Genomic DNA, 70,000 nt, shown 5'->3' on the forward strand with positions numbered 1-70,000 from the left:
TCGCCGTCTTGACTCGGGAGGCGGCTTTCTCAAGCTAGGTCTCTCTCCTTATGTTAGCGGTTAGCCTGGCATGGCATGAACAACACAGTCATCTCCCCCCTGAATGTTTGCGGTCCTTTTTGGTGAGAGGACTTTTAAAAAAGCACATGGAGATAAAGAGGGGTGGCGTTCTGCTGCTGTTGTCTGGCCAGACATCTCTACACACACACACACACACACACACACACACACACAGGCCCACACCCTGCCTGCAGCGCCAACGTTGCCAGCTCTGCTGCTGCAAACAGGGCCAGGGCCACCCAGGGTGGTCAACCCTCATGTTGGCCCGGGGATGGTGCCCCCATGCCCTGCACGCACGCACACACGCACACACACACCACTTGTTGCTTTCAGGTTGTGCCAGAGCAGAAGTCTGCTCGCTCCACGTGGCCAATTGTCTCCTGGCTAATTCCTCTTCCTCTTTATTTGTTCTCTCTCTCCTCCCTTTTCACTCTGCTTTTTGTTCTGCTTTCTGGAAGAACGTACAAACTGCATGCCCCCACAGGGATAACAGTCCCCACTCTCACTCAGGGACCCTCAAATTGATATGTATTTGGCCCGCGGACCCCCATTTGAAAAGATCTTGTGCCAGGGATAAGAGATTTTTCGAGAATGGCAAGCTCACAACTACAAGCCGTAGATCGGCTATTTTCGAATATCAGAAAAATGTAATAGGGACCCCCTGGAACCCCCCTCAAGGGGACCATGTCACCTCTATGACAGACTTTTTTCACAACTTGTTTGTGACTTACGTATGTGTGTATAATCACTGTCCAAAACGTCTGTCAACTGAGATACGCTTGAACAATGGAAAGGGAGACCTTTGTTAATCTCGCATGCAGGGGAAATTCAATTTCAGCTTCACCCAGTTGATAGCTGCTCAGATGGTTATAATGAGTGCTCGGGGTGGGGGAGCAAAAAAAACTAACAAACACTCATATTGAAGAAAACAGCATCTACAATATAGCGTACCACACAACACAGGTGTTGTCAATAACATATCTGTCCGATGACTGCACTACAATAAATAGCTCAATAAGGCGATAACAACTTCTCAACTTTTACGGGCCGGGTTTACAGACTCTCTGTAGCATTACAAGCCTGTGGAAGAGTTAAGACCGACAACGTCACACGATGGGAGCATACATTAAGCCAGTGATTCTCAAAGTGGGGTCCAGGGACCCTCATGGTTCCTTAAGGGGGTTCCAAATGGACCCTTACAGGTCTGTAACTCTGAGAGTGTGCAAACGGAACCAAATGGTTGGCATTAAATGGTAACCAGAGGGTTTCAGTGTTTTTTTTCAAGGACCCCCATTACTCTGAGAGTGTACACATTTTGTACACTCTCAGAGTAATGGGGGTCCTTGAAAAAAAAACACTGAATTAGGAAATAGTCTGGCTTGAGAGACAACAGACTGACTGACCCACGCTGGGCAAGACCTAGCCGGTTGATTGTCTAAACGGAAGTACTGCAAATGACGTTAGCGAGTGTTATGATTGGTTGAAAAAGATTGTTTGCGACGGAGATGAGAAAAGGGCTGGGAACGAGGCTAGACCAGGTGTCTTCAACAGGGGGTCCGGGACCCCTAGGGGGTCCTCAGAGTTACTACAGGGGGTCCGCCAAATCTTTGTGTGATGGGATTTTTTTTTTACCTTAACCACTTGAACCCTAGCATCCCTTTTCTGAGGAGAACCTTTGCCAAAAAATACCAGATCTACAAGCTCACAACGCCTCGCGCTGCGAGGCGTTGTGAGCTTGTAGATCGGCTATTTTTTGGCAAAGAGGTGTTTGGTGTAGAGCGAAAAAAGAGCAGACCAAGTAAACAAAAACAGTTAAGTCTGAAACACAATTTTTATACAATATAGAGTAGGGGGTCCCTGCTTCATCTCTCTCTCAGCTAGGGGGTCCTTGGCCTGAAAACGTTGAAGATTCCTGGGCTAGACTAAGGCTAACGGTAATCCCTCTGCGCTGTTCGCATGGAACAAAGTGATCTTGGACATTTGATTGGTAGTCTAGTCTAGCCAGACCGTCAGAGATCCTATCTATTAATACATTGGGATAGATCTAAAATAAATCAATATTATGTGGTGTCCCAGAATATGGGCTAGAACCTCCACTTGTTTTTCCATGCTCCAGACAATATCCTGAGTCAGTTGTTCTCACAGTGTGGTCCAGGGAGCCTCATGGTTCCTTGAGGGGGCTCCTGTACACATTGAGTGTACAAATTGACCCAAATGGTCCCGTAAGGATGCATTTCTCAGCATTATAGAGGTCCTCGAAATGAAAACGTTTGAGAACCACTGTCCTAAGTCTAAGCGGAAGTAGGTAGTGTGGGGCCGTGTTGGGGTGAAACGGGTGTGGTGGTGGCGTGGGTAACGACCTTTGACCTCTCAAAAAGCGCTCACACAGAACCCACATCTCCACAAGTCGGCTCACGTGTACGGAGCGGATCGTTCCCAGAGACGGCAGCTGCTCCACCTTCCTCTGGAAGTATCAACAAACACACAGCTTATTGACCCCCGGGCCTGTTCTGAAGACCACCGCCCCCCCCACCGGCCCCCCAGACCCCCCCCCCCCCACCGGATGCAACGGGATTCTGCTCTGTGTCTGCCTCACCTTACATCAGTCACTCACAAATGACCTGTAAGAACTCTGACCTCACCGCATGACATTCCACACACACACACACACACACACACACACACACACACACACACACACACACACACACACACACACACACACACACACACACCACATAACTTCCCCGAGGCTACACCACTTCATTTTGTGTGACCCCCAATTACTCTGAACAGCCAAGAGAGAGAGAGAGAGAGAGAGAGAGAAAGAAAGAAAGAAAGAAAGAAAGAGAGAGACAGAGAGAAATGAGAGGGAGAAGAGAGAAAGAAAGAAAGAGAGAGAGATGAGAGAGAAAGAGAGAGAGAGAGAGAGAGAGAGAGAGAGAGAGAGAGAGAGAGAGAGAGAGAGAGAGAGAGAGCGAAAGAGTGCCTGCAGGCTGGGAAGTGCAATGTCCAGAGGCCTTACACACAATCAACAGTAAATAAACACCAATGACCCTGTGGACACACACACACACACACACACACACACACACACACACACACACACACACACACACACACACACACACACACACACGCGGTGAGTGTCGGTAGTGCTTCCGCTGGTCGTGGTTTTCTTCACTTTGACCTGAGGTCACACAGGTTGGAGGAATGCTGGGATACGTAGGCGTTCTCAGGCGGTGGAGTGAGGCAAACAGGAGACATCCACACACAGTACAGACCAGGTGTTGAGCTTCTCTGTCATCCCATCATCTTGTGTCTGCTGGATCAATAGACAGCAGTGGTTCTCAATGTATTTTGAATAGATTTTGTGCCAGGGACCCACATATTAGTTTTTTTGAAAACACATAGTAGATCAGCTATTATCGAATAGCTGAACAATTAAGTAAATAGGACATAAGTGAATATATCTATAACCTTTTATTTTTCTCCCGAAATACTCGTTATAGCAGATCCACTTGTGTATCTGCTATTTATTTTCTAGTTTGTTTTCCTATAATTAGTCCAATGACAGAATGTATAAGAATAACTATTCAGGGATTCACTCCTGAATAGCTTGTCCACTTCCAACCCATGCCCAGTTAGCCCATATGTAAACCATATGGGAACTACATGGACTTGCTCACTTCCAACCCATGCCCAGTTATCCAATATGAAAACCATACGGGAGCCTCATAATTTGCCCAGTTCAAGCCCACGCCCACATGGTACCCAAGTATAGCCCACATTGAAACCACATGGGTCCCACGTGGGCGTGATGGTTGGGTCTCTCCATCGTTATTTCCTCACCTACAGTAGGTGTACTGTACAGCTGCACAGCTGCACAATTCTGTACTACTGTAAATAGAATCTTAACAACAGAAATCTTCTCTTATGGGGGTACAAATTATTTTCAATTGGGGGGTCCGTGGCTTAATCCCTTTGGGGGTCCTTGACATTTCTCCCCCAAGGACCCCCAGGGGGATACCGGGGGGGGGGCGGGGGGGGGGGGGTCCCCCAGCTAAAGTAGATAATGTAGCGTCACAATCATATTAACCACTTAATCCATTTATACATTGGCTGAGAACTTGTAGATCTGCTACTTTTGATTTAAAAAAGAAAAAATGTAGGATCATTTAGATATTTCTTTTGACATGCATCCTCTCTTCTGGAAGCCCCTGGCACAAGATATTTTTAGATGGGGGGTCCGGGGCCAAACATATATCATTTTGGGGGGTCCTTGACACGGAAATGTTTGAGAACCACTGCTCTATTGTGCTCTAGGGTGTTGAATGTGTCCACCAGTGAGCTGATATCAAAGTCAGCCCAGCACCACTGACTGCAGCTTGTTGACACACACTATCAGACAAGTCAAACCAAGGACGTCTATTCACTCGCCCCATGTTCAAAGCGCAGTGGCCATGGTTCAGCATCGGATCGTCTTTATTCTGAGTCACATCAATCACTTTGTCTCATCATCGGTCTGATCACTCCATCCACGTGTGCTGAAGAAAAGGTGAGTCTCTTGTACTGCAACGTTCTTTCGAGGCGGCCATGTTTAATCACACTGTTTATCGTCATGAATCTCGTCGTTGACTGTTGTGAAAGTGATTTCTCCTTGAAACTAACCTCACTGCACCAGGCTTTCCACCACGGAGGAAAGCCTGGTATTCATTTTACGGAAACAAGGAAAACAAAAATTGTGTTCCGGTGATGGGTTCCGCTTGGCATCGCATTGTTTTTCCCCACATAATGTGAATCAATTAGTTTGGTCTCGCTAGTCGCGCTACGAGTAAGAATAAAAGATGCACATACCAAACGATTATTATACCAAGAAACAAAATGATTACACCAAACTAAACACATTTTAAACACTTCTGGCCGTTTGATGACGTAAAGTTATTTCTGCTCCAGACCGGATCAGAAAACCGAAAATGGTATTGATCGCAGGCTACCTTGAAACAAAGGCCTTGTAGGACAGTTTTTTGTAAGTGTTCAGATCAGATTTGTGTATTCACAGGCATCGTCCACCTATGGTATCTGCTATGGTTGCTGTGTTAATGAAGTGATGACATAGGACTGAGTAAGGCTTGACTTATAGCCTACTCTGTCGTACGGCGGTGTTGCTAGGCGAAAATAACAGATCTACGTACAAACTATACTGTATGTGATGTGATGCAACATCTTTTTTCCCCTATTTACTATTCAGACTTGATAAAAAAAGCAATCTGATTGCTAACAATGATTTGACCATGATTTGACCACTTTAACCATATACTTTATACTTTGGCTATTCAAAAATAGCAGATATACAAGTATACATATCAATTTGGGGGTCCTTGACATGAAAAGGTTTGAGAACCACTGTTTCTAGCTCTTCTCATTCCAAGCATCTGCTGAGGAAGGAGGCAGGAACACCCTCTCAGTGGCCTCCAGTCCGTGGTGGTGCAGCTACCGGGTCGACTTGAAACCAACACCATTTGTCTTTTTTTTTCTCGCTTTAGCCCTGCTGTCCGTTGTGCGTGCACGGTATTTATGTGTTGTTCTCGTTCCGTGACCCCCCCCCCCCTCCCCCACCTCCCCCACACACACCCCCAGAGCCACCCGGCCTGCGGTGATGGCTGCCGCTCGCTCGCGCTATTACCCAGGGTACAGTAGTACAGGGGGCGACAGCAGAGGGAGAGATGTGAGGCGATAGTTCCCCCTCTTTTTTTTTTTTTTTTTCTACCAGCGGGGCTAAGAAGAGAAAGACCCCGATTGTCTGTGGCGGTGGGCCCTCTCCCTCTCCGACCCCCCCCCCCCCCCTCACCCCCCCACCCCCAGTGACAGCCTCGCATGCCTCTGGAAGGGCAAAGAAAAGGGAGAAAAGAGATTTAGAGAAAAGAGAGAGGGTAGCGAGGGAAGGCTTGCTTCGCTGTGCAGCTGCTCCTGTGGATGCCTTTGGATTACATCAGAGTATAGACCCAGAAGAAAGGAGAGAGAGAGAGAGGGAGAGAGAGAGAGAGAGAGAGAGAGAGAGAGAAGAGGGGGCGCCTGGAAGAAGGGTGTGAGGCACACTCCACAAATCAGACCCCTTCCCACCCCCCCCCCCACAGCTCTCTCTCTTCCCCTCTCTCACCCCTCTCCCTGTCCCTGTCCCTCCCCCTCTCTCTCTCTCTCTCTCTCTCTCCCTCTCTTTATCTCTCAGAGGGTTGAGAGCTGCATGGAGCAGTCCTCTACAGAGCTGTCATTGTTGTCAGACTGAAGTGGACACACACACACACACACGCGCGCGCGCACAAACGCATGTACCCACACGCACGCACGCACGCACGCACACACACATTCCTTAGCACCGTGGCTGTCTCTGGTTCATCTATATGAAGGTGATGAATGGTACTCCTCATGTTCTGTCCCCTTCGCTGGCTGACAGAGGAGAATATATGAAAGACCAGATGGTTCTTTTGGTGCCAAAGCCCCGTCCGGATTCAGCCTCCCCATCCGTGTAGAATCAGGCATGTCAGTGTCGCCGGGAGGTCCTTCTTACTGTATGTCGTCTCTGCCGGGTGGAAACCTCACATGTCCAAAAATGTTACTTTTCAGGATTCAAATTCAAAAGCATCAAAAGTAGCAGATCTACAAGCTCGAAACGCGACGCTTCGCGCCGCGTTTCGAGCTTGTAGATCTGCTGCTTTTGATGTTTTGTGTGACGCTGTAGTATGAGTAGGGCGTTCATTTACGATAAAACACACAAAGTTGGAGATGAGCGGTTTCTGCCCGACAGCGACGATATCCAAGTTTCAACTTTGTATGTTTTTTTTTGGTGTGTGAATTAATACCGTCCAAGTCATACAAGAGTGTCGCTCAAAAGTAGTGAAAATAGCCGATCTACAAAGCTTGTAGATCGGCTATTTTAGCTATTTTAGAAAACAATTGTGACTAAATAATAATAATTACATTAATCCGTTGGAACACTGCTTTTTTCCCCCCCATTTCCTGAAAAGTAGAGACAGAGACGACTTCTTTCTTCTGATGGAAGAATAAACTAACTCCATGTCTGTGTCAGGAGACCCTTAACTCTGGTTGCTGGTTTGAAATCCTCTTGAAGCGGTACAAGCACAAGACCAACGTATACATCATAATAACGTACGTACAACCACACATTTGATGTTATACTGTACTGAACATGCAAGTCTTTTCTCTTTCATTCACACACATTGCACTGCATTTTAATAACTTTTTAACTAGCGTAAAAAAGGTTTGACTGTCTGTCTGTCTGTCTGTCTGTCTGTCTGTCTGTCTGTCTGTCCGACTGACTGACTGACTGTGTGTGTATGCGTGTGTGTGTGTGTGTGTGTGTGTGTGTGTGTGTGTGTGTGCGTGCGTGCGTGCGTGCGTGCGTGCGTGCGTGTGTGTGCAACACGGTCTCACTCCGAAAACGTAGCCGGTTGCCTTTTTGTCAGAACCCCGCGACGGAGCCGAATGCCGTCGCTGGACGCCAGCGACGTAATTATGTGCCTTCCACGGTCACTCATAGACATTCATTGAGGTCCAAAGACGACACATTGCGCCGTCACAGGCGGGCCATTGATAATGCATTGGCATTTCAAAACGTGCGCTAAGAAGCTTGTTTGAAATGCACCAGACCACACGCCACCACCCACAAAAACCTGTAAATATTCTGAGTATTTACATACTAGTTTGGTCATTTTTCGATGAGTATTTGTTGAGAACGACACTTTTATTTAACTTTTGTATACCCGTGACGTCACGTCAGATTACTTCCGTATGACTTGATTGACAGTAGTAAAGATCCGATCAAAACTATTTATTTTAATCTAATAGATCTATATAAATGATCTGCTTGTCCACTAATCAATTATTCTGGCACTTAAATGCCTAATGTATGAACAATTCTAGCAATAAATAATTATTTGTAATTTCTTGATTCCTAGCACTCATAAAATCCCGCCTACTGCATCCGGATGTTCACCACGTCCACATACATGAAAACAAACATAACGTTTCCGTATCCGTTCTGAACCGGAAATGTGGTTATAGGCACATTTCACGTTCTGTAAAGGTTCTGGCCTTCTTTTAAAGCTTTTTGAAACAAATAGCAGCAGTCTTTTGCAGTCGCTTAGGAACAAATAGCAGCATTTATTTTTTCTCAAAACGATTTCATGTTTTTTGTAACATTTAGGACGTAAACAATCATATTGAGGGGCAGTTGTGCAGCAAAAACGTCATTACCAGTGTTGCCAGATTCTGTGAGAGAAACAAAAGCAACCACTGGTCTAGGAAAACAAGCCCAAAAGAAGCAACTATGGGCCACATGACTCATGAGCACTTCAAACATATACGTCAGCTGCTTGAAAATAGTAGATCTACAAGCTCACAACGTGTCGTGATGCGACGCGTTGTGAGCTTGTAGATCTGCTATTTTCAAATTCATTTTTTGGGGAAATTATAATAAGCATACCTGGCAACACTGGTATGCATATGTGCGTCTATGCCTCCCATGATGCATTGCATTGTTTTTCAACTACATCGCGGTAAGTGAAGTCTTGTTACTTTTTCATTTATTTAATAGAAATACATGTTAAATCTGCACCCCCACCACCACTAAATCATAGAACCACAACACAGGGTTGTTGCTAACATGTTAGGGTGTGTACAGTAGCAAGTTGGTTGGTCTGTATAAGTTTAAAACTGTTTTACAGTGGACATATCCCTAAGCTAACAAGCCATAACAAACAAACACAACAACATGAGCTCGGCTATTTGTGTGTGTCCCTCTTCATTTGTGTGTAGTTATGTATTCTATATGCCATGTTTGTTTGCACAACACTAAAGGCAAAACGAAATGTAATCATTGTTTGTGTTTCCCATTCTGAGTGTACAAATGGATGTTTTATTATGAATAGAATACAAAAGGATCCTATTGAGCCATAGTGCTTTCTTGTGGTTTAAATCCTATAGAACTTTACTGTCCTGTACTGCTAATAAAGTATTAAATCAATTAATCAATCAGTACTAGTAGTACAGTCAAATGTTATGCTAAAATATGAACACAATAAGCCCCAGGGGCTTGTTTACATTTTGGTCCATTGTACTCAATTGAACAGTCATATTATATATACCATACAGAGGTGCAATGCAAAACATGTTGGGATAAAGGTCAGTTGAATAAGAGAAGATGGGTGGGGGCGGGGGGCAGAGGATTCAACTATAAAGCTGGTACCAGGAGTTAAATAAAGATTTTTTTTAAAACAGGAACTATTTAATCACTTAATTTAAATGTATTATGATGTTAATGTTGTTGTTGTTTGGATATTCGAAAGTAGCTGATCAAAAAGCTCACAAAGCATTGCGATGTGACGTGTTGTGAGCTTATGGATCTATTTCTTAAAACTGATATGTTACATATTAATTTGGGGCGCTTCACATGAAAAGCCAGAACCAGAACCACTGCCATAGTCCATATTCACACGGCGGCCATTTTGGAATTTAACATTGCGTTGCTGTGGCAACTGGGGTGGCATTTCATTGGCAATATGGCCGCTGTGTGGATATGGTCTATAAGGGTCTATTCCAGGGGTCTTCAACAGGGGGTCCTTAGAGCTACTATAGGGGGGTCCGCCAAATCTTTGTGTGATAGGATTTTTTTTTACATTAACCACTTGAACCCTATAATTCCTTTTCTGAGGGGAACATTAGCCGAAAATAGCAGATCTACAAGCTCTCAACGCCTCGCGCTTGAGAGCTTGTAGATCGGCTATTTTTTGGCAAAGAGGCTATATGTATAGAGGGGGAAAAAGCAGACAAAGTAAACCAAAAAAGTTTAATCTGAAACACAATTTTATACAATATAGAGGGGGTCCCTGCTTCATCTCTCTCTCAGCTAGGGGGTCCTTGGCCTGAAAACGTTGAAGACCCCTGTTCTATTCGGTTCTGTACACTCTCAGAGTTTATCTCAGGATTTCAGTGTATGCAGCTATTAAAGGTATCGTGATGTGTTTTTGGGCAAGTATAAGATTCTGTATATCTGGTTTAGGGCTGTTTCTCCTTTTGTTCATTGTAATTCTGAATATGTTGCTTTCTCTTACAGATCCTTCCAACCAAACTCTCCTAAACAAACAAACAAACAAACAAACAACCCAAAAGGCACTTTTAAGAGCCACTCTCTCTCTCTCTCGCACTCTCTCTCTCTCTCTCCCCCACACCTTTCTCTTAGTGTGTGTGTGTGTGTGTGTGTGTGTGTGTGTGTGTGTGTGTGTGTGTGTGTTTACCCTTGTTTGTCTTATCATTGTCTTTGTCTGTTATTTGTTGTTACCCGTCACCATGAGTGATCCAAAAGCCATGGTTACGGAACTTGAAAGGAGTTTAAATGCCGCAAAAGCGGCAGCTGTGGCCAGAAGTCTAAATGCCTTGATTCCTCCAGAGTCACAATGGAGAGCACCACCAACTCCAGCGAAGAAGGCAAAGGCACCTGGACCAACCGTAAGGTGGAAAAAGAGAGACAGCAATAGAAATGTCATCCCTGCCAGGATCAACCAGAAATCAGGGTCAGTATTGTTATACCATTAACTCATTTAGACCTGAGGCCGATTATAAAATCCACTTTAAAATTTCAAAAGCTTTTGCGATCCACCCATCTGACCACTAAACCCGGCAGCCTATCTCAGCTGCCATGTTCAGTGGTCATATGTGTGGATCGCATACATTTTCAGAGCATGTGAAGTGTCCACTTGACTTTGGGCAAGACACTGAACCCCTAACTGCTCCTGATGAGCAGATTGGTGCCTTGCTTTGCCGTCTGTGTTGATGTGTGTGAATGTAATAAACATTGAAAATCACTGTGGATATAACAACATTTAACTTGATAAGGCTTCCTTTAAAAAAGATGTCCTGAGTGCCTTGCCAATGGACAGCTAGACATTTTTTTAAATCAACCTACAGCAATCATTCCTATTTGATTGCATATTCATAGGCGACTGAACTGTCCACGTTATGGTTTGGGAAAAGTCTAATAGTCCTCATGATAATAACCAGGCTGACACTAGTGTTACAGCAAATAGGATAGTGTAGTTATATAGTTAGTTATAGTTTTTACAATTCATGCATTTAGCAGATGCTCTTAATCCAGAGCGACGTGCCATTTTTGGCTGGTTGAAGACCAATCATGCTGCGGCATTCTAGACAATTTGGAAAGGCTTAAGTGCACATGCCAGGCCAGTGAGTAAATGTTGAGGAGAGAGTAAATGTTGATGACAGTGTTTTTTTTTTCCTGTTGTAGCTGGTCCAAGTCGGAAGGCTCATCCAGGTGGTTGTGGTCAGAAACCTGTTCCTCCCAACGATTTTCCTGACACTAATGCTGAGGTCTCCTTTGCTCCAAATGCCGTTGGTGTGTATTTCATTAGTGCAAAGCAATATGTTCATGATATATTCTAATAATCTGTCAATGAGTTTGAATGTTAATTATATGTTTGTATTGCACATTTACCAGAATAAATGTGCAACTAACCTTTTCACAGCCATTATTATACTTTTTATATTGTAAATGTAAAACATAACCTAATGTTGTTTTTCAATATCCCATACTATCTTAACAGAGCGTTTCATACAAGAGCTCCAGCACTCCCTGAGCGTTGCATCGGCTGACATCGAGGAAGCACCAACCCCAGCTCCTCTCCAGGCTTCCTCCGACTGGAGTACGCGGAACCACTCTCTTTTAGAGAGATGGCGGGCAGAGAGACCCTGGCTGATTAACCGCGTTGCAGCGAGGGCACATGTAGGCACACACATGTGCCAACAGTGTGCCATCAGTCCAGCTGCTGTCTGCTGTCATGGCTGTGAACCACGGCCATTCCTGTGTGCCGAATGTGACATCAAAACGCACACAGACACTAGAAACGTGATGCACAACAGGGATGCCATGAATGCAGGGTTCTTCCAGCCTTTGCCTCCAACCACCTGCATTGTAGATGAGGCTCATTGCCGTTGTGGTAAGTTCTTGTTTGTGAGTACACCATATCATATCCTCTCTGACTCATTAATCTCATTACTTTGACCACTAAACAATGCATTTTTTTGTCCTGTCTTACGGTCATGGAATCTTTTTAACCTTTCTCACTCTTCTTTCAGTCTCTTCAAGTGGTTCCAGCAATCGTAATGTTCTATTTCCTATTGGACACAAATGATCTTTTTCAGAGTGCTTTGTACCTGTGCGGATACCTGCAAATATCTGTGGTTGTGCATCGGAGGCATTGAGGGTCAACCCAGGAAAGGCTGTTGCTGTGATCACAATGGATGGTAAGGATTTTTTTTTTTTTTTAAAGCATCTTAAAAATATATTTTTACTTGGTATTTTTACTTACCCACAAGGCTTGTCATAGGTGTATTTATGAAATCAAACGTATGCCTATTGACTAATTTATGCCATGCTAGGTTTTACATTACAGTGTGCGTGTCTTTGATTTTCTAGGGCGATATGATCTCAGCATGCCTGACCTGAGTTGCGAGTCATGCCAAGCCACTTGGACTGCTGGAGTGGACGATCTCATTTGCAGTAACTGCTGGCCTGCTACACTTAATTTCGCAACAGTTTATGCCACAGATATATTTTTCTCATTTGAGAAAATGAAGATGGCTGCACCAGGACTGTCCTGCCAGGCATTTTTAAGAATGCTTGATCAGCGAACTGTTCACTTTGGCCGTGTGAGTATTTAATTTAGTTAGCCAACAGTATATATTTTTTCTTTTTGTCATGTGCATTGAATTTGTTTCTTATTTATTGCCTGCCCATTATAAACTGTTGATATCCTTATTTTGAAATAGACAGGGAAGATCTCAACAGATGCCTTCCAGAAGAGCTACTTTCAGTGGGAAGTTGTACAGTTTGAGCCACATCGCTGTCTCGCCAATATCAGAAGGTAATGATATCAGTGATGTTCTTTAAGATTTTTAATATTACATGTGGCAGTATTTTACGTGTATGAGACAACATTTGTTTTCTTGTCTTTGATTCTTTGTCATTGTAGGCCGTTAAAGGTCTTCAAAGCCAACAGCAGAACCTGGAATCCCTAAAGGTGGAATTAGCAGTGTCAGAGAGCCAGTTGGAGGATTGGGTGAAGGAGTGGGCAGAAGGTGAGGAATTGATTATTGTTAATGCACATATTATTTGCTCACAGCTTTAAAAGTTATAAGTCAAAACTTAAAATCGAACGGGTAACCAGTGAAGACAGCTAAGATGGGGGTGATATGGTCACGTTACCTGGAGTTCACTGACATTGGGTTCCTAATCCTTGTGTCTTATACTGTGGTTTTGTACCCACCTATTTCCTCTCTTCTGCAGCACCAACAACTACTGCTGATGAGCCTGATGCCTTGGCCAATAGGATAGAGATGCTGGTGCTTGGGCTCAAAAGGAGGTCTCAGCGTCTGCATAAAGACACTGACGGAACAAAAGCTCGTGCCAGGATCCTTCGACAGATGAGGAAGGAGAAGGAGATCCTAGCTTCTGTTGTAGAACAGTACAACAGGTTGGTTCCTAGCGCAGAACACCTGAGCATGGAAACCATCATATCTGTTGATACAGCATGGCCATGGCAGCTTCATCACAGTGGTATGTACACTAGTCTGTTGACTGCTTCCAACAAATCTGACCCATAATTCCACATAATATACACACTTGCTTGTTGAGTTTGGGAGAGGCAACTTTGAGTGGTGTGTTTACAAGTGTCTAAGTGGCTAACACTGCTCATTTTCCCTGTGAATCTTTGTCATAAATGCATTCCAGATTCTGTCGATCTCAGAACAAAGAGACGGGCGTTATGACGTCATCATGGCAGGAAGGCGACTCACAGAGGAGAAGAAAATCCTGGTGACTGAGATGGAACATCACTGGAAAAGTCTTTCAGCGTATGACCATGACCTGAAGGAGCTGTCGTGCAGTTTTTCTTCTGGGCCAATGAGTATGTATTTGCAATAAATTATTTTTGTAACAACTGCTATGCATTCCATGTCTATAATTCATTATAAACATACTTCTAATATATTCTAATCTGCGTATAACACTGTATAATTATAATAATAAACACCCACAAAATAATCTTAATGCATTTTAACAGTTATCATAACACAAATAGCATTACATGATGACTTGGGGCTGATGCATATTCCACTTTTAGAGCCGAGTTTAAATCGGTTCGTTTCGGGTGTCACAACATCTCGGCAGCACCCTTCGAACCTCTGAATGACGTTGTTTGGACAGAGCCAAACCGATTTTAACTCTGCTCTAAAAGTGGAGTACGCATCGGCCCTTATAAGGTGACTTAAGGTCAAGTATTATAGGTCTCTATGATCTTGCATAGACAGTTATGACAGTATAATGGATTTTAACAAATATTATAATGCATTATAAGCGTGATTATAAAGCATTACTACTATGAGAATTAAGATGGGATTCTTAGGAAGTGTCATCATACAATGGTTTATGATTGCAGTTATGATTGCTTATAACTGTAACTATAGTTTTAGAAGCTTACTCCAATTAATTTTACATGGCCTTATACGTCATTATACAAATCTCTAATGTGTTATTGTTATTGTTATAAGGCATTATTCATGAGTGCTATACTTACAACTGTATAAGTATGTTTATAACACATTATAGGCATGGGATGCATAGCAAGTGTTACAATATTTCATGAATATAATACATACCACTGATGACTGTTACTAACACAGGTTTTGTCTTGTGTTCTACCCCAAGGCTCACCGTGGAAACTAAGTTTCGAGGGTCTGAAAGGACTGCAGTGCATAATCCTCCGTAAGCAGTGGGAAAACCGAAAAGGGATGATGCTGGCATGGGAACATTACATGCAAGTTGATGAACTGATGCAGAGAACGTCACCTTTTTGGACAACACAGATGATGCTGATGATGATGACAGTGACTCAGACATGTCTGAGGACGAATTGGAATAGGCAACCATTGCAGACCATTTCATTTGGCTCTCCTCTGGTCATGTCTATCTCGCTCTCTCTCAACCACTCCTACCTACAGGCCTTTTTTTACAGCCACACTGGACCACTTTGATGGACTACTTTCCCAATGTTGGATTACCACGATTTGTGTGGATTGTTCCCCTTTGCGGACTACTAAACTGCCCCTGGCAGGTAAATAAAACTTTCTGTCAGGTGGAGTTTGCTTTCAGGTTGCCCGACTGGGGACAGCAGGGCTGTGTTGTGTCAGATGGAGCATGGGGTAGGAGAAGGAGAGAGGAGGCCATTGACTCTGGCCCTCAGCAAGGAACACAATCCAACCATTTATGAAGAACGTATGAGGATGCAGAGAGCACGTCCCCTCTCCGCTGTTTGAGAGCGGACGCCAACGGAATCATCACAATATCTGCCTAAACACCTGAACGTGGCCAGAGCACTCTTTCTTCTGGTCTGTGGAATGTAAAATAAGAGCACTGTTTGCCTATAATGTGCTGTTCTCACTGTTGCTACACTTAAAAATATAAAATGGCAAGTGTGAACCCATAGTCATAGCTATGTATGTATTTTGCTTAAAGATTGAGGTATGACATTTGTTATCGCACAGCCCCAGAAAGTAAAAAATGAACGGTAATCAAAATGTTACGTATCATTCCATAATGACCTTTGGGAAAGTAGAACATGACCTGTCCTTGCCCGACAGGCAAATGCCTCTGACACCTTAGTGTCAACCCCTGAAATAAGATATATATTTCAAGAGCATGATATCATAGTAAACATCCATCTAAACCAGTGATATAGACGGATTTCCGCGCGACGTCATCACAGAGCAGAATGCGCAATCTGCGCATGCCTGGGGGAAAGGCGCGTTCGAAAATACAGCCCTGAGCGGCAGTGAGCGCACTGGCCAATACAAACTAATAGGCGAGTGTGCTCCGGTGCGTAATTTCCAAACGCACCCATAGGCTTACCCCCTCCTCTGCGCGGTCATATCCTCTCAATGTTTACAAACATGAAACCCGTCTATAGAACTGGAGTCCTGTGGGCCAAATGTGTAGTTTTCTTGTGGCCCTGGAACACATTCCATATACCCAAAATATATTTTGGATGGTTGGTTGTACAGGATGACAACGTTTTTTTGCTTTCCGTAACCGTTCACCAAAACTTGTTACATCAGCTTGCATGCTGACCACTGACCAGTGTTTTGTGCTATAGTACAAACGTATGTCGATTGCACAGTGTGTGCTGCAGGTAGGCCACTATATGACCATAATGGACATGGTTACATCCTGACTGCTTCATACATTTACGCATTTGATGTTTGAGAGGATAATGTCTGTGCCAGACCTTTTTAGTGCACAGGCTTAGAATTTGAGAAAATGGGAAGTATGCATTTGAATGTGTTCTGTGTGCGGGTCCCTTTGTGTCTTTGTGAGAACAGTAGCGGGGGCAGGTGAAATGCTTCTGAAGTGTTTGTATGTTTGTATGAATGGGTGAAGTGGTCCCTTTTCCTGTTAATACTTTTAACAGTACAGGCAGTACAGTACGTTTATGCTAATGTAATGACAAAAAAATAAAATAAAAAGGCCCAGGGGCTTCTTTTCCATTGTGCGAATGTGATCTGTGTTTTGCAGGGTACATGTTTGTATATATTGTATACTGTTTATTATTGATGGTACTTCTGGACCATATGAAGGTGTGATTCACACGGAAATGCTGTCTGATATATAGTTCTCTGCACCTTAATAAAAGGCAGTTAAACCTTCCTTGTTATTCCATTGCCTCCTCCTTATATTGGTCCTTCTGGAATGTATTCATCTCTATTGCTGTATCTGACAGTCCTTGTTGTGTATCTGTCATCTTGTAACTGCTGGCTGACTGTGCTGCCTCTGGGCAACTGACGTAATGATGTAACTGATGTAATGTGCCAATAACACTGATTCTGATTAAAAGATAGTTAAAGCTACTTATAGAACACCAGGAAATGCCTTCGTGTATTGTTTGTATTCTATGCAAGTAATACATTTTTCAGTAAATGTCCGTTGAATGTTCTTATGAAGCATTTTGTTCACAGAACATTTTTGTTCATACAAAACCGCAAGTCATGCTTTCATTCCCACTAGCTGAAGGACAAAATGTGTGGACATTCAAGGTGGAGAGTTGGGACATTTCTGGAGCACAATAAACATATTTTATGTGAATCATTGTAGACCAGCCTATTACCACATGATGCCAAAATATTACATTTAAAGGTGATTACTGGCTTTAGCTGGCAGTGGGAATATACTACAACAATACATTCCATGAATCTGTAATAGTACAGTGTAATAGTATAGTAGCACTCATAAGCAGATTATAATGCATTATAACTATGCTTATAAGACAGGGGTCTTATAAAGGGGCCCGGGACCCCTAGTGTGTCCTCAGAGTTACTCCAGGGGGTCCGGCAAATCTTTGTGATAGGATCTTTTTTTTTTACATTAATAACCTGAACCCTAGCATCTCTATTCTTATGAACATTAGCTGAAAATAGCAGATCTACATGCTCACAACGCCTCACGCTGCAAGGCGTTGTGAGCTTGTAGATCGGCTATTTTCGGCAAAGTGGTTTGGTGTCGAGGGCAAAAGAAGCAAATCAAGTACCAAGTATTGAATGTTTAAGTGGTTAAATGTATGAAATGAACCAAAAATATTAATTTACACAGCACTGATGATAGTCAATGAAGCTATCTATGAAATCTATGAAAACGTTTAATCTGCAACACAATTGTATGCAATGTATGGAGGTCCCTGCTTCATCTCTCTCTCAGCTAGGGGGTCCTTGGGATGAAAACGTTGAAGACCCCTGTTATAAGACATTATGCATAGCAAGTGTTACCAAGGTGGGTGTATATGAAAGTAATGAGTATCAGAAAGCTGGCCACATGGGGCCTGGGAATGTCAAAATACAGCTCTGTGTCAAACATGACACCAAGGTTAGTGTAATAGTGTAATAGTGTAGTAGTGTAATAGTGTAATAGACTAATAAAGTAATAGAGGGTATGGGGTGCGTGCTGGCTTAGCGGTCCAGGTGCATACCACATAGGCTCTGATGCCTGGCAGCGTGTCGCGGGTTGGAGTCCCGATCCTGGCGGCCTTTGCTGTGTGTCGCCCCCCATCTCTCTCCCCATTTCCTGTCAGCCTATACTGTCCTATCAATAAAGGCATAAAAGCCCAAAAACAAATAATTTTTAAAAAAGTAATAAAGGGTAGGCATCATATGCCACTCATCTACACTGAGTGCCAAAACATAAAGCATCATGAAGCATTGGAGTTTGGAAGAGCTCATTGGGAAACTCCTACTGACGCTGTATTTTGCCACTCAATAGACGTTCATGCATAACTTCCAGGTACAATGATGTCACAAGCATACCCTTGACCTGCACCTTAACCCTTAACCTCAGTAAGACTATGCCTAAACCTTACCATAACCCTAACCTCAGTACAACTAGGCCTGCCAAGGAGCCAATCAAGACACAGGTGAGGCGGGTCTATCCTATAACGTTGATGGGATCCATAATAACACATAGGACTGTGCCTGAAATAACCGATTCACACAAGCTCAAATGAGTAGCATCGGCAACCCGTTGTGATCTTGTAGATCGTCTATTGCCCTTTGAACAATGTTCAAAGGGCACCTGTGATGAGCAGGAACAACCCATAATATTTACAATGAAATATGTTTCTATGTAGGGCAAGGCCTTTCAAATTATGGATTTGCTGTTGACCTATGACAAAGTTTAATGTCCATCTCCTTCCAAGCTATGAGTCTAACAGTCATACATTCTCAGACCATTTCAGAGCCATCCTAGATAAAATCAGTCAAACAGATGTTTCAGGAATTATTTAGTAACCAAATGTGTTTGAGATATTGATGTGTGCCTTACTTACATAGTCATCCATTACAATTAGGAAAACTACATGTTGGAGCTGATACGTAGTTTAGGGTTAGGTTAGGGTTACCTAAGCCTAAGCCTCATTCCCCTGGCTAGCATGATGCAACTCCTTGCAACCAAACGGTTTCATGCAACTACTTGCAACTGCTCGCAACCATTATCCCCAATGGCAGTTCCAAGGAGTTGCATTGGTGTGACATGTCCATAAAACTGTTTAGTTGCAAGGAGTTGCATCGCAAATCATTGGTGTGGTTTGGGCTTTAAAATGACAATCATTTTACCTTTTATCAAAAAGGTCCGAACACCTCTCAGTCTGTTCCTTGTTTGTTTGTGGGCTATGATGCAAAACAAATCTGTCAAACAGGTCATTCTCTGTAACACTTGTTGAGGCATCTTCCTCTTCTCCAGGCTTCAAATCCTGGATCCCATTCAGTTTATTGTCTACACGTTAACCCCTCAGGAATATAGAAATAACATTGATTTTCATGCATGGCTAGCAGTCTACACACAAAAGAGGGTATGAGGAGTCAGTAGGAGTGAGGAGTTAGGAGGATTTTCCAAACAAGCGCTTCCAAACTCCAGCTTCATGATGCTTTGTTTTGCCACAGTCTAGATGAGTGGCATATGATGCATAGCCTCTTATAGATAACTATCATCATTGTCTGAACCATTAAGTTATTGGGTGTATGGCTTTAAATTCTCATTGTTTCCATGGTTGGCAAATGATGTATTATCAAAAGTGTGTATCTCCTTGCATCACCTTCATTTCATTTTGTAAAACATATGTTTTCTTGGATAATGAGTCTGAATAAACAACTGTCCATACAGTTGTATAGTCTATCTGCAGCTGACACTGTATTGCCTACATACAGTATCTGGCTCATATCCAGTATATCTAGGATACATTCATTCATTGACAAAAGACAGTTAATATCACTGTTGATTGGTATAGATTGACATCTTGGAAGAAACAACATTCAAAGTGCAAAAGGCTTTTAATGACACCAAAGAAAGAAACAAAGAAAACATATTGCACAGAACAAAATAGGCAGTGGAAGAACTCACGTTTCACTTAAGTAAAAGAATCAATACAGCAATGTAGAAATATACTCTGTTAAATGTGACTTGAGTAATAGTGCAAAAGCATTGGCATGTATTCCAAAGTATTCCAAAACTAAAAGTGCTCATCTTGCAGAATGTCCCATTTCAAGTTTCCAAATGTAATATGAAAATAGCAGATCTACAAGACAGATCACAATGTGTCGCATCGCAACCCATTGTGAGCTTGTAGATCGACTATTTTCAAATGGCCGAAATAAGGCTGAAGTGGTTAATGTATGTTTTCTAATAATAAACAAAATCTCCAAAATAAATATTAACACAAAGTAAAAGTACAATATTGTCCTCTGAGATGTAGTGGTTTCAAAGTATGGCGTAGATGCTGGTTTTCCACCTCTGTCCAATCGGGTGAGACGAAGGCGGATACGGGGAGGGTTATCAGCTGGCAGCCATACTTTCATCGGACCGTACCCTTTAGGCGTGAGGTTACTGGTTGGCCCTGTCCTCTGGAAACTTCTTGGCTGGTTCCCATGTGTCTTCCCAGATTTTGTCACTGTAAAGTATAAATACATTATTTAGAGAAATTCATTTATCCCATGGGTCTTCAAAAGGGGCACTGGGACACCTTTTATTTTTATATTAACCACCTGAAACATTCTAAGAGAAGATCTACAACCTCACAATGCCTCGCACTGAGACGTGACGTGAGTTTGTAGATTATCAATTTTTGGTGACGAGATTTGGTGTCGAGGGGAAAAAGTGTTTGCATCAGTATCATGCAGCCCTAATGCACATGTATGTCTATTGCCTAATGCCTACATGTAAAAAAGATAAGACAAGAAGCATAGCGGCCAACATTCCACTTCTGGTAATTTCATTATTTTGATTTTGACTGATGTGAATTTAGATTAGTTCCTCATAAAACAATTTACTCTAGTACTGGTGACAGACAGTCCATATCTGAAGTCTGAAAGAGAAGTCATTAACAACATTAGTCGACTAACAGTCATTAATTACTAGAATCCAACAATGTGAATTTTGTAACCTTCCTGTACATTCAAGCTGTACAAGCAAATTACACAGAAGCTTCCAATTCAACTGCTGAGGCCGGTGGACTGCAGCTGCCAATCAAGCCCATACGCTGAGCTAGAGCTTTAATCGGGCCTAAATATGTGAGCCCAGCCCAACCCAGCCCGACAGAAACGATACATAATTGACAATTGGAGCCCAACACAGCCCGAAGCCTGACATTCTAAAGAAGTATAATTGTTGCATGCAGCCTTATATTTTTGTCATTACATATTGGTGATTCGAAGAACAGAGTCATTCTACCCTTTTCCAACTGTCTTTATATATAAACAAAAACCCAGCTTGTAGCAAGCACCGTCCTAATTAAGGAACAATAAACATCGGAGCCTCGCTGGAGAACACGGCTGACGGCCGCCGCTAAATCAGGCAACAGGTGTACAGGCTATTATAGCTACAAAGTTCACACGTCTATAATATTATTAGGATATACAAAAGTGACCGTGGATGGTTTCAACAATGTCCTCCGCTCCACTTGGGCACTGCATGCATGCAGACGCCACAGCGGCCACCGCCACATACACACACGCTCAACTGTTGCGCCACAGCACACACAGTCACACATGCTCAACTGTATCAAGTAGCTCATAACTCACAGCCACAGTTATGAGCGCAGCTTACATAGTCACAGAGACATCATGATACCGCGCTGCGCTTGCCTGCCTGATAAAAACAAGACCAGGAGACCTGGTTCTGCCAGACCTAAGCCGGACTTCACATAAGGTGCTTTTCGTTAGTGAGGGAGACGAAAGTCTCCCTCAAGACGAAAGTGAAGTCTCCCTCACTTTCGTCTTTCCGTCTTTCGCCTTTCATCTCAGAGAAATCAAGGTGCTTTTCCTTGACGTTAGGGAGGTAGACCAAATCAACATCAACATCAGTCAAGGAGGTACCCTGTTCTATCTCTCTTTTCCTCTTCCTCTTAATGGACTCCATCGGCAAGGTTTGCTAAATGAATCGAACTTTGTTCGATATACTGATAGGGGGAACCCTAATTTATGGATAATAAAATGTAATTGATCGATATTTCAGGATATTTGACATTGAAGGTCTAATTGAAATATTTGTCTTACGTTTTATATATACCATCTGTATTTATACTTGTAACATAATAGTGATGTCATGAGTAGTCTGTGCCTATTTATTCATGCAGATGAAACCTAACCACAACCCGACAAAGAAACCTAACCACAACCAGACATACCATGTAGTCTGTGCCTATTTATTCATGCAGAAGAAACATAACCACAACCAGACATACCATGTATGGACAAAATGGTGACAAAGGCTCGTGTAGGCCATACCTTTCAGATCTGGCAAAAAGTGACCCAACCCAATGCCCGACAAATACGTGACCAATTGGGCCCGGCCCAGCCCTCGCCGCACAGACCCGTCGGCCTCGGGCTGAGATCTTAAGCTCTACGCTGAACAGCACACAGCTGCACACAGCAGAGAGTGAGGGAGAGAGATAAAAGCACCTGGAAGTTAGGTCGTCAGCTTTTCATTTTGCCTACTTTAACTGGACACGTTGTACCAGCGTACTTTGATGTGAAAATGTGGGCCATCGGCAGGTCTGCAACACCACACAGATGAGGTGTAACCTTCCTAAATAGTAAGGCAAATTTGAGAGGGAAGAAAGAATTGTGGGATCAACCAGAAACAACTGCCTCTGGTAGGGCAAATAGTGTCAATTGAATAATATCAAAAATGTCTTACCATGCAGGACAAGGCGCCCAATGCACCAACACTTCTTTGTTGCCCTAAAAAAACACACACACACACACACACACACACACACACACACACACACACACACACACACACACACACACACACACACACACACACACACACACACACACACACACACACACACACACACACAGTATAAGAAATCACTGGGTAAGGTATACCATTATTTTTAGTACCTTTGCTTGTCTCAGTCATGATCAGCCTTAAGACAAATATACAAATTAACATGGTTCTGTGGGGCCGACAGCCAAGTGGTTATGGGAAATACTACCGCCTGACACTGAGTCCCCAGGTTGATTCCTGGGCAGGTCAGACCTTTGCTCCAATACTCTCCCTGCTTCCTTTATCTATACACTGTGAGACTATTAGCCTTGGACGATGTCTATTAAATCGCCATCTGCACATCAAACCATTGTGATGTGCGATAGCATCAGGACTTTTTGGAGTCTAGAGCGGGTACAGAAACGGCCTCTCTTTGTGTAGAACTGGTTTGTGCAAATTACTGGTTAAAGTAGTCTGAACAGGATCTGAGCACTGAGCAGTAAAATGACCTCACAGTTCCTCACACTATTGAAAAGCAGAAAGCCTGGTGACGTGAAGTTAACTTACTGGAACAGTGGGTTGTTTTAATAAACCCTTGTAGGAACCCTGACCCCCTGACTGATTTGTCACATTTTTAGTGGCCACAACCCATAAATGCTCATCCCATAATTGCATCTTCACTACAAATGGGGAACCATTTAAATAGTAAATAAACATGCGTCCCAACGGTATAACAGTTATTGCCAAGAACCTTTGTTACAATAGAGCAATAATCGACCAAACAGAAATGTCCCCTATGTGTGTGTATGTAGCCTGTGTGTGTGTGTGTGTGTGTGTGTGTGTGTGTGTGTGTGTGTGTGTGTGTGTGTGTGTGTGTGTGTGTGTGTGTGTGTGTGTGTGTGTGTGTGTGTAGAGAGAGAGAGAGAGAGACACACACAGACAGATAGGGTTCTATATTTTTTTACCTCATTTGTCCTTCTCCCTGTTATCTCCTTATATGGGTAGACCTGGGACCTTTTCATCTGGGAACATTTCTTGTAAACTTGAAGGATGAAAAGACAAGTTCATTAAGCCATGATGCTTTGTAAATGTCAGCAGTATTTTACATCTATCTATACATTTTCTGAATCTCTATGCATCTGTGTTTATGCCCATAGCCAATCAGAGAGGGGCTGTTTATGCCCATAGCCCATCAGAGGGGAAAAGGGTGGCGTCTCCTAGCCTGGTATCCAGCCTGCTTCGCTACGTTCGGCGGACTTTTTTTTCTCTCTTCGCTTCTCAGTCTGGAACGCACCCCATTGACTCGTTTTGCAGAACTACACTGGAACTACATATGTTACGTTAGGCAACGTCGTTGCTGATTGGATGTTGTTCAAACGAATGACGAATCACAACGATCCCACTGTTTTTTTTGTCCCGCCCCGCACCACAGACCAATCAGAAGCCACGGCACGACTCGAAACGTTTGTCATGTCCCGCCTCCCTTGGAGATAGGAGGCATTCCAGACTGATAAGCGGAGAGAGAGAAAAAAGTCCGCCGAACGTAGCGAATCAGGCTGGATCCCAGGCTAGGTGTCTCCATGATTGGTCAAGCCTTCACGTGACATCATAATGTCTTACTATAAAACAATGACAATGTGGGGTAATGCTGTTAAGTTGTACAACTATGCCAGAGTCACAACAAGCAGCACAAGATAAACGCCTAGCTGTGGACAAAAATTGGGCAAATTAGCCAAATCTATGTGTCTTTAGTGATGCTGTAGTGATTGGGTGTAAAGGGAACAAGTACAAATCCATGGGGGACTCCAGTCAACAAAGTATATAGGGTTTAAGTGCCTAACCACTTAAAACCTATACTTAGTTGATTCCAAAGTGCTCTATACTAGGCCCCCTCCTGTTGCCACTCTACACTACAAATCTTCGCTGACAATAATTATAGTTTGGCTAATTTCAATGAATGTACACAACCCATTCAGACCGGGATAACCTATATGTTCTCTGGGAACACGTCTAAGTCATTCATTTCTGAAACTCTTAAAAGCCTCATTTATACTACAACATATGACATACTTGGATGCAGAAAATACCAGATCTGCAAGCTCACAAAAACAAATAAAATAAAAACATTTAAAAGCCAATGTGGATGACACTAACACATTCATTTATATTCACATAAAAACAAACATTTAACACAGAATAGCAATATACAGGACAGCCAAGTATATAAGTCCAGCAACTTGTCCTTTGCAGAAATATGCAGAATATGATTCAGCTATTGTGGCATGTGTCAGTAGAGGTTAAGAGATGGAGTACAGAGGACTGGTGAACAGCTTTGTCAGGTGGTGCAAACAGAACCACCTGTTACTAAAATTGCCAAATAAAGCAGATGGTGGTGCATTTTAGGAAGATGGTGGCTCCCCCATTGTCTCCCATTTCCATCGAGGGAGATGTGGAGGTAGTCCAGAGCATCTGGGCATGCAATTGGACAATAAACTTGACTGTACTGGGAACACAGATGTCCTATACAAGAAGGGCGGGGGGCAGATTTACTTCCTGAGGTGGCTCAGCTCCTTTGGTGTGTAGGACTCTGCTGAACATGTTCTATCAATCAGTAGTGGCCAGCGCAGTACTGTATGCGGCGGTATGTTGGAGGGGTAGTATCAAGGAAGGCGACAGCAGGAGGCTGAATCAAGCTGGTTCTGTCCTCGGTACCACTTTGGATACTGTGGCCATCATGGACAATCCCTCTCCTTCCCTACTACTGTGGCAGGGCAGAAAAGCTCCTTCAGCAACAGACTGTTACATGTAACAGTCAGTCCCAAGTTGCAAGAAGGAGCGCTATAGGAGATATTTTCTGCCTGCAGCAATAAGACTGTACAAGTCCTCATCTGGTTGGCTTGATCAGGCTGATTAGGATGGGGGATGTGGGATGCAAGCCATCGGACTCTTGAGTAGTGTTTGGTCTGTCTTCTTAATATTGTAGGTTGACGATGCTTAGATGCATATTTATTTATTATTCATTTTTTTTGTTTCATCTAATGTGTTTTTATTGATGTCTCTATGAGAGCTGCCTTTCCCCTCGGGGAAGAATAAAGTACCTACCTACCTAGCTAAGACCATGTAATAAGCTGACAGCTGGGGGGGGGGACACTATAAAGGCCACTGCACACAGGATGCGATTATTCACATGGAAAAAAGGCACCCTGTCTGAGCCAACCTAAAAATACTGTATTGAGTCCATAAATTAACATACCTTGAAGATGGTTGATATTTCTATATTATAAATTGTTTATATGATTGGTCTTATGTAATATTCTAATATTTTGAGATTTATTCATGAGCTGTATTGATATAATAATCATCAAGGTAAAAATATATATTTTCTTACAACTTTTACATGTTTTTTAGAAGGATCTACGTATAGTTTTACTTACTGCACATATTGTCCACTTGGCGAGACACATTCTTGTCTTTAACAATTCTTTTGGCCCACTCTGGGCCATACTTGAGTACTTTGGCAGCCACTGCTGGTTTTGATTGGAGAGAATAACATGTCCCACAGGACATCCTCCTGGCCTCCATATTGGCTTGGCATTTGGGACATGTCTTTTTCTTCGGTCGTGTCATTTTTGGAACTGTTGAGACAAAGAAAATAACCAGAATTTTACACAATGTATTTATTCATAATAATTGTAAGAATGTACAGAAGGAACCAAATACACTCTTCTGGCTGTGGCACCGTAAATGTTTAATGTCAAGGACCCCAAATTATATTAATTTGCTATTCAGAAATAGCAGATCGTCAAGCTCACAACATGTTGCATAGCAATGTGTTGTGAGCTTTTAGATCAGCTATTTAAGATAAAACCCTACAATAAAATTGGGTAAAGTGTTAATTCTCATTAAGTTAAAAACTTTTTATCCCTATCTAGATTGGATTTTGGGTAGTTCAAAACCAAAAAACAGGATTGGGAGCACTCTGATATCTGATGAGATCAGGAAAACCTACTCAAATCTGGATCAAAACAAAAAACAGGATTGGGATCAGTTTGATTAGAAAATAATAATAAATAAAATTAAAATAAATGCTGTTATTTGATTTGCTCATATAGCGTGCAACACCTACAGTACCATCAGCTCCCAGTACTTAACAGGTTGCAGAACAATGGCTGCACAAAACAAAACACTTTGTATGACAATGGGACTAAACTTGAAAGCAGGGTGTGTAGAACCAGTGGTGGATAAAGTACTCAAATGTTTTAATTAAAAACATATGTAAGTGAGAGTCTGGCATTCAAAACCTTTACAACTATTTTCAGAATGATGTAGCTTTCAAGTTTCTATCTATTTTCTTCACCAGGTTGACAAAAGCTACATCAATACATCTTCAACAGCACACCAAATGAGTTGAGTACAGTTGGTATTCATAGAGAATTATCCACGTGCATCCATTTGTAGCATTTACATTTCTGTGTTTCATTCAATCACTCAGAGTCAAATAGAAGTGTAGCTACTTATTTTGTAAGAGAGCTTTAATAAAGAATAACTTAGTAGAATAGAGTGCTACATTTGTTTAGTTTGTCCAACACTGAACACACATTATTCCAATTTCTGTCATGTATTTGCTGTGAGTTAAAGATGTGTGGTTGTGTTATTGTGTTTTAAGTTGTTGGTACTCACTGGAACAAGGTGATGAATGACAAAGAAAGAAACCTGTAAAGGGGGGAGGGAAATGAAGATATAAATGCATAATACCTAAGATCAAATATTCCAGTGGCCACCAAATGGACCCTTACAGTTCTGTAACTAAACAATATAAGCACTGATATTCAGGATCTCTTGGTCTTTATTGATTGATTGATTGATTGATTGATTGATGTACTTTATTTAGTAAGACATGAGAACAGTACATGGCAGTACATAACAGTACATGGAAGTACAAATTCGCAATACAAGGTCTACTAAACTGGATAGCTCAGTTAAGCACGTAGCTTGTTTATAAACAAACTTAGCACAGGGTATATGAAAAATGGCCAAACCCTTAAACCACAAGAAAGCACTATGGCTCAATAGGATCCTTTTGTATTCTATTCATAATAAAACATCCATTTGTACACTCAGAATGGGAAACACAAACAATGATTACATTTCGTTTTGCCTTTAGTGTTGTGCAAACAAACATGGCATATAGAATACATAACTAAACACAAATGAAGAGGGACACACACAAATAGCCGAGCTCATGTTGTTGTGTTTGTTTGTTATGGCTTGTTAGCTTAGGGATATGTCCACTGTAAAACAGTTTTAAACTTATACAGACCAACCAACTTGCTACTGTACACACCCTAACATGTTAGCAACAACCCTGTGTTGTGGTTCTATGATTTAGTGGTGGTGGGGGTGCAGATTTAACATGTATTTCTATTAAATAAATGAAAAAGTAACAAGACTTCACTTACCGCGATGTAGTTGAAAAACAATGCAATGCATCATGGGAGGCATAGACGCACATATGCATACCAGTGTTGCCAGGTATGCTTATTATAATTTCCCCAAAAAATGAATTTGAAAATAGCAGATCTACAAGCTCACAACGCGTCGCATCACGACACGTTGTGAGCTTGTAGATCTACTATTTTCAAGCAGCTGACGTATATGTTTGAAGTGCTCATGAGTCATGTGGCCCATAGTTGCTTCTTTTGGGCTTGTTTTCCTAGACCAGTGGTTGCTTTTGTTTCTCTCACAGAATCTGGCAACACTGGTAATGACGTTTTTGCTGCACAACTGCCCCTCAATATGATTGTTTACGTCCTAAATGTTACAAAAAACATGAAATCGTTTTGAGAAAAAATAAATGCTGCTATTTGTTCCTAAGCGACTGCAAAAGACTGCTGCTATTTGTTTCAAAAAGCTTTAAAAGAAGGCCAGAACCTTTACAGAACGTGAAATGTGCCTATAACCACATTTCCGGTTCAGAACGGATACGGAAACGTTATGTTTGTTTTCATGTATGTGGACGTGGTGAACATCCGGATGCAGTAGGCGGGATTTTATGAGTGCTAGGAATCAAGAAATTACAAATAATTATTTATTGCTAGAATTGTTCATACATTAGGCATTTAAGTGCCAGAATAATTGATTAGTGGACAAGCAGATCATTTATATAGATCTATTAGATTAAAATAAATAGTTTTGATCGGATCTTTACTACTGTCAATCAAGTCATACGGAAGTAATCTGACGTGACGTCACGGGTATACAAAAGTTAAATAAAAGTGTCGTTCTCAACAAATACTCATCGAAAAATGACCAAACTAGTATGTAAATACTCAGAATATTTACAGGTTTTTGTGGGTGGTGGCGTGTGGTCTGGTGCATTTCAAACAAGCTTCTTAGCGCACGTTTTGAAATGCCAATGCATTATCAATGGCCCGCCTGTGACGGCGCAATGTGTCGTCTTTGGACCTCAATGAATGTCTATGAGTGACCGTGGAAGGCACATAATTACGTCGCTGGCGTCCAGCGACGGCATTCGGCTCCGTCGCGGGGTTCTGACAAAAAGGCAACCGGCTACGTTTTCGGAGTGAGACCGTGTTGGTGTGTGTGTGATTGATTGACTGAAGTGTCGTAGGAAGCGGCCATGTTCTCCGGGTATCTGGTGGTGGTGCTGGTGGTGCTCATCCTGGGTAGGCGGGTCCTATGGCATGGACTGTGTCTGTTGATTGGTGAGAGGTGGTTCGCCGGGCGGGCGTGGCCCGTGACAGGCGAAGAAGCAGCCAACCGGAGGAGGGCTGATGGATGAACCGTTGACGAGGTTGTTGATGGTCACATGACCTCCTGCCTCCTACGTCCCATCACCACTTGAAGACGTGACCTGTGTTTGTTTTCATTACCCATGATGCATCATATTTTGATGAAACCTGAGTTCTGAGTCGGTTCCTAAAAACTGTTCAGTACCGTCCTATAGGGCTCAGTGATATGGACAAAACCAAAAGAGTTTTCACAAAATACCTCAATATTGATATTGTGATGATAATATACAGTGGTGGAAAAAGTACTCAAATATTTTACTTTAGTAAAAGTATCAATACTGCAATGTAGAAGTACTCTCTATATCAATATAATCCCCAGCACTACCCTCCTTTAAATTGAGAGCTTAAAGAAAGTTTAAAGAGGTTGAGAGAAATGTTTTATCTTCAGTTCCACCAGTATGAGTGTCAAATATCAGATTAAGAACTGAGACTTAAGCAAAATAAGGGTTGAACATGTTAAATGGAGGTTAACTGTGTGTTGGTGCTTACCCTGTTCAAAATATTCTCTGGAAACAATGGCATGGCTTTAAATAAACAATCACATGTCTCTGTGTCATCTCATTACACGGACACAACTTTGACTATTTATAAAAACTCTCACCCTTGAAACCATAAACACTATTGTACTCATAGAAGACCCATAGTTGCAACTGTCACCTTCTAAGTTCTGTTTTTTTTGGTTGCCAAGAACTAGAGGTTAACATCATTGTTGGGGGGTTTCCCCTGGTATAAAAGAGATTGTGTTTAATATTAAAATATGACATGATTTCACTTGGGGGTAAATAACAGAAGCGGTGACATCATCCAGGAATGTCTTTATGCGGTCGGTGACGACAGCAATGTTTTCAACAGAGATTATTTTGGACGCATTCAGCTGGACAGGAAGGAGGGAGGCTGTGACACAATGACATCACACACTGGATTTAAACCTAGAATGTGTGATTATGTGGAGCCTCAAAAATACTAAGGCTTTATTTCGTATTATCTCCTTATTTAAATTATTTGTTTTTACGTAAATTAACGCCCTACTTGATCATACTGCACGTCACACAAAACAGCAGATCCACAACTTTTTGAGCTTGTAGATCTGCTACTTTTGCTGTTTTTTTTATCCTGAAAAGTAACAGTTTTGGGTTTCGGGTTAGGGTTAGGGTTGAGGTTTCCACCCGACAGAGACAATTTCAACATTTCATTCTGGGTTGTGTCTGATAAAGAGCGGGAGTGGATATTTTAGTTACACCATTCTCAAAGTGATCCTTGAGGGGGGGTCCCACGCTAAATTATTGAAACTGTAGTTAGGAACCAAATGGACCCTTAGGGGTGTGTAACTCCAAGAGTGTACAAGGGTCCATTTGGTTCCATGTGTATGCTCTGTGGCCTAATCATTAGGTGTGCATTAGGCCCTAATGCATACCAACTGGGGGTCCTTGAAATTGAAACGGTTTGAGAATCACTGTAGTAGACCATGTTAAAAATGAGCATACTGTATCTGGATACATTTAAGTTTAAGTCACTCCCAGTCCCATTAATTAATATCAGTCTATCAGTTTGAAGGTAAATGTCAGTAACCTTACAGTCTATTACTGACTGATTATTTGTTATTCTGTGGTCTTCAGGAGTGCCCTCTGACTTCATAACAATATAACTTCTAAATTGGACTCTGAATGTAATGCTGATATTGTTTATTATCAACTGAGTATAACGCCCGGGAATCGAACTCTGGTCTACCCACGTGGAAAGACAACATCGTAGCCACTAGCCTAAAGGGGAATTCTCCCATGCCGCATCTGAACTTGCACAATTCAGGATGGCAAGGCACACCCAAATCAGGTCTCGAACCACTGCTTCCTAAAAAGCCTCACTCCGCTGCTCCACAGGCCCTACACGCAGAAAGGATAATTTAAACACACATATATTATAGCTTAATTATTGGCAACAAGATTGTTAGGACTCCAGATTTCGGTGCCGTGGAACCAAATGGACCCTTATGGGTCTGTAACTCTGACAGCGTACAAATGGAACCAAATGGAGGTCCATTTGTACCCTCTCAGAGTTAAATTAACATTGATTTTACAATATAAATTGGGCCTGGCATCTCTATCTCTGGGATTAAATGGGGGTCCATAGCCTAATGCATGTCAAACTGGGGGTCCTTGAAATTAAAATGGTTGAGAATCACTGCTAGAGCCTTAAAAATCTTCTCTTATGGGGTTCCCTGTCTTATCTTTTCAAATGGGGATCCGCGGGCCAATAAGTGTCAATTTGGGGGTCCTTGACATGAAAAAGTTTGAGAACCACTGAGACATAGGATAGGTGCCTGTTTGTTGGATTGGTCCAAATGTCTGTAATCAAAGTTTTTTTTGGGAAGGATCAAGACGTGATTGGCTTGTTTGGCTTTCCGCCCCGCCCCCATCACAAATGCAGTTGTAAACAGAGCAGCAACGTGAGAGAGAGAGTTGTGAGATGTCTGAGAAGATTCTGAGATTAATTAACGTTTGCGTCACGTTATCTTGATCAAATATGGACCCCAAGCCCGAAGGCTACCCAGTAAGAAAAGGAGTGGTGGCACTGAAAGGACAAGTGTCTGTCTCTGTCCTGTGGAGGAGACTGTTTCAAAATGACAGACTGACATTCAAAGCCCCCAGACAGTCGAATATGCTTCTGCAGTCAAAGTAAGTTACACAACACTGATTCTTCTCAACATGAGGTTCTCTGGAATAGGCTCTATTTACAGCAGCCATATTATGAAGACATTCACAGGTGTTACCAATGATACTAATGAAGGCTCTGTTCCATTCTGGTCAAACAGAGTCAGGGTGCTGATATTGTGCATGTTGGCTCACTGGAAACACTCCGTTACACCAGAGGGTCTATACAGTTGGGGTCCAGGGACCCTCATGGGCTTCCAAATGGCCCCTTACAGGTGTGTAACTCTGAGAGTGTACAGGGTCCATTTGGTTCCATTTGTACACTCTCAGAGAGGGGGTCGTGGAAACCACTGTGCTAGACTAAATGGAACAGAGCCTTCATTAGTATCATTGGTAACACCTGTGAAGGGAGTGATAATATGGCTGCTGTGGATAGAGCCTATACTTTAGACCAGCTATGACTAACAATTAGGCTAATCATTTATCATCTCAGGTCCGTGGTCTAATCAATACATTATGCACTGCAGCTGTGGGTCTGAAAAATTAAAGTTGACCTTAACAAACAGTCAACTACATCTCAGAGGCACATATTGTAGCCTAGTTTTACTCCACTACAATTATTTGAAAACTTTAGTTACTAGTTACTTTGTAGATTTTGATTATTATTACAAAACATACCCACTTCAGCCCTATATACATTTGGGCGATTTGAGAATAGATCTACAAGCTCACAATGACAGGCATTGTGAGCTTTTAGATATGCTATTTTCAAAAGATTTTTATATTTGAAAACTTGAAATGGGACATAATGCATGTACTTTTACTTTTGATACTTTAAGTACATTTTGATGCCAATACTTTGTACTTTTACTCAAGTACATTTTGAATTCCGTACTTTTACTTGTAACAGAGTATTTCTACAAATTGAGTACCTTTCCCCCCACTGGCTGCATGTTAAGCTGTAAAAAATAACCTTGGCATTAGACTACTAATGTACAGGTTACTGTCAAAGCTTATTCCATTTAGTGCTAGTATATGTGATTTGTTGTGGTATTATGTCTCTCATCACAAACATAAAACCTACTAGTCTCTTATAGTTGAGTGAGTCGATGTTTGCAACTTTTAATGTTACTGAAATAACACACAAATTGAACGCTGCTTTTTACGTAGGCCTTCTGTTATTCTACTCTTGTTGAATATTGGTATAGGCATATTGACTATTGGTAAGCTAATTTGATGACAAAATAAGACAAGCATGTTTTCCATACACCATAGTATAGTATAGGCCATATTGGAATTTAACATTGAAAGTGCCGCCACCCGGGGTGGCTACTTTCATTGACTTCATAGAAACATGGCCGCCGTGTGAATATGGTTTATATAGCATTATTTTAGGAGTCCTGTTGTGACTCTTGTATTGAGGGAAACATTTTGTTGACAAGATGTGATGGTATGTTGTATGTAGGAAATAGAAAAGCACTGGACTGGATATAGAACTTTTGTGTGACTGTTCCTGAATAATGATTTTTGGTGATTTACTTTGCCAATGTGGAAAGGAATACTGATGTACTGTAACTGTTGAATTCATATGGATTGCTCCTGTGACATACTGTATAGTAGAAGTGAGTGTTGTAGTGACTACTACTGTAGGCCTACAGTGTGTGGTATACCGTATGTTTGTATTTTTAGTTTTTTTGACAAGAAACATCTCAGACAAAATTGACTATTGTTATGGTCTGACCACAAGGCATGTGTGTGAGTGCGGGCGGCAGGCACGTTCGTGTTCATGTAGCCTAGCGTTTGGGTAGGGTGGCCTGGAAGGGTGTATGACTCCCGGCCTGAATTACAGGCCCAGTCCGGGCCTGCCTTTCACATATTTGGGTCCGTCCTGCCGTGGACCCCCATTAGAAAAGGTTTTGTGGGCCCGGACGGCTGCCGTAGCACACTTTGAGAACCACTGATACAACCCATCCTTTCCTTCTTGGAAATCCTAGGAGTAACATGCCATCTAATCAAAGACTGTACCAGAATTATATTACAATGGTCATTTTATACTTTATCACAATACTTGAACTCCATGCTGCTGATCACTTCAGTACCTGCGGATTTATTCATTTTACCAGCCTACCATTGTGCTGTTTGTATTGTCTGTACTGCTTTTGTTTACATCTTTGATTACCACCGCCAGGCCGGGAGGCGGAAATTATTTATTTTGCCCCTATTTGGCTGTGTGTGTGTGTGTGTGTGTGTGTGTGTGTGTGTGTGTGTGTGTGTGTGTGTGTGTGTGTGTGTGTGTGTGTGTGTGTGTGTGTGTGTGTGTGTGTGTGTGTGTGTGTGTGTGTGTGTGTGTGTGTGTGTGTGTGTGTGTGTGTGTGTGTGTGTGTGCGCGCGTGCGTGTTTGTGACTGCAGTGTCTGTGTGTCTGTGCAGGCAGCTAATAGTCCATATTCACACGGTGGCCATTTTGGAATTTAACATTGCGTTGCTGTGGCAACTGGGGTGGCATTTCATTGACTTAATGGCAATATGGCCGCCGTGTGAATATGGTCTATGGCAGCTAATCTCGGACATTGCTGTCAAACCTTTCACACACGCTTCCAGTATAATGGGCAAAGGAAGACACTCCACCCGGAATTTGTCCAGTCAGCCTCATGCTGCTCATAGTGGTGCTATACCAGGCCGCTTTACCGTTTGGCCCATAACCAGTGTTGCCAGATTCTGTGAGAGAAACAAGCAACCAGGTCTAGGAAAACCAGCCCAAAAGAAGCGACTATGGGCCACATGTGCACTTAAACATATACGTCAGCTATTTTCAAATAAAATCTTGCGGGGAAATTATAATAAGCAGATATGGCAACCCTGCCCATAACTCTTGAACTGTAGGCTGGACAGTCAACATTTATGTTATTCCTGGATTCTTGGATCATAACGCAACAAAATAAAATTTAATTGAATTGAAATAAGAAGGCAGGAAGTAATGCATGACATTATTTAGGATTCTATGTACTAATTGAGGAAGTTGCGTTCCAGAGCTGCGTCGTTGCCCAGGGTCGAGAGGAATCAGATCAACAAGCGATCAGGCGGCCATTGTTCCGTCGAGTCATTGTCTTTCTTTCATTCTTTTATTTTTTTTTACGAGGAGGAAAAGTGAAGTTTGATTGTTCACATCCTGAGAGGCCTGGAGTCGGAAAGGATCGTGAATCAACATATGAGCATATCGTTGTGCCCGGGGACAAAGGGCGAGTGACGTTTTTACGAGGGGGGTGGTGGTGAGAGCAAGGCTCCATGTTTTCAACTGCCATTGACCGTGTGGATTCCTCATCTCGCCCTGAATAGTCGGGGATCCACACAGGCCCAAAAGCTCAGGAAAATGGGTTGAATCTGACATGGCATGCTATACTTTTTGTTTGTGTTCTTTCTATTACTTTGGTCATTAAAGTCCACTGAATGAGAGGCCTGCTCTGCCGGAAATATCGCGGAAAAAGTCCAATTCATGATATGATCAGGGTTGCCAGATCTGCTTATTATAATTTCCCCGCAGTATTTTATTTGAAAATAGCCGATCTACAAGCTCACTGCGATGCGTTGTGAGCTTGTAGATCTGCTATTTTCAAATAGCTGATGTATATGTTAAAATGCTCATGTGGTCCATAGTCGCTTCTTTTGGGCTGGTTTTCCTAGACCTTGGTTGCTTGTTTCTCTCACAGAATCTGGCAACACTGGATATGATGTCCATAATGAAGCCTTTATTTTTGGTGCGATGTGAATTAGGTTTTGTGTCTTAAAGTCCTCAGTAGATTGTGTATAGGCTGTCAATAAATTCTTTCTCCCAGATACATAGAACACGTGGGAACAACACCAAGTCAAGAAATACTCACAAAACCTTTCCAAATGATATATAGCCATTTTTTGTACTAAGAAATGCACCTGTTTTTTGAGTTTTTTAAAATTTACTTTACTTCATTAGTAATCAACTTTGCCGTGGGTTATGACATCAGCCAATGTGTCATTCATTTCAGCAATCTTTCCACACAAAACATTACTTTAATACACTTATGCTCTAAATTCCTTGACACATTTCCTCTTACATCTTTATTTGATGGACTTATGAAATATTATTTAAACATATATATATTATTTTTTTCCCCCAATTTTTATCCCACGATTTTGTAACCCCATTTTTTACACCCAGTGCCAATTGTCTATGTAATCCTGGGCACTACCTTCCCTCTGCCAAACTAGGGAGAGCCTAGAGCCGAGCTCATGCCTCCTTCAATGCATGAGAGCCAACTGACCTTCTTGTCACCTGACAGGGGAGAGTTTCGCGTGGAAGAAACTCGTTATTCCAACCAATTCCTTTCCCCTCCATCAGGCGCCCTGGCTGGCCAGGGGGAGGCAGTATTTTAAACAAATTTCATACATTTTACAAATTTCCAGCATATCGTATCTGTTGGGTGGAAACCTCATATGTTCAAAGCTGTCACTTTTTAGGATTCAAATTCAAAAGCGTCAAAAATAGCAGTGACTATATACTGTACAGTATATGTAATTTGAAAAAAAAAGAAAAAACTCCCATGAGCCACCTGCAATTATCCCATGGATGGTTGAGAAACAGTGATCTATAGGTTCTATAGGGCAATGATGATGATGATGGGTCCACGCCCACGTCCTCACTGCTGCTTCCAGTTGACTAGTTTTATGGCAACTCAGTGGCTTTACGACCTCTCAAAGTCAAGGGTCCCGACCCTCCTCATCCTCAGCACAGGAAGAAGGCTCATCTCTTTGATGGCCCTCACAGAAGGACAGAAGGACACAGACTATGACTATAAACCTCTCTTCCTTTCCACCTCACACTCCTTCCATTGCATGTGTGTGAGAGTATTTAGGCCAGTGGATCTAAAAAAAAATCCATGTCAAGGCCCCCCAAATTGATTTGTATTTATCCACAAACCCCCCCATCTGAAAAGATTTTGATCTTTTCCCCACTACTTAAAAAAAAGAAATCTCACTACTCTCCACACAGCCTGGTCATTCCAGTCATTGGTGGTGGTCTTCTTGTGTGCCTAAATCATTTTTAAAATGTATTTCAAGGACCCCCATAATCCTTGTAGGGGTTCATTTGGAACCCCCCCAAGGAACCCTGAGGGTCCCTGGAGCCCACCTTTAGCCTTCAGGGATTTGTTACAGCGGTCAATTGGTCGATCTGCAGCTGCTCAAAGCTCCCATCACCAAGACGTATAGCCAAGCCAAGTGTAGCTGGGTCCTCGGGTCCTGCATTCTTGTTGTTGATGCCACAGCTTTTAAGAGTCTTGCTGTCGTGTAGCTCCTGTTTATCTCTGTAGAGCTTTTGTTCGCCGGGCGCTATCTTCAGAATTCCCTCGACAATGCGCTTCAGCTCATAGACGCTGGAGGACTCCTTGGCATGTGTGAAGATATTGGTCTTCTGACGTCTGATTATGACGAACACTGAATCCATTTTGAGCTCTTAGGTTTCTTACACGTTCAACAGGTTGTGTGTTGTGTCCACACCAGAAAACCATCAGGGACTTATATACAGCTGAAGATCTCATCATGACGTATTGATGATGCGTACATGTCGCTGTAGCTACTAGAGCAAAGTACCATATAGAAATATTAGCACCATCTTACAATAAATGTGTGTGTATGTCCATCCGTCTGTAGTTCACGTATCTTGAGAACCGTTCGACCGATGACCTCAAACTCGACGGCGGGTACGTTGCTGACGACCCGAGGGAGGCCCGGCACAAGACGGTTGGATAGGCGGTTGTCCAGAACTTCCAATCTGACCGATAGGCCATTATATAGGCATATATTGTTGGCCACCGTTCTACGACTACTCAGGAATGATGCAAATTGGGAATGATGCAAATTAGGAGTGCATGCCCCACCTGGTTATGCAATACCCATTGTACCCTTTGTCAGAGTATCCGTTGTACCCGTCAGAGTGTATATGTCTATCTGCATGTGCCCCTTTTGTGCCCATATATGGAGAACTCTGTATCTGTTAGTCCTTGTCCCTTTTACGCCATATTATGGAGATCCCTGATGTTATCAATGTCGCTTGGATCAGTGGCTTATTTCGTGGATTTATTGTAAGATTAAGCATGGCTCCTTGAACATTCAATTTGGACTGAATGTGAGTGTTGAATGTTTAATGGACCACGATGGAAACAAGCCTTTGGCTTTTTTTCTCCGCCAGGCCGAAGGCCCCTGTTTCCGCCCCTGTCCGTCCATCCGTGTGTCCGTCCGTCCGTCCGTCATTCTGTCCGTGAGCAGCTTATCTCCGGCACTGTGGGACTGATCAGCGTGAAACTTCGCACGCACATTCCCACAAGGCCAATGATGAACCTTTGCCCAAAATATTTCACATCGGCCTGTTATAGCACCACCAGCAGGCCGATTTTTGCTAAACTATTTTTACTCTCCGCCAGGAGAGTATTGTTATCACTGCGTTTTCACTTTCTAAACATGACACACCGATTGGTCAAGCCTCACGTGACACGTGAAATACTGTGATCTGATTGGCTAGTGACGCCACCGGGCCTATATATACATGGCATCACTCTGACAGTGTCTCCGCCACTGTCAGAGTGAGGTAAGACGGGAACAGGAGGGATAGGACACTCACACAGACAGAACGGAAGAGGACACTTACCCAGACAGGTTGGATAGGACACTTACATATACAAGAGGGATAGCGACCTATAAATACATGTGTCACTGTGATAAGCCAGATTCCAATACCGAAAATCCGGCCACTAGCTCACTCCCAGACCTTCGAACCGGAAGTAGTCAGGTAGTCGCGGTCCAATTGTTCCTATCTGTCTTATTGGACAGATAGGACAGATAGGACACTTATATAGACAGGAGGGATATGACACTTACATAGACAGGACGGATAGAACAGGAGGGATAGGACACTTACACAGACAGGACGGAAGAGGACACTTACCCAGACAGGATGGATAGGACACTTACATATACAAGAGGGATAGCGACCTTCGCGACCTTCGAACCAACACAAGTCTTCTGGCGGAGAGTTGTGCTCCGAGGAGCACTTTTTCTAGTTTTATATTACTCCTACAGATTATCTCTAAACATCACGCTAATCGGTACACATTATCTCTATAGTCATGTGATCAAGAAGAACCTATCTTCTTCATATAATTGGTTCTCACCAATGCTTATCATAAGTTGGCACCATATCTGTCTAGTGAAGATAAAGGTTGAAAATGGTTGAATGAAGAGCTCCTCTAAGTTGATCGCTGGATCCTGATTGGCTATGATTGGCTTCCAAAGTTTGCGGAGGGGCCTAAACATATGGGGGAAACAATAATTTGATATTATTTGTTCCATATGTTATGGGAAAATAATAAAAGTGTAGGTAGCACCGGTTACTTTACTTCCTGCCGTGACCGTGACTAGTTATTTGACGTATGTTTTATGAAGTAAGTTTTATGAAGTATGTTTTATGTTAACATGTGTTTCCTGCGTGCACAGCCAATTCTGTTAATTGGAGCGCCCGGCCAAGCCAAATGCATCATGGAGGAATCAAACCCCACATTCCACGGTAATGGGCAGGTACTTTACCCCTGCGCGAGCCTGACGCCCGCCTTCTTATCAATCGTTGTGTCACAGTGCTCAGCCTGATACAAACTTATCCCGAGCCATAGCTTTGCGTCTCTCAGACATTTTGGAGTTTGCACAGGGCTAGAAATGAGCGTTAACTCCTTTCTGTCGAGTTCAGCATGTATAATTTGACATCCCGGGGAAATGCTTTGAAATGGGGAGTTTTAGTATTTGGCTGATACAAACACAAACAGTTAGAGTATGGAGATAAGAGTTTTTGTTTGAACGTGGCGTCCTTTAAATTCGTATGGATTTTGATTGGCTGTCAGGGTTTCTATCGTTCATCAAAACGCTCTGAAAGTGATCCCTGTTACAGTAGATTCAGATTTGTATCAGTTTCTATAGATTTTGACGTAGCTGCTGTTATGGTTTCGATGTAGACTCCATATGCTCATGAGGTAGAACAATTTTGTCTCTGTCGGGTGAAAACCTCATGTCCAAAATGTTCAGGATTAAGAAAAAGCAAAGGATTCTAATTCAATAATAGCAAAAGTAGCAGATCTACAAGCTCATTTCGAGCAGATCTGCTACTTTTGATATACTTTTGTGTGATGCTGTAATATGATCAAGTAGGGAATTCATTTACGAAAAAACACCCAGAAATGTAATATGGAGAAAACACACACACACACACACACACACACACACACACACACACACACACACACACACACACACACACACACACACACACGCGGACTGCAACCCAGGAGCACGAGCATGCTCACATGCAGGGAGAGTAAAGCAATCAACATACCGCACTTACATCTGCAGGAAGAATGTTTTTTTTATTTTGTTTTGTCACGCAGAGACAAATGTGAGTTTTAGTGTTTAAGCAACAGGTAGGATGAGGAGACGCTGCAGGAATGTGGTGACAGATGTCAACATAAAGACCCTCAACCCAGGAGGAGGAGAGTGGGAGGGAGGGAGGGGCGTGGGGGATGGTGGCAGGGAAGAGAGAGCGAGAGAGAGAGAGAGGTGGGGAGGTGACCCCATCTCTTTGAAAGTGAGTTTCCTTCCCTGCAGCTTGAGATTAACAGCCACTTCAATGCTAATAGCTGCTACAAATGGTACAGATAAGACCCTGGGGGGCGGGGGGGAGAGAGAGAGAGAGAGTGCTGTTAGAGGGTGGTAAAGTAAAGTGGATGAAGTATTAATATTAGTTTAATGTAGTTGAATCTAATTCAACTCCCCACGTTTGTCCCTGTCCAGCCAGTTGGTTTAGAGTTATGGCGTGTTTGAGCAGAGACGTTGAGCTAATCTACTGAGTTAGTTAGTGACTCCCGTACAGTAAAACATATCCTCAGTGATGATTCATCTATTTGGAACTCAGAGAGTGTATTATAAATATGTCTGTGTTACAATATTACTGAGGATTGTGCAGTCAGATGGCCCCAAATGTCATGTTAGCAAGACACTCTCTGACACGCGCACGCACGCACGCACACATTGGGATGGGTCCTTGATGTCTTTGTCACCTCTCTGGTCTTAAAAGCACTGTTAAGATTCCACGAATGCCTCAGACTTCCTGTCAGAGAGGACGAGTTCAGCTCTCTCTCTGTATGTATGTGTGTGTGTGTGTGTGTGGGTGTGGGTGTGGGTGCGTGTGTCTTTTGTAAATGAAACAGGTTGGGTCATCTTGGATGCCAGACCCTTTAGGGGGGCTCCATAACACTAATGGTGGTTAATGGGACCACCTCCACTGTAAGGACACACACACACACACACACACACACACACACACACACACACACACACACACACACACACACACACACACACACACACACACACACACACACACACACACACACACACACACACACACACACACACACACGTTTGTTTGACAATACTTGTGAGGACATCAACACTTTAGGATGACAATTTTATGAATGCAATTTTGACCATTTCTTGACATTTTAAACCTACACAACACGTCGCAGTGCGACACGCTGTGAGCTTGTAGATCGACTGTATTTCGTTGCACGACTCAAGCGTGCAACTAAGTATAAATCAGTCATAACTCTATAACCGTAACCCCTAAACCATGTCTAACCCTAACCCCAACCTGAATGTTTAAAAACATAATTTTATCCTTAAAACAACCTCGCAATGTCTATTTCTCAAATTCTACTATACTTGGTGGACATTTGGTCCTCAAAAGTATAGTAATACACACACACACACACACACACACACACACACACACACACACACACACACACACACACACACACACACACACACACACACACACACACACGCGCGCGCACACACGTTGCTATAAAACGTGTGCAAGTATGACAGTAAAACAGGTCTCCCAAGTGGAAGAGGTCCTGCCTGTGCGTTCAGAGCCTGCAGACAAACGTCTGCTCCATGCAGCTTCTCTCTCATGCTCTTTTATGAGGGAATGGGAGCTGGGAAAGGGCTCTTGTCTGTGGAATGTAGAATTCTTTGTGGTGGAGCCTATTGACCCGCCTGCTGGAGGGCCACAGCCTGCTGGAGGGCCACAGTTCATTCAACTGCCCACTGTTTGGTCAATCAGGCCGTCACGCACTGTGACGTGGGACAGACCTCTGTGTGATGTTTAGGGGACAGATACCACAGAGTTATATTACGACTCCACGGCTTCCTTTCTGTCTCGCAAGGCCAGTGGGTTCTCAAACCGTGGAATCGGGGACCACCAGAGAGGGGTCCCCAGAGGATTTGCATTTTACTGTAAACAACAGGCAGCAGTAAACAACGTTAAACAAACCAACTGACAGTATACAGTAAGTGTTTGCAGGGTATATCTGCACATTTCCAAAGTGACAACTTAAGGGCTTTCAAGACCGTTTCAATACCTCTAAAATAAAAAAGGTAAAACAATAAAACCATTGCAGCATCAAAAGTAATCAATATAATTATAATATAAAAAAATGGTTGGCCAAATTATCAAATATTTCCTAAGAAAGAGGCAAAAATCTACAATCTACATGATGGACTATTTTCACAATATATATCCGTGGAGCGGAGTCAAACAAAATGTAATGCCTCAACTCCTACAATTCTAAGTGCTTGTCAGGGTGAGGGGGGTCCCCCAGTTCAAATATGATTACTTGATCATAGTACTACAGTGTCACACAAAAGTATATCAAAAGTAGCCCAAGAGCAATTCTTTTTTGTTGCTATTTTTGTTTTTGAATCCTGAAAAGAAACGGTTGAACTTATAATGTTTTCACCTCTCTTGTTGCGTTGCAGCGCCTGCTGTGGCCGTGGCCGATTCTTGAGTGTCAGTCTCTGTTTCAGTTTCTACAGATGTTATTCCTCAACACTTCTGAGGGCGCTTGATATGTCGTCTGGGCTCTTTCCTCTCCTCCCACAGGTCCTCTCTCGTTTTCTCACTCTTCAGGATGCCTGCCTTGGGTGGCAAGTCCCCATTTGTTACAGTTTGCAGTTACAGCGTCCCCACGATGTTGCCTGCATTCAGGTCTCGTTTGCGGACATCGACAGCGAAGAAAAGGCCTTCCTGCAGCGAGCTCACCATAAAGCATGTCTTTGGGGATCCGGCCATCCTGCATGCGGCTGACATGGCCAAGCCAGTGTAAGCGCCTTTGAGTCAGCAGGGCAAACATGCTTAGTGTTCCCGCCTGTGCCAGAACATTCTTGTTCGAGATACAGTCCTGCCAGGTGATGGCCAGAATACTCCTGCGCGTAGATGGCCGTGGTTCTCAAACATTCTCATGTCAAGGAGCCCCAAATTCATATGTATTTGGTGTGGACCACCTGAAAAGATTTTGAGTCAGCAACCCGACAAGAAAAGATCTGTGTTATAAAATGTTTTCAAAAATTATTCCACGTTTTTCAAGATTTTTCTAAAATATTTTTGAGTACAAAATAGGGCTAAATCGGTTAAACTGATTTTGAGGCTATTATTAATTTTTTTTTTTACTGGGGACCCCCTGGAACCCCCCCCAAGGACCCCTAGGGACCCCCCCACTTTGAGAACCACAGGAGTAAAGGGTCCATGCTTCAGTGCCATAAAGCAGCATGCTGAGCACACAGGCTTGGTGTCAGTGGGCCTGCGGGGTTGTCACAGATCGCCTTTGCTAGGAGAGCAATTGTTTTCGCCACCTTGCCGATCCTTGTGTTTAGCTCGGCATCCACGGAGAGATCTCCATAATAATGCAGTTAAGTAGTTTTGTGACATCAGGTGTGGAAGAAGTCCACCTGTGTAAACTCAGCTAAACTCTGTATAAAGCAATTACATGGATATTTATATCATCAATATGTGCATTGTAAATATTGCCAATTTTGAATGCTAGACATGTGGTCAGTACTACTTCCTCCACATTACTGTGCAATTCCATTCTGCTACCTGCCTACAGCCATCTTTTGAGAACTTCTCATTTTTCCATATCATTATATCGTTGCTGTCGGGCAGAAACCTTTTATCTCCATGTTTTCACTTTTTGTGTCCTTTCGTAAATGAACGCCCTACTTTCCTACTAGAGTGTCACATAAAAGCATCAAAAAGATCTGCTACTTTTGCTATTTTTGAATTTGAACCCTGAAAAGTAGCAGCTTTGGACATAATTATGAGGTTTCCACTCGACAGAGACGGTATGAAGAAAAAAGATATTGATATTGTATCGTACAGCAATGTACAATACTAATTCAATGTACAGAAATGGTCCCTCATGTGATGCCCTATTTAATTTGATAATGGAAGTCTGTTAAGTAGAGGTCGGATTAGGCTGAGATGACTGATGACATACACAGATCATAGGTTCAATATTACACACATACACACACACACACACACACACACACACACACACACACACACACACACACACACACACACACACACACACACACACACACACACACACACATTGCTGTGAGGGGTCCACATGGGCTGTATAGTGACAGCCTATAGATCCTCTCACTGCTGCTATTAAAGGCACATCTGTTTGCATGCTGCACTACCATTAGTATTAGCATTTAGCAACCCTGGATACAAGGCCAGGCTTTGGCTCTCCTTCCACAATCAGCCATAAAGCCCAACAACATGCTGCCCATCTGGCACTGATACACCCACAGGTGAACACTATAGTAGCCTACACTCCTTCTGTTAGCTTAGCATAGTGAGCCATTAAGACCTGAGGCCGATTCTTACTTATGTCTTCTAAAGCCTAACAGTTATCTGAAAAACGTATGTTTCTATATCAGAGGTTCTTTTTTCATGTCAAGGACCCCCGAAATGATATGTATTTGGCCGCCGACCCCCATCTCAAAATATTTTGTTCCAGGGACCTCCAGAAGCAAAGATTTGAGTTAAAATTTTTCGCTTTGAAACAATGTATTCAAAGATTTGCACACATTTTCAAACATTTTCAAAAATAGCAGATGTACAAGTTCATAGCGCGGCACCGCGCTATGAGCTTGTATATCTGCTATTTTTGAATAGCTAAAGTGTAAAATAATGCTTTTTAGCTCAAATGAAAAAGTGACACAGATGCGTTCCAGGTCTTAATGGGTTAAGATGAGTTGCATTGAACTTAGTTTAGTTTAGTTAACCACTTAATCCCTACTGTATACACTTCATTGTACAATGAATAGCAACCACATCTTCACAATTTTTTTATGTATTTTTTAACACATTCTTGTTTAGAAACATTACTGGGTGTGTGCACATTCTGGGGCAACACCAATTGCACTGCAACACACACACAACGATTAGACTCAAATCAGCTGTGTGATTGGAGCAGTGGTTCTCAAAGTGGGGTCCAGGGACCCTCAGGGTTCCTTGAGGGGGTTCTAAATGGACCCTTACACGGGATGTATAACTCTTGAGAGTTATGGGGGTCCTTGTAATTGAACATTTCACCTGAGCAGCGAGCCGCAGCTTGTGATCATGTGACCTCAAGTAGCCTACTGTACAAGTACTGGCCAGCGTTGCCAGATTGTGCGAGAGAAATAAGCAACCAGGTCCATGAAAACAAGCCTGCGACTATTATAGGCCACAAGAGCACTTTAAACCTATATATATACATTGGCTATTTGAAAATAGCCAATCCGGTCCTCCACATGAAAATGTTTGAGAACCACTGGATTTAACAATAATTACAACATTTGGAAGGAAGCCCAAATTAAAAAAAGCAACCCGCAATAACTACTGTACCAGCATTTACAAGCGACTTTTCAGAAAATCAAGCCCAAAGTCGCTTATAATAAGTAGACCTGGCAACACTGGTACTGTCTCAAGTTGGAAGGATGCATTCCAAACATGCTGTTATAGTGCTGCGTTCTGCTCCCCACTTGAACAGAAACCAGTCTATAATGACATGCCCAAAATAGGTTGAAAGTGGTTATACTAGCTTAACCACTTTTTAGCTTAGTGTAATTTACAATAGTTTAGTTTAGTGTAGTTAACCATAGTAACTACAGTAAACTAAACTATGGACCATAGTTTAGTTTACTGTAGTTAACCATAGTTTAGTCTAGTGTAGTTAACCATAGTTTAGTTTACTGTAGTTAACCATAGTTTAGTCTAGTGTAGTTAACCATAGTGTAGTTTAATTTAGTTAGCCATAGTTGAGTTTAGTTTGATTTAGTGCCTTAAAAGAGTGAAGAAAGGAATGAATGGTTAACAGAATTCTACGCTTTCTTTCCTCCACAAATCAACCTGTCAAACACGCTTTAATCCACTTCTTCAAAAATGTATATGCAAGTATTTACTGTGATCATAGTATTGTCAAATTAAAGTCCACCGACGACCCTTAACCTGAACCTTTAGTAAAAGTGGAGTTGCAGCGTATAGTTCTTGCACCCCAAAGAGCTTTGTTTGACCTTCTCTTTCTTTTACTTTTTACTTTTTCTTTTGAGTTATTCCGCGGTCCTTAGCGGGACGACATTTTCAGATGTTTGCATTTAATGAATGTGTAATTATGGCATATTGTGTGTGCAAGCCATGCCAGTACACGCCTGTCCTCCTGCATTAGGCTGACTGCATTGTGGGGACGGCACAGCGCCGCATTGTGTGTGTGTGTGTGTGTGTGTGTGTGTGTGTGTGTGTGTGTGTGTGTGTGTGTGTGTGTGTGTGTGTGTGTGTGTGTGTGTGTGTGTGTGTGTGTGTGTGTGTGTGTGTGTGTGTGTGTGTGTGTTCATGCATGTGTGTGTGTATGAGTGTGTTCATGCATGTGTGGGTATGTGAGTACGTGTTCATGCGTGTGTGTGTGTGTGTGTGTGTGTGTGTGTGTGTGTGTGTGTGTGTGTGTGTGTGTGTGTGTGTGTGTGTGTGTGTGTGTGTGTGTGTGTGTGTGTGTGTGTGTGTGTGTGTGTGTGTGTATTCATGAATGTGTGTATGCAAGTATGTTTGTGTGTGTGAGAATGTGTGTGTATGTGAGTCAATGTATGTGTGTGTGTGTGTATGTAGATGTGTATATGTATGTATGTACGTTTGTATGTATATATACTGTGTGTGTGTGTGTGTGTGTGTGTGTGTGTGTGTGTGTGTGTGTGTGTGTGTGTGTCTGTGTGTGTGTGTGTGTGTGTGTGTGTGTGTGTGTGTGTGTGTGTGTGTTAGAATGGTACATAACATGATCCCTGGTGAATTGAGGCCTTATAAAAGGACAGGCAGCAGGATTTATGCTCTGAGGTACTCCCCTAATGTGAAAGGACTCTTGTCCACTCCACTCCTCTATTCAGCCCTTTAAACAACATGTGTGTAGAGAAACGCTTGTAGGAAGATGCTACATACACACCCCTCACACACACACACACACACACACACACACACACACACACACACACACACACACACACACACACACACACACACACACACACACACACACACACACACACACACACACACGCTCATGTGCACATACATAATGACATGCAACACATACAGGCAACTGAACACATGAATGTACAAATATGCAGTGATAGTTTTATCCTAGCAACATCATGTCATGCACGTGTGTGTGTGCGGCTGCGCGCTCGTACACACACACTCACACACACACACACACACACACACACACACACACACACACACACACACACACACACACACACACACACACACACACCTCTCCTTGATCTAGCCAAAATTAATCATAATAACTGTATGTACTACGTATCATGTAACTCATATATTTACATACACAATACAACAAACAATTCCACTAGCATTGTTGCATTTTTATTAATACATTTCCTGTTTAAAGCCAAACTCGATTTTTTAGTTTGACACTTATTGAACTGAACAACTAAAGAACAAAAACACAATCAAAACCCAATAAAATGCCCCCTTTTAAGCCCTATATATCTCTGAATAAATTAGTTTAGCTTGTTCCGTAAACTCCATCTCAGAACACATCTCCCTGCTCATTCTATTATCCTCAAGTGGCTCAGAGTGTAAAGAGTGATCACATATTAAAATGTGTTTGGTACACACGATATCTAGTCAATTACTGTTTCTAAGGTTAGTGACGTACACATTTATTCCACCAGAGGAGCTCCACAGACTTTGTACCACAGATTCAAAAGCTGTATGGGAAGGGATTCATTTTTATGCACCAAACTAATTAAAGGTCCATTTCTTTTCTCATTTTATTTTGAATTTTCAGTCTGAAACAGCCTCGCAACCAATCAGAAGGTCCCTTCCCTTCATGCACGCTGGCCAAGGGATAGATACACGGCCAATCTGTAGAATGTTTGTTACCAAGTTGCTTATTTCTAACCAAAAAAAAAATCAGATACATATCTTAGTGTGCTGATTAAGTTTACAATGAGTAATACACCGGCTGGACGTGTGTTTGGAGGAACGTCCAGCTATGGGACACAGGTGCACAAAATGATATCATACAGGTCTATCATCACGCAGCACGTTTTCGTTCACAGGTAGTAATTAAGATTAGCCTTTTAGGGACTTTTGATGTAAACACATACACAAACATTGATCTATTGTTAGGTATGTCCATATTATGACCACGGATATGCTCTAAAAGTGTGAAAAACATATTTTTCATTTCACTACATTGTTAATAATGAGTGTGTTCTATTTTCATAATGCCCAAATGCCAGGGTTAATGTGGTTAAGCTGTTGTTGGACTGCTAATAGCTGCATGGCCTGTTTTCACCTGCCTGATGTTTACCTTGTCATTATCTTCCACCCACACGTTGGTGCTTCAGCCCTCAAGTTCAAGTTCGCTGCTGGCCCGCGCTACAAAGGCCGGCCGCCGACCATTGCCGTGACGACCTGACCTGGTCACTATTTACACTCCACAACAAACAGCCAGACAGCGCCAGGTAGGCTGGAACGAAACGCTCTGTGACACACACACACACACACACACACACACACACACACACACACACACACACACACACACACACACACACACACACACACACGCACGGACACACACACGCACGGACACACATATGCACGGACACACACATATGCACGGACGCACGCACGCACGCACGCACGCACGCACGCACGCACGCACGCACGCACGCGCGTGCATGCATGGACCTAAATCTACGCTATAAAATCCTCGGTGTTAATATAACTCTGCGAGTGTACACATGGAATTTTGTACAATCAGAGTTACAGAACCGCAAGAGTCTATTTGGCTCCTAACTATCAATCGTGTAGCTGGGGACCTCCTGGAACCCCCTCAAGGACCCCGGACCCCTGGTTGAGAAATACTGCAGTATGATTGGTCAGAATCTCAAGATGATTTATATGTGTCAGCAACGTACCATGGACAGTTTGAAGAACTGTCTGAGGAGGTTAGGAGCTACATCTATAATCCCTCTCTGAGTGACTACGAACTAGAACAATGGTCTCCGCCAGAACAGGTAGTAGAAGTCAATCTTAGCCAATCAGGGTGAAATATGAAAAATCGTATAGATCCGTCATGATCACATGACTGTAGAGATAATGTGTAACGATTTGCGTAATGTATGGACAAAATCTGTAGGAGTAATGAGTTTTGCAAAAATCTGCCTCCTCCTGGTAGATCCAGTTATAGGTAAAAACGTGAATCTGCCAGTATCATGTCAGTAGCATGTCAGTATCATATCAGTATATGTTAGTATCATGGTCAGTATCATGTCAGTAGCATGTCAGTATCATATCAGTATATGTTAGTATCATGGTCAGTATCATGGTCAGTATCATGTCAGTAGCATGTCAGTATCATATCAGTATATGTTAGTATCATGGTCAGTATCATGGTCAGTATCATGTCAGTAGCATGTCAGTATCATATCAGTATATGTTAGTATCATGGTCAGTAGCATGTCAGTATCATGGTCTGTATCATGTCAGTATCATGTCAGTAGCATGTCAGTATCATATCAGTATATGTTAGTATCATGGTCAGTAGCATGTCAGTATCATGGTCTGTATCATGTCAGTATCATGGTCTGTATCATGTCAGTATCATGATCAGTATCATGGTCAGTGTTATGGTCAGTATAATGGTCAGTATTATGGTCAGTATTATGGTCAGTGTCATGTCAGTAGCATGTCAGTAGCGTGTCAGTATCATGGTCTGTATCATGTCAGTATCATGTCAGTAGCGTGTCAGTATCATGGTCTGTATCATGTCAGTATAATGATCAGTATCATGGTCAGTTACCGTCAGTATAATGGTCAGTATTATGGTCAGTATTATGGTCAGTGTCATGTCAGTGTCATGTCAGTATCATGTCAGTAGCGTGTCAGTATCATGGTCTGTATCATGTCAGTATCATGTCAGTAGCGTGTCAGTATCATGGTCTGTATCATGTCAGTATCATGTCAGTAGCGTGTCAGTATCATGGTCAGTATCATGTCAGTAACCATGCCTCATTTGACACAAAAAAAAAGTCTAGGATGACTGTTGAGAAACACTACAATAGAATCCACATTTTATTCATTCATGTCTGGTCAATCCAAGTGCAGATGGCCAGTTACCTCCATATCTATTCCCACCTACTGATAGCCTCACCAGCCCAGGTGCAGAGAGATACAGTAGTAATATTAAGGATATTAAAGGGATATTTCACTTTCAAATAAAATAATCATAAAAAAATATATATAAAATATATATTAATGAAAAAAATATGACAATAAAGTTGATTCACACGGCCCCCTCATGCGTTAGAAGGACATTCTAATGCGTGAGGGGGGCGTTTATTTTATTTGAAAGTGAAATATCCCTTTATGTCATCTTTAGATTGTCTTTTATGTTATCGTGTAATTGTTACTGGTGCTACAACTTTTTTCTGTACTTGTTCTCTACCATTACCTGTAGCTTTGAATCTTCGCACGTAAAGGAAATGGTTCTTTACAGTCACATCACAGAGGTGCATGCTTTGGGAAATATTCAGGAAATGTCATATATATGTTTATAGGCAATTGTAAATGTCATGCTAACTCTTTGAACCTCTCCTAGTCAGGCAAAGTGATTTGTACCTGCAGGTGTGCAGCTGAGATGGATCCCCTCGCTCTAATGCACTGCCATGCTTACTGTAAAGGAACACTTCACAAAAATGACTTATTTTCTATCAAATCCTCATGAAGCCTTGAATACATGGAGTTTTCTTTTGTTTTGTTTTTTGTATTCCTGAGCTAATTATCCAATATTTGACTAATTGATGTTAATAGGAGACCAATCTTAACAAGAGCAATACTATATTTCTCTTTGAACCTGGATCGTCAGTAGGCCTCTCAGTGATTACACTGTGTGTGCCATTTTGGAGTTTGTATTATTATTTTATATAGTTTTGCATTGGTTTTGCATTGGTCAGCATATTGGTCAGCTTGAATTACTAGATTGTCAGGCCGCTACGCGACCTTCAAATCCAGTCCTATATTGCGCTGATTAGAGCAATGGTCACCTAGTTATGGCCATTTTAAATGTTGGACACCACTGTAACGCTGATGTAGTGCCCCATATGTGAGTGAGGTCTTCCATGACAATTGTCATGGAAGACCTCTGAACAGTTTTTGTGCCAAGTTTGGTACAGATTGGAGCAACAGTGCGCCTCGCAGGTCCGTATGTTATGTTTGTGATGTCCACCCACCGTCGGTTGACCCTCTAGACTATTCTAAAAAAAAGGATTGGCTCAGGAATGCGACACATTTCGAGGTTGTAGAAGCTACTTTTGATACTTTTGATGAATTTGAATCCTGAAAAGTAACAGTTTTGGACATATGAGGTTTTACACCCGACAGAGACTTTGGCTATTAAACAATAGTAGATATACTCTCTTTATAATCTTTGAATATATATTTTATTTATTTATTTTTTATGTAAAGTGAACATTTGTAACTCCTGATTGGATGGATTCCCGACCTGAAAACGGACTTTCTGTATTAAAGAGCTGGAGAGACAGGACAAACACTCTATAGCAATGATTGCTATCAGAAAATATAGAGCTATTTGACATTTATTTTCACAATAAAACAAAATAAAATGACTTTACAGAACCTCTGTTGTATGTAAACGATCTATATAGATTTTCGGCTATGATCACCGCATTACTCCGTCAGACGACTAAGTATAAATGAACCCATTAAAACAGGGAAAGCATCTGTGTCATTTTAGATTTTCGCTATAAATATCGCCTCTGTGTCGGGTGGAAACCTCACATGTCCAAAACTGTTCGGCATTCAAATTCAAAAGTAGCAGAAGAAGCAAAACCACAAGGTCGGAACTGCGCCGTGTTTCGAGCTTCCGGATCTGCTACTTTTTGATGCTTTTGTGTGCCACTGTAGCATGATCAAGTCGGGCGTTAATTTACGAAAAGAACACAAAAAGTTCAAATATGGAGATATGGTAAGAGGTTTCTGCCCCCGACAGCAACGATAATATAATAGCAACATATCCGGTAGGTTTAGCACAAAAACTGTTAGGATTTAGAAGGCATTTGTAGAATCGTCCTCGGGTCTTAATGGGTTAAGCTTTTTCACACAGCTTCTACAGTGGCCTTTTGGAAACACTGTGCGTCTTATTTGATCAGATCCAAGGCGTCTTTTTTGCAGGGAGAGGGACAGAGCTCCTCCACAGCGAGGAGCAGCAATGCGTCCACTTGTCGCACTGGAACACAGCGCTGAATAGGAGGCTGGTTATTGGAGACCGGAGACCCGTGCACAGATGCACAACAAGTGTTGTAGTGTTGCTTCCGCCGCGCTTCCACATGCACACGTGCACACGCCACACACACTCGCACACACAGATGGACCGGCTGACCTGCTGTTAATCAGCCACATGCCAACATGCTGCCAGCGCTCTGTCCCTCATAAACGGGCGGGCGAGTGTGTGTGTGTGTGTGTGTGTGTGTGTGTGTGTGTGTGTGTGTGTGTTTTCCGCGGACAGCCCGGCACACGGCTGAGCAGATGTAAATCCGAAATGCATGATACTCCCGCCAAACTGACCCCCGGGGTGTGTGACTCTACCCCCTGTTCCCTCTCTCCACACACACACACACACACACACACACACACACACACACACACACACACACACACACACACACACACACACACACACACACACACACACACACACACACACACACACACACACACACACACACACACACACACACACTGCACATGTACACACACACGCACGCCTACACTCATGCACACGCAAATACACACACACACACACACACACACACACACACACACACACACACACACACACACACACACACTCATACACACAGTCTTTGTCCCGCCAACACCATTCAGGGGGGGTCTTGCGTGTCCAACCCACTTGACCCCCCCTCCAGTGTGCGCGCACACACACACACACACACACACACACACACACACACACACACACACACACACACATACACACACACACGCACACGCGCGCGCCCAGAGACCTCATGTCACACCCCGCGCAAAATGAGAGGTTATCGACACAACAGTTAGCCTTGTGTCAGGCACATGGCAGTCCAGTGTGTGTGTGTGTCTGTGTGTGTGCGTGCGTGTGTGTGTGTGAGCGTGCTCGTGCACATGCGCGTGCGTTCGTGCACGTGTGTGTAATTTCGGGGATGATCAGGCAGGTGCTGCCTTTGTCTCAGGGACAGTAGCGCTCACACGGACAATAGGGGACGGACAGTCGTCCCCTTCCCAGAGACAATGGCCGTGGCCCTGTTGGCTCGGTGGCCCCCGTGGCTCGCCCGCTCGCTCGCCTGTCACACTGTCAGAGACGTGGCGGCGGGTGGGGGCCGACCTTTGACCCCTCCGCACAGGCAGGCTGGCTGCCTGGCTGGCAGGCTGCAGCCACTGGTCGTTTGATGAGTCTGTGTACGTTAATAATTGTGTGTGATATGATGATCTAATGGACATCTGCTACGCTGGATCGCGCCTCGTTGGACAGTGTGTCCTCCGTCACGCACGTTGCTCGCTGACAAGTACAGATGTACCGTGGCCAACAATGCGTCGCACCGCAACGCGTGTGTGGAGGACATATGAGGTTTACACCCGACACGAGATGATATACTTTACTCATATAGATTACCCCTTTTCCTTGTTTTCTTTCTATCTATATTCTTCTCATTCCTGAAAACAACAAAGAATTTCACCCACTTTTTACACCTGTAAACCTGTGATGTGACGATAAGTTGTAGTTGTAGCTGTAGTTTTAGGTGTAGCTGTAGCTGTAGTTGTAGTTGTAGTCGTAGCTGTAGTTGTAGTTGTAGTTGTAGTTGGTGCCTTGTCCTGAAATTTTACAACTTTTATGCGGGGATAAAACAGCTATAAAAAATCATGGCGTGTGGCAAAAGTATACAGACCAATAACATCATGCTCTGTTTGTGTGTTTGTGTGTTTGTTTGTTTTGTGATTTGGATCCAACCTGGCAGATGAGTTGCAGGCAGGGTCATGACCTGTGCTCTTCATTTATTTGTTTATTTACGTTTCAAACACTTCAAAGGTCAAGGTCACACTGAAAGGTCAACGTTTAGCCATATGTTTCTAAATGGGTCATATTTACACTGAGACTGTGACACTGTAACAGTTCATTTTACAGGTCAGGTCATTTTACACAATAAGGCTAATTTTCACATGATGAACATTCATTAAAGGTAGCCTATAGGGTAAGTGATATTTTTTGGTTTTGTTAAAAGGCTAAAGCACTATATTGTGATAGTAATCATTGCTATAGAGTGTTTGTTTAGTAACAGGAGTCTCCCTGTCTCTCCAGCTCTTTAATAAACAGAAATACATTTTCAGGTGGTTGGAACATTTTCAGCCAATCAGGAGAGAGTACCCATTTATCAGCTTCATTTTTATAGTGTTCCAGTTCGTTTGTCTGCTCATTTCTTAATGCCATCACTTCCAATTTCATTTATTGAATCTGTATTCTGCACATGCTCTCTCACATAGAGACTCCTGTTACTGAACAAACACTCTAGTCCTATAGCAATGAGTACTATCAGAATATAGATATATTTAACACTTATTTTAACAAAAATAAATCACTTATCAACCTACCTTTAACCAATTATTGTATTTATTTAGAAAAATGCAACCTATAATGACATGCCCAAAAATACCTAATACCTAATATCCAAATCAATGCCAACAAAATGTCTTGATCATTGTATTGAAATGAAGTTCTTCTTTCTGTTGGCTGTGCTGGTTGGTCCATACATAATGTCCATTGTGTTTTCCATAATGACATGAGATCAATAAAGACATAATTGACAATCCAGTGTGTCAACTCCAGTTCTCTTGAGCACAGAAAACCAATTTACAACTTCTTTTTTCTTTTTTTCCAGCTGAGCAAAGTGTCTGTTGACCACAATAAAACATGACTGACCACCTGTTGTCCAAATGGTCAACATGTGTTCAGGCTGCTACACACACACACACACACACACACACACACACACACACACACACACACACACACACACACACACACACACACACACACCCCTCTGATAGATAGATAGATAGATAGATAGATAGAACAGAGTCTTCATTGGTAACACCTGTGAAGTAATAAGGAAGGGGCCCAATTTCTTTCCAATATGGCTGCCGTGCATAGATAGATATATGGACAGACAGACAGACAGACAGACAGACAGACAGACAGACAGAGAGGGTAAATGAGTTGTCATAGTCTTCCTCTTCTTCCTCCTCCTCCTCTCTCTGCTGCAGCATCTCTTCTTCCCACACACCATCCTCACCTCATCATGTTCACTTCATCAACTTTCGTGTGTGTGTGTGTGTGTGTGTGTGTGTGTGTGTGTGTGTGTGTGTGTGTGTGTGTGTGTGTGTGTGTGTGTGTGTGTGTGTGTGTGTGTGTGTGTGTGTGTGTGGAAGCGTGACAAGTGACCACTACTTCTCATCAGGGGGGGGGGGCGCTGACCTGCTTTTCCCCTCATTAGCAACACACACACACACACACACACACACACACACACACACACACACACACACACACACACACACACACACACACACACACACACACACACACACACACACACACACACACACACACACACACACAGGCGCTTTCTGTCACACCAATGCACAGCTGTACCAGTGCGCAGCAACTGGTCGCAGGGTGAGAGCAGGACGGGGGGGCAGTGTGCGCGTGTGTGTGTGTGTGTTAAACGTATAGCCGAGTCGTGCCCAGTGCCCAGCACCATGACTCAGCCCGCGGTGGGTCTCATGCCGTCCTCACGGCAGCAAGCTGCTCCATTGTCAAAGTCATTAAACAGCAGACGGACCAACCACACCACGTTTGTTTGTGTCTAAAAACTTGTCGAGAGCATCTGTTCACAAAACTCTCACCTTCGTTTCTGTGCTCTTTGTTTTCACAGACAGTGTATAGTCGTCTCACACAGCCAGAGTTTCAGAGATCTCTGGTTTAAGTGCAAGTGTCCTTGATCAAGACGCTGAAACCCCTAATAGGCTCTACGCAATCATATTGGAAAGAAATTGGGCCTCTTCCTTCCTTCCTTCCTTCCTGTTACCAATGATACTAATTAAGGCTCTGTTCCATTCTGGTCAAACAGAGTCAGGGTATTGTGCACATTGGCTCACTGGAAACACTCTGCTACACCAGTGGGTCTCTTCTTGAGGGGATTCCAAATGCCCCCTTATGGGTATGTACAAATGGAACCAAATAGACATGTAAGGAAATCTGCGGCGAAATCCGCGGCGTCCCTTACTGAAGCGAGGTGGTCCTCTCACCATCCTTGGTTCTGACATAGAGCCGAGATGGATGCAGGAGAGCCAGTTTGTATCCTTGTTGATAGAGAGCAGCCATCGCCTCTCGATAAGAAAAACGTTGTTCCATTATTTTCAGGGCAGTAGTCTTCAAAAATTGAGATTTCCCTTGGTAGAACAGTTTCCCACTCCTCTTTCGAGCCTCCCGGATGATCGCTTCTTTCACTCTGTAGCGGTGGACGCGAGCGACCACCGCTACAGAGTCTGGATCCAGGGGTTGGCTTAACAGGTGAAGCCTTCCGGGTGTAATCGATTTCAGGAGGTGTAGGACTTCTTTACCTAAGATCTCCTCCAGCAGCTCGCAGAAGAAGGTCGTAGGCTGTGCTCCTTCAATAGATTTAGAGACAATTATCCTGATATTGTTGCGACGGTTGCGTGATTCAAGATCAACCACTCTGGTCTTTAATTTATTGTAGCTCTCCTCCATGGCCAAACACCTGGCCTCGATCTCATCCATTAAGTCACTGAACTGGTTAACGCCATCTTCAAGGGAAGTCAGACGCTGTCCGTGATCAGAGATAGTTACCTGAATGGAGTCCAGTTTGCTTCAAGCGATGCCATTGACGTTTTAAACTCGACGGTGAGGGCCGTTTTGAGTTCCTCTGTCAGCTTAATGACGGCGAACATGTCTGCTGAGGCGCCATTCTTCTGGCTGTCTTTTTTGGCCGATCTCGTCGCCATTTGAAGCTATATCAACGCAACAACGTGAAGAAAGTAATATAAAACAACGTTGTATAACTTCACCGTGTAGTAAAATAAGCTTTGTTTTAAATGATATTGGAAAGGTTGCGGGAGCTTTGTCCATGTGCGTCTGCCTTGCGGAACCAAACGTTCACATTTTCAACGTCGGCCATAACTCTCTGAGTTAAAAAATCTGTACAGGGTCCATTTGGAACCCCGTCAAGTAAACCTGAGGGTCCCCGGACCCCACTTTGAGAACCACTGGGTGGATGGAATGCACGCTGTAAAGCGCTTTGGGTGAAGGCGCTGTATAAACGCACCATTGTACCATTTAGAAGATCTGACATGGAAGCCAATGTTGTTCCACAGTTAAACCTCTTCACCACGAAGCCCTAGAGTGTAAAACAAATGGAACCAAATGGACCCGTAAGGGTCACACATGCTCAGGCGCTTCAGACGTGGCAGCTATAACCCCGTTCACTTCCGTTATATGGGAGGAGAGGTGGCAGAGCGTCCTGTTTGCGCCGCTTTGACGGCTTTGAAGCGCGTGATGTTCGACGCGTGTGAAGCGTCAAGTTCAACATTGGTGAACCTTGACCGGGTGCCAACCCACAGGAAAGAAGCACCTTGGTTGACCCTGCCTGGCAGCTATTTCACTTGAGGTTTTCTTTCGGCGAGCCATCACTCCAACATACAGTATCGTCGCTGTCAGGCAGAAACATCTTATCTCCATATTTTAACTTTTTGTGTTTTTTCCGTAAATTAACGCCCCTACTTGATCATACTACAGCGTCTCACAAAAGCATCAAAAGTAGCAGATCCGCAAGCTTTCGCGCCGCGTTTTAGCCCTCAATCCTTCTTTAAAAAAATAAAAGAGGATTCAAACCTCCCCATATTTACCCCTTTTACTCCTGCGCCCATCCGAGTGCCCGGGTGTGTGTATTTTGAATCAGTTGTGATGAATGTAGTTTCATTTATCAACTTCAACAATCTTTTTATGACATGACCGTTTTCATTCCAGCCTCAAGCATGTTGACTCATTATACGTTTATTTTCAGACAGTTGTTGTTCAGAAACCAACTAACCAGCCAGACACGGAAACCCTCACGGGTACATTTTTACACTCTCATTTTTAATGCTCAGGATATTAATAATTGTTCTTTGATTACACATTTATTTTCTCATCCTAAAATAAACCCACGTAGTAAAATCTGCAGTGTTCATTTAGTCCTGAAAGTGTGCAAAAGGAACCAAATGTACGGACCCATTGGTGCCCTCTCAGGGTTAAATGTCTGCCGAGAGGTTCAACAGGGCAGTTATGCACAAGGAGGCCAGTCGGGGGTGACAGCTGAGGTTCGTGACGCTGGGGGGGTTGGGGGGGAAACACACACACACACACACACACACACACACACACACACACACACACACACACACACACACACACACACACACACATGCACACGCATGACTCCTTCTCGCACACACCCACAGACGTACCATGATAATACTTGACCTTCACATCTGTGACAGATGGACATCATGTCCACACACACATGCGCGAACATGCACATGGCACAAGCACGCGCACACACACAGACACGCACGCGCACACGCACGTGCACGCACGCACGCACGCACGCACGCACGCACGCACGCACGCACGCACGCACGCACGCACGCACACACACACACACACACACACACACACACACACACACACACACACACACACACACACACACACACACACACACACACACACACACTAACAACCACCCCACACACACACAGAAAGTTACAGTATTATACTGTATGTGTACACACACACACACACACACACACACACACACACACACACACACACACACACACACACGTGCGCGCGCACATGTCAACGTGTTAAGGCCTACCAGAGCAGCACTTGGACCTTGCTATGCAGACATCGGTGTGCGTGTGTGTGTGCGTGTTTGTTTTGTTGTGCTTTGTCATGTCCCATTAGCACTTGATGTGTGAGAACGGACAAGGACAAAATCCTCAATAGTGGTGTTTCTACCTGTGGCATATCTGATCATAACATGATCTTCTGCACCAGAAAGAAACGTAAACCTAAGACCGGTTACCACAAATCAGTCACGATCAGAGACCTCAAAAACTACAAGAGTGAGGACTTAGATCACAGACTAGAGGAACAGGACTGGTCCGACATTCTAAACAGCACACAGGTAGACGAGTCTTGGCCTGATTTCAAAACCAAATTAATTCAAATTTTGGACAGTGTGGTTCCCATGAAAACCACCAGGGTCAAAACCCGCTCGGTACCATGGATAAATTCGGACATCCTCACTACCATAAAAGTCAGAAACAAAAAGTGTTCTGAGCTTCATAAAGGTAGGATCAAACTCGCCAAATGCTTTAACAAAGGTCTCGAATCCCACGTAGCTAATCTCGAAAAAGTGAGAAACAAGCTAAGAAACAAGGTCAATGGCATGCTCCTGTTAGCAGAAAATAGTTACCTCGATAACAAAATTGAGGAAAATCAAAGCAAACCACGTGAGCTTTGGAAGCTATTCAACAATCTACTAGGCTGCAGCAAGAAATTGAAAACCAGGTTTACAAACATAAACCTCATGGTTAATGGCTCTCTCACTACAACCAAACAGAAAGTGAGTAAAATCCTCAACATATTCTTCACGACCGTAGCCTCAGATTTGGTTGAAAAACTACCCCCTTACTCTGGGAACTTTGGTGGAGAGTATGTTGACTCATTTTACGAAAAACAGGGTGTACACAAAGATGATTTTAAACTCTCCCCTGTGACAACAGATGAGGTGTTTAAAAAATTGAGTGCACTCCAACAACACAGAGCCACTGGTCTCGACAACATCCCCGCCAAATTTCTAAAAGACTCAGCCGCCTCCATTGCTCCAATCATTACTCACATAATAAACCTCTCCATCACACAGGGACGGGTCCCTAACGATTTCAAAAAAGCAAGGGTGACCCCTCTGTACAAAAAAGGGAACCAATTAGACCCTGGCAACTATCGCCCTATTTCTATTCTAAGCTCCATCTCGAAAGTCATGGAAAAAATAGTCTATGAACAGATCGATAAGTACCTTGCCGAGAACAATCTAATTTACAAATTCCAATCTGGCTTCAGAACAAACCACTCCACTGACACATGCATACTCTATTTGAACGACTCTATCAAACAAGATGTCGACATTGGCAAATATTGCGGCATGGTCATGCTGGACCTCCAGAAGGCCTTTGACACCGTTAATCACCCAATTATGATCAATAAGCTCAAAGCAATAGATTTTGATGATACGTCAGTAAACTGGATGAGATCCTACCTGGAAGGGAGGGAGCAAGTGGTGGAAGTAAACGGCACCCAGTCCCCTCCCCTCCCAGTGACTTGTGGAGCTCCTCAAGGAAGTATACTAGGACCTTTACTGTTCCTGATATATGTGAATGACATGTCTTCAGCTTGCGACTGCAAACTGTTCCTGTTCGCAGATGACTCGGCTCTGCTGGTCTCGGACAGGGACAGGCTGCAGGTTGAGAAAACTCTCAGCACTGAACTCAACAAGATCTGCATCTGGCTCTCCGACAACAAACTTTCATTACACCTGGGTAAAACTGAATCCATCCTCTTTGGGTCCAGTCCTAACCTTAGCAAGGCTGAGAGTTTCACGATCAAAGTGGGTGATGATGTTATCACAAGAAAGGAGGAAATTACCTACCTGGGTTCTATCCTGGAGGCAACCCTCTCCGGAAACAAAAACGCAGAAAAAGTGAACAAAAAGGTCATCCAAGCAATACGCTATTTGTGGAGGATTGATCGTCTAGTCAGTAAGAATACTCTGAAAATTCTTGCAGGGGCCCTCATACAAGGTCATTATGATTATGCATGCACTTCATGGTATCACAACACCTCCAATGCCTTAAAAACAAGACTCCAAACATCCCAAAACAAACTTGTAAGGCTACTACTTGGCCTCAATCACAAAACCCATCTAACCCATGCTCATTTTGCTAGGATTGGATGGCTTAGGGTTGAGGACAGAGTACAGTAACTTGCTATGGGCCTGGTCTTCAAGATACACCACAACATTGGGATCCCCCTGTATTTGTCAAAATACTTCCAAAATGTTAATGAAGTCCATGATCATAACACCAGAGGCAGCTCCACAAATCATGTTCAACCCAGATTTGGCTCAACAAAGGGAATGAACTCGTTCTCATGCTATTCATCAAAAAAAAAATCACACCCTGTGTGAAGGTAGCGACGCCTTTGATACATTTTGTCATCGATATGTGTTTATAATGTTTTTATAGCCACGTGTCACGTGAAGCTTGACCAATCACTTTGTTGACGTGTCTGACCAATCAGAACGTTGACGGGTCTGACCAATCAGAACGTTGACGGGTCTGACCAATCAGAACGTTGACGGTGAACACGGACAAAGTCAGGTAGAGCAGAATCCGCCCTATACCTAAAGGTATAGAGCGGCTAGCGCCGCTAAAAATGTGGAATGCCCTACCAAAAGGAGTAAAGGAGTGTAAAACCCTACTCACTTTCAAAACTGCCTTAAAGTTACACCTTCAGGAGGCTGCAATTGAAAGATGGCCCCTGTCCAAGTCCTAACCTACCCCACCCCCCTACCCCCCCTCCCTCTCTCTTTCTTCTTTTGTACATATTTTTCACTCTTCATACCAGTAACCTGTAAACTGATTGTATGACATTCTATAGTAGTTGTGTATATCTGTCTGTCTCTTATACAGTATGTCATCATGATTTGTGTACGTGGGGAACTCATTTGAAACAAGCTCAGTGCTTTTATGAGTCTTCCAGTTTAGTAGACCTCGTATTGTGAATTTGTACTTCCATGTACTGTTGTTCTCATGTCTTACTAAATAAAGTACATCAATCAATCAATCAAGCATACGCACATGACACCATTTAAAAACAACGTGTTTATGACAAGGAGAAAAGCAAACATGCATGTGAGAGCTTATAAAAAAGTTACTGACTGCTATAATGTGTATATGAACATCAGGAAGGTGATTGTGTTAAATATGGGATCTTGCCTGAAGAGAGAGAGGGGGCTGGCTGCTGCCTAATTAAACCAAACGCTCCTTTGCATCAGTTATATAACGGGGAACCATCCACACTACACATTATCATACACAGAAAATAACCACAGAGAGAGAGACATTCATTATAGAAAGGTTTAAGAAAAAATGGTGCGAAAAGTCCAAAGTCTGTCGCACTAAGAAAACAGAATACGACATAATCTAAAAACGGAACAAAACAAAAGTGGAAGAAAGGACAAAAGAGAAAAGCAACAGGCTTTAGGGAAGGCACCTTGTTGAATAAAGTTGACAAATGTTTAAAAAACGCTCTCTGACACATGCCAACCTGTGTGGATCAAATAGAGCCATAGTGTACACAGTGGGAAGTGGACAGTTTGCACTAGAGGCTGTGGTCGTTAGATCGTTATCGTTACATAACTCAGCCACAGCTTCCACCTTTCATCAAGCCCCGCCCACTAATTAACATCAAATGAGGATACAGGTGACTTCCTCATATTGACACGGTGCAGCGTGTTGACTTGTGAATGGGCTGGTTCCCACTGGCACAAGTACTATTACTGTTATACTAGTACTTGACTTATAGGTACAATTTTGAGATTCTTTTACTTTGCTTGAATGTTTCCATTATTTCAGCTTTAGTTATTACTGTGCAGCTGTAGAAGAGTATTAATACAAAACATACATTAAATGATAAATGCATCATTATAGGTTAAGCTACCCAGCAGCACATAAAGTAATTAAAATCAGCCCCACCTTTACCAGCTGCACATAAAAGTGATGAACACATTATCATGCATCGGTAGACAGAAACAAAGTACATTTACTTCAGTATCGTATTTAACTACACTTGAGTATTTGCTGTTGTTGTTTGTTTGTTTATGAAACTCATGACTTTCACTCCACTACATTTTAAAGACAAATGCTTTCATTTTAATATGGAGATGAGAGGTTTTTGCCCGACAGCAACGATATCCATGTTATGCCAAGACCTGTACTTAAATTGGGATGCCAGAAAAAAGGACATGCCAGAAATAAAGTTATTGCACTGGACAGGCTTAATAACCTGACATAGTTTGCCATTGAGTGCGAACTGGTTAACCAGGACTGTAATGCATTGTGAAAACAATACAGCAATGTATTGATATTAGAAAATAAAATGTACTTGAATACTGGAATACTTGTATTTATATAAGCATGTACTTTTGGATACTTCAGTGGAGCAAGTACTCCACTACTTTAATATTAGGGGTGTCACGATTCACTTACCTCACGATTCGATTCAAAATCGATTCCTAGGGTGCCGATTCGATTAAAATTGCGATTCTGCGATTAATTGATATTCGATTCGATTCTGCGATTTATTGCGATTTTCTAGGGTGCCGATTCGATTAAAATTGCGATTCTGCGATTAATTGATATTCGATTCTGCGATTTATTGCGATTTTCTACCCCAAATCACTTTGCTTTAATTATACTAGAACATTTTAATATAATATAAACCATGAAAAGTTGAATCATACACTTCAATGCAGCCAGATCATGTCAGTCAGTCTTTCTGACATTGATTTCAGACAAAGTGCCAGTGAAAAAGGTACTAACTTATAAAAAAAATAAAAAATCTTCTTTTTTTTTTTTAATAAAAAAACGATTTTAATATTTTGATTCGATTTTTAAAATCGTGGCATTAAGAATCGCGATTTATTCATGAATCAATTTTTTTTGACAGGCCTATTTAATATGATTACAAAATTTGACTGACCAACTTTCACTTGAGTTGAGCAATATTTGACCACGAGTATCTATAGCCTATGGATACTTTGACTCTATAGCCTACATGGGGTTGAGTACTTTGTCTACCGTGTTACAATCCAATAATGGTAAATGGTTAATGGCATTTATATAGCGCTTTTATCCAAAGCGCTTTACATAGAGTGTGCATTACATTCACACATTCATACACGCATTCATACACCGATGGCGGAGGAATCCATGCAAGGCACCAACCTGTTCATCTAGGAGCAATTAGGGGTTCAGCGTCTTGCTCAAGGACACTAACTCTGGGGAATAAACCTCTGAGCCACCCCCCCCCCCCACACACACACACACAAATATGTTTGTGAATGTGGGTGTAGATGTTATGAATAAACTGGTTCCTCATATTGATAGGTCTAGTGTTATGAAGGGACTGGTTCCTCATATTGATAGGTGTAGTGTTATGAATGAACTGGTTCCTCATTTTGGTGGGTCTAGTGTTATGAATGAACTGGTTCCTCATATTGGTGGGTCTAGTGTTATGAATGAACTGGTTCCTCATATTGGTGGGTCTAGTGTTATGAATGAACTGGTTCCTCATATTGGTGGGTCTAGTGTTATGAATGAACTGGTTCCTCATATTGGTGGGTCTAGTGTTATGAATGGACTGGTTCCTCATATTGGTGAACCAATGAAAAGTATTAAAAAGTGCTTCTGACAAAACCAGCTAAGTCCATTGGATCCTCAAACTTTTTGCTAAACCAGCTAACTCCAGCAAAGGGGGGTGGAGTTAGCTGGTTTTGCTGACTCCAGGCTCCGCCCCCTTTTGACCTCCAACCTCATTGTGAGCATGGAGGTCCATTCAGCTGTTCTTATCAATGATGAACAAAACCTCCTAACTCCATTTTTGTTTTGTTTTTTTCATTTCCTGAAAAATGAACATTTTGGAGTTAGCTGGTTCCTGCCGGACAGCAGAGATATACTGTAGGAGAGATAAACGGGCAAACAGTGATCAAAATAACAATTCTTCTACATTCTGTAACTGTGTAGACTTCTTGTAAATTAAGTGTGCTTATGTTTAACAACAATTTAACTCTTGAGAACGTGTTTCATTTTACGCTCTCAAGAGTTAAAGATCTACAGTGTAAGGGTCCATTTGGTTACCAAATTTGGTTTCCATCATTTAGCTGGGGACCACCTGGAACCCCCTCACGGACCACTGGTGGTCCCCGGACCACTGGTTGAGAACCACTGGTCTAGTGTTATGAATGAACTGGTTCTTCATATTGATAGGTCTAGTGTTATGAATGAACTGGTTCTTTATATTGATTGGTCTAGTGTTATGAATGAACTGGTTCTTCATATTGATAGGTCTAGTGTTATGAATGAACTGGTTCTTCATATTGGTGGGTCTAGACTCTAGTGTTATGAGTGAACTGGTTCCTCATATTGATAGGTCTAGTGTTATGAATGAACTGGTTCCTCATATTGGTGGGTCTCTAGACTCTAGTGTTATGAATGAACTGGGTCACTTCCTCAATGGCTGTTTGCCACCTGTTGGGGAAAAACCAACAGGTGAATCAACAGATGTACCAACGGAGGTAAACAAACACTTGCTGCCCCGCCCCCTTCAACGAACGCTGAGGAATGATGGGACCATGTTCTGTCCTTCAGATAACCGGACAGCACCCTGTAAAAAAAACCAAAAGGTTCAAGAGCAGGATGTCTTAGTTTAGAGGTTTTAAGTGGTTTTACATATCGTTGCTGTCGGGCTTATCTCTATATTTAAACTTTTTTTGTTTTTTCCCAAATTAGCGCCATACTACAGCGTCACACAAAAGCTTCAAAAGTAGCAGATCTACAAGCCCGAAACGCGCCGCGAAGCCACGTGTTTCGGGCTTGTCGATCTGCTACTTTTTTCATTTGAATCCTGAAAGGTAACAGTTTTGTGGTTCCGCCCGACAATATCTGATGAACATTGGTGGAAACTAAGTAACTCAAGTACAATTTTGGGGGACTTTTACTTTACCCAAGAATGTCAATCTTTCAAGGCTTTATACTTCTACTACTTCTCAGAGGCAGATATTGTATTTTTGACTCCATGACAATTATTTGGAAAACTTTTTGTCTATTCAAAAGTAGCCGATGCGACACATTGTGAGCTTGTAGATCTCTTCTGGGGGTCCCTGGCACAAAACATTTTCAGATCGGGGTACGTGGCCACATACATATCAATTTGGGTGGTCCTTGGCATGAAAAACTGAACGAGTGTACAGTTTGTCACTGGGCTAGAGGCTTACACACCAGTTTGGAAACAGCTTATTACTCTGTCAATCACTAACGTGAGTGACACACATTAGTGAAGGTTGTTTGGCATACAGTGAGGACACATTACATTGTCAAAAGTGACAATATGAACTATCTGAGTATATTATAAACTAGAAAAAGTGCTCCTCGGAGCATAGGTCTCCGCTCTCCGCCAGGTCAGGTAGGTTACTGTGGGCCAGTAATGTTTGAAATTCGCCAATCAGGATGGAATATGAAAAACAGGACAGATCCGTCTTCATCACATGACTATAGAGATAATGTGTACTGATTTGCGTGTTGTTTGGACAAAATCTGTAGGAGTAATATAAAAAGACATCTGTTTTTGCGTTTATGATTTGAGGCATTTTGTTCAAAACAAGCCACTCCTGCAAACTTTAGATGCCAATCAGGATGGAATATGAAACATTTGACAGCTCCGTGTTGATCACATGACTATAGAGATAATGTGTACCGATTTGCGTGATGTTTGGACAACATCTGTAGGAGTAGTATCAAGACATTTGTTTTGCAATAATCGGCCCCCTGGTGGCGCTACAAAAGGCTTTTCCTTGGCCTCTAGGGTGTGTGCGTGCAAAGTTTCACACCGATCGGTCCAGTTATAGGTAAAAATGCGAATCAGCCTGTTGTAGCGTCACCATAAGGCCGATTTAAAAAATGTAGGGTGGCATTTCTTCCTCGGCCTAGTGGCAATGTGCGTGCAAAGTTTTACGGAAATCGCGCACTGTGTTCATGATTTGAGGAATTTTGTTCAAAACGGAGCACCCCTGCAAACTTTGGAAGCCAATGTTAGCCAATCAGGATGGAATATGAAAAATCCGACTGACCCGTTTGGTTTAATGACTATAGAGATAGAGATAGATGTGTACCGATTTGCGTGATGTTTGGACAAATTCTGTAGGATACTTTTTTTTTTGTTGCAAAACTTGGCCTGCTGATGGCGCTATAACAGGCCCATGTGAAACATTTGGGTCAGAGGTTCTGCTCTGGCATCCAGGGAGTGTGTGTGTGCACAGTTTCTGAAGATCATGTTTTCCACCTACCTTTGATCACTGTTCATTTGGACAAAGCTCTGCTAACACAGCATATACGGTATGCCAAGAGAGATTCAGTAATCATAACATCACATGATAAAAGAAGTCTGTAGATAAAGCTCAACATCAAAGAGGACAATTACCGAATTATGCAATATATCCGGTGCAAAGTAACAACAATTTTGAAAACTTTCTTTTACTTTCAAAATGAAAATGATCTTGATTGCTGTTATGTCACCTTTGTCCTCGTCTACTCAGTCCTCGTATAATCATAAAATTATTATATTAGATTATATTATATCGTCTCTGTCGGGTGGAAACCTCATATGTCCAAAACTGTTGCTTTTCAGGATTCAAAATCAAAAACGGCAAAAGTAGCAGATTTACAAGTTCAGCGATTTAAAAAATATATATACATTATTTTTGCTGTTGAGACTTGAACTTGAATCAAACTAATCTAAGGCCAGAGATCAGATTTGGGCTACCAGTGAGAACATAGCCCAAATGCCAAAGGAACCTGTTCTTTGGCCTATACCTGGCTCCACTGGTTAAGACACACTGAAGTAAAGAAGGTTCATTCCATGTTAATCGCGTGACACGCACCCTGACCGAAAACTCAACCTGATCCATGGATATGACACGCACACCTCACAAGAGGAACCACAGCACAGCGGCTGTGCACGGCACATCACTGCTCTTGAAAAAGAGGACGAAACCCGCTCTATGGCGCTCCAAAATAAAATGGCACTTAAGCACTTGAACCACACACTTAAACTTAAACCTCAGCATCCGTATTGTGGGCAAAGCTTTCCGCGGAAAATAAGCCGATCGACAAGCTCACAACGCTCGCCGTTGCGCCGCGTTGTGAGCTTCATGTCACACTAGTGGTCCATGGAATAATTATATGGGAAAAATGGTACACTGCCACTCTGGACCACAAAACCCACTTTAACCCATTGAATCCGTAAACACATCTGTGTCATTTTAGATTTCTTTGGCTATTTTTGAAAAAAGAATTGTGAAAATGTGTGCAAATCTTTAAATATAGATATACATCTTTAACTCAAAATCTTTGCTTCTAGGGGTCCCTGGAACAAAATATTTTGATATACAGCAACATAATATATACATATTTTTACATATTAAATTGTTAGGATTTAGAAGACATTTGTTAGAATCCCTAGAAGCAAAAAAAATCAGTTAAAAATGTTGCACACATTTTTAAGATTTTTCAAAAAAATAGCAGATCTACAAGCTCGCAACGCGGCACTCTGTGCTATGAGCTTGTAGATCTGCTATTTTTGAATAGCCCAAAGTATAAAATAAATGGATTTAGCTAAAAACAATCTAAAATGACACATGCGTTCCCGGATTAAACAGGTTAAAAACGTCTACAGACTCTCCTGCTTTAACGATATACTATGCCAACACCGTGGGTTAATGAACCATGTTTTATCAGAGCTTGTACACGTGCTAATTGAAATCGAAAGCATCCAAATTACAGTATGGTGCCCTTTTATTGCCATGAAAGAGCTTTTACAAGAGTTTGATAGCACTGTAAAATGATTGCAACCCCAAGTTTCTGTTTAGGAGTGGGACTAATCAACTCTCTTATGCTCCGCCCTCCTCGTTTCAGTGAAGTCTCTTCTATTGAGAGATGAGATGCATGTGAGACATTTGGGTCCTTTTTTTTATCAATAAAGCTTTGTTGAGGTTTAAAAGTGTTCATTCACTCAGACGCGTCGCTAGGTCTCTACTAGGTCGGGGGCTTAGCCCCGC

At 42.6% G+C, this 70,000-nt stretch overlaps 2 protein-coding genes across 2 annotated transcripts; one reads left to right on the top strand and one right to left on the bottom strand.

The window, feature by feature from the left end:
* The first annotated feature begins 10,370 nt into the window (after positions 1-10,370).
* Positions 10,371-17,045, top strand: LOC311048031 (uncharacterized protein). Its single transcript, XM_084061028.1, has 10 exons — positions 10,371-10,649; positions 11,381-11,488; positions 11,697-12,089; positions 12,295-12,396; positions 12,569-12,801; positions 12,922-13,016; positions 13,125-13,230; positions 13,439-13,708; positions 13,883-14,057; positions 14,858-17,045. Exons 1-7 carry the CDS (start codon positions 10,616-10,618, stop codon positions 13,168-13,170), a joined length of 1,011 nt encoding a protein of 336 aa, XP_083917154.1. The 5' UTR covers positions 10,371-10,615; the 3' UTR covers positions 13,171-13,230; positions 13,439-13,708; positions 13,883-14,057; positions 14,858-17,045.
* Positions 17,046-19,997: 2,952 nt separating this feature from the next.
* On the bottom strand, positions 19,998-28,423 carry LOC311047550 (uncharacterized protein). The gene is made up of 6 exons (XM_084060291.1): positions 28,417-28,423; positions 27,638-27,670; positions 26,392-26,592; positions 23,923-23,999; positions 22,880-22,923; positions 19,998-20,633 (listed from the first exon to the last, which is right to left on the bottom strand). The coding sequence occupies exons 3-6, from the start codon at positions 26,582-26,584 to the stop codon at positions 20,567-20,569; spliced, it is 381 nt and encodes a 126-aa protein (XP_083916417.1). The 5' UTR covers positions 26,585-26,592; positions 27,638-27,670; positions 28,417-28,423; the 3' UTR covers positions 19,998-20,566.
* Positions 28,424-70,000: the final 41,577 nt, after the last annotated feature.

The sequence above is a fragment of the Gymnoscopelus microlampas genome, assembly GCF_963454915.1.
Source record: "Gymnoscopelus microlampas genome assembly, chromosome: 1".
NCBI classification, from domain to species: domain Eukaryota; kingdom Metazoa; phylum Chordata; class Actinopteri; order Myctophiformes; family Myctophidae; genus Gymnoscopelus; species Gymnoscopelus microlampas.

Bases quoted from the DNA above. Each gene is read 5' to 3' on its own strand.
- LOC311047550 (XM_084060291.1), bottom strand. From the start codon at position 26,584: ATGACACGACCGAAGAAAAAGACATGTCCCAAATGCCAAGCCAATATG. The intron at 22,924-23,922 runs GTAAAAAAATAT...GTGTTTTTTTAG, and splicing joins CAGGGAGAAGGACAAATGAG to GGCAACAAAGAAGTGTTGGT. The intron at 20,634-22,879 runs GTAAGACATTTT...TATACTTTACAG, and splicing joins TGGGCGCCTTGTCCTGCATG to TGACAAAATCTGGGAAGACA.
- LOC311048031 (XM_084061028.1), top strand. From the start codon at position 10,616: ATGTCATCCCTGCCAGGATCAACCAGAAATCAGG. The intron at 10,650-11,380 runs GTCAGTATTGTT...TTCCTGTTGTAG, and splicing joins AGGATCAACCAGAAATCAGG to CTGGTCCAAGTCGGAAGGCT. The intron at 13,017-13,124 runs GTAATGATATCA...TTGTCATTGTAG, and splicing joins TGTCTCGCCAATATCAGAAG to GCCGTTAAAGGTCTTCAAAG.